Source organism: Onychomys torridus, chromosome X (genome assembly GCF_903995425.1).
Source record: "Onychomys torridus chromosome X, mOncTor1.1, whole genome shotgun sequence".
Classification (NCBI taxonomy): Eukaryota; Metazoa; Chordata; class Mammalia; order Rodentia; family Cricetidae; genus Onychomys; species Onychomys torridus.
Window position 1 is genome coordinate 121,407,844 of NC_050466.1, and position 72,089 is coordinate 121,479,932.

The window sequence follows — 72,089 nt, forward strand, 5'->3', positions numbered from 1 at the left end:
CTAGTGTTGGAATTTAAGGCGTGTGCCACCATGCCTGGCTCTGTTCCTAGTGTGGCCTTGAACTCACATAGATTCAGACAGATGTGTACCTCCCTAGTGATAGAATTAAAGGCATGTGCTTACATTGCCTGACTTTTGTGTTTACTTATAATTGCTGTTTTTTTCCACTGATCTCCAAGCAAGCTTTATTTATTTGAGCAGAAATAAAATATCACCACACTTTTGAGAATTCTGTTAAGAGCTAAAGCCCACCTTTTGACTGAGTTGTTTCCTTGATGCTTTGTTTTTTGACTTTGTTTGTTCTTGATATTAATCCTCTAACAGATGTAGGTCTGGAGAGGATTTCTTTCCCAACCCTGTGGGCTCCCTTTTCACTCAACTGGCTTTATCCTTTGCTGTACAGAGATCATTATATTTCTAAGTTACATTTGTCAATCAGAATTAATTCCTGAGTGAATTCTAAGTTTTTATTGTAGTGTTTTCCATCTCTTTGGTTAGGCTTATTCTTTTGGCATTCTATGACTATTATGAATGGGACTGCTTCACTGATTTCTTGTTTATGGTGTTTGTTATTCGTATATAGACAGGCAACTACTAATTTTTGTTAAGTTGATTTTGTTTATCTGTCATACCTTCTCTTGTCTTAGCAAGAACTTAAAGTACCGTTTTGATCAGAAATGGAGACAGTGGATAGTCCTATCTTGTTCCCAATTTTAATAGACTTTCAAGTTTTTCTTTTATGTTTAAGATGATGTCGGCTATAGATTTGTCATACATAAACTTTATTATGTCTAAATGCATTGTTTCAGGCCTAATTTTCTAGGACATTTATCACAATATGATGGTCATTTTTGTCAAATGTATATATTGAGAAGACCATGTTATTTTGGTCCTTAAGTTCATTCATATGATTTATTATATTTACCAAAATATTTATATTATCATCCCTGCATCACTGGGATAACACGAATTTGATAATTGTGGATGGCCTGTTTTATGTTTGTCTGACAAATTTTTCATCTACGTTACTAAGTGGTAGTGATCTGTTGTTCTCTTTTTGTGCATCTTTACTTGGATTTAGAGTAGCATTGGTTTCATAGAACAGGTTTGGAAGTGTTCCTTATATTTCTATTTTTTTCGATAATGGGGAAATATTTCTTGCAGTTCTTTAATGGTCTAGTAAATTTTTTCTCTGCATCCATCCAGAGCCAGGATGGTTTATTTATTTATTTTTCAGTCAGGGGACTTCTTATTACTGTTTAAATCTCACTTCTTATTGTAGTTTAAATTGTTGATCTCCTCTTGGTTTTGATGGTTAAGATGTATTTAGAAATTAATCCATTTCTTTCTGGTTATCCAGCTTGTTTTTGGTCTGTGTGACCTGCCCATTGGTGAAAGCGGGGTACTGAAGTCACATATGTATTGAGGGAGGTTCATAAATTCTTTAATATCCCACAGTGTTTGTTTTATGAAGTTGGGTGCACACAAGTTTTATGTATATGAGGTAATAATTGTAATCTTCTCTTGGTGGACTATTCTCTTAATCAGAATTAAGTGAGCATCTTTTAATTAGTTTTATATTTAAGTTTAGCCATATAGAGACACTTGCACATTCATGTTCATTGCTACTCTATTCATAATAGCCAGAAATTGGAAATGACCTAGATGTCCAAAAATGGATAAATAGATGCAAAAATGTGGTAATTTACACAGTGATTATTCAGCTGTTTTAAAAATGAAATCATAAAATTCTCAGAAAAAAAACTATCTTGAGTGAGATAACCCAGACCCAGAAAGACAAATATGGTATGTGTTAGGTATGTGTAGATGTTAGACGTTAAGTGTTCAATAAACATGCTACAATCTGTATAAGCACAGAGGTTAGTTATAGAGTAAGCAACTAGGGAAAATAAAAGGGTGTCCTTAGGAAGGGGAAACAGAATAGATAGTTATGGATGGGTGGATGGACATGGGGGAAGACTGGAATCAGGGGACCAAGTTGGGGGAAGAAGCAAGTATGGGATGGAATAAAGGTAGGGACAACTAAAACTAATTGCTATTTCATGGATATTATGTAGACTCAATACAGTAGAAGATATATATATATATATATATATATATATATATATATATATATATGAAATAAATCTAAATGGAATCACAAAATAGGAGAGACAAAGCCCCAACTCTTGCCACCAAATGAGACCTTCAGTGCTGGGGATTGGTTATATCTGAGTTGTAGGCAAAAGGAGACACATGGAAACCAAGGCTATTGCTAAAACTATTGGTTATTCTGCACAAACTGATATAAGGCCCTATTTCTGAAGACACCACCTATAAACTCATTGAACACAGAGAGGTTGAGCTGGTGCCTACCAAGAACCTTCATCCCTATTGATTGTTGTTCACAGTGCTAGAAGGTTCTCTGATTACTGCTAGAGGAGAAAGGTGAACACCATCTCACTTACAAACCATGTGATCTGCAGTGGTGATCTGCCTGAAAGATACGCAGGTGCAATCATGGTGCAAAAGTTGGATAGTAACCAACTACTATCTGATTGGATTTAAGGCCCACTCCATGAGATGAAACCCATGCTAAACATTACTCAGGTGTCCAAATACATAAGACTAGATAGACCACGGACCTGGGGAAAACCAAATACTACTGTTAAAGTTACATAGCCATAAAATAACTTTTAGCAACATTCTGCTATATTCATAAATCAATGTCTTGTTAAGCCAACATAGGAGAATCATCCTCCTGCAGTAGATGGGAACAAATACAGAGACCCAAAACTGGACAATATACAGAGTGAGAGACCTTGGAACACTCATTCCTAAATGGGATGACTCCATCAAATCCCATCCTTGAGGGCTCAGAGAATTCTGAGGAAGAGGAGGCAGAAAGATTGTAAGATCCAGTGGGGAACTTCCTGAGCACTCTGTTTCTCCATATTCCTATGATGTATCTCTTTCCTTGCTCTCCCACTCTGTCCCCTTTTCAGCTTGAACCTCCCATTCCCTTATGTTCTCATCCCCCATCCTTGCCCTCCATAATCCCCCTCACCTCCAGTTTGCTCATGTAGATCTCATCTATTTCTTCTTCACTGGGTGATCCATTCACCCTTCCTAGGGTCCTCCTTACTGGCTAGTCTCCCTAGAGCCGTGGGTAGGAGTCTGGTTATTCTTTCCTTTATATCTAGTATCCACTTATGAGTGAGTACATACCATGTTTGTCCTTCTGAGTCTGGGTTACCTCACTCAGGATGATATTTTCTAGTCCCATCCATTTGCCTGCAAATTTCATGATGGGAATAGGGAGAAACAGAGTGCTAGGGAAGTTTCCAGGAATCCACAAGGATGACCCTACTTTAGAGTACTAGCAATAGTCGAGAGGGTGCCTGAACTATCTTACTCCAGTGATCAGATGGCTGAATACCCTAACTGTCATCATAGAGCCCTCATACAGTTGCTGATGGAAGCAGATGCGGAGATCAGGCCGAGCTCCAGGAGTCCAATTGATGAGAGAAAGGAGGGATTCTATAAGCAAGGGACATTGAGATCATGATGAGAAAATGTACAGAGACAGCCAGCCAAACTACTGGTAATGCATAAACTGTGGACCAATAGCTGAGGAGCCCCCATGGTACTGGACTAGGCCCTCTGGATAGTCAAGACAGTTGTTTAGCTTGAACAGTTTAAGGGGTCCCAAGGCAGTGGGATTGGGACACATCCCTGGTGCATGAGTCAGCTTTTTGTAGCCCAGTGCCTATGGTGGGACACATTACACCTTCATGCAGGGAGGAGGGGCACGGACCTGCCTCAATTGAATGTACCAGGCTCTGCTGACTCCCCATGGAAAACCTTGCCTTGAAGGAGTTTGGAATAGGGAGTGAGTTGAGGGGGAAGGCTGCGAGAAGGGGCGGGAGGAGGGAGGAGAGGGGAATCTGTGGTTGGTAGGAAAATGAATAATTATGTTAATAATAATATTAATAATAAAAGAAAAGAAAAAAGATCCAGTGGAGATGGAAAACACCAAGGAAACAAGGCCTTCTAGACACAAGTAACTGATGCACAGAGGAACTCACTGAGACTTTAATAGCATGCACAGGGCCTTCATAGTTCTAAGCCAGATGAGCTTACAGCACTGAAAGGGGAAGTGAACACAAGTTCCCATCCCTAACCCAGAAGCTAAGTCCAACTGACAACCATTTGCAAATGAAAATTTAGTTTTTGCCAACAGAGTCTTACTAGGTAAACAAATCACACTTAAGGGCAGGCTCCATGCCCAGAAGTAGGTGCCCAACACAGAACAAATTTAATAGTATGGAAGTGGAGTGCATTGTCTCATAATGCTTTGCCTGGGCATATTGTTTTTTGTTTTTTGTTTTGTTGTTGTTGTTGTTGTTGTTGTTTTTACCTTGCAGGTCTTTTGCTTATATAATATGGTTTCTTGTCTAGTGTTTTTATGGGATTTCTATGTGTGCAAATATGGGTTTCTCTGTGTCTATGTGTGTTTTTGTGCTTTGTTGGCTCTTTTTTTTCTGTTTTTTCCTATTCTAGTTTTTTGGTTTTTATTTTATCTTATTTTACTTTTTTTAGATGCATTTTTAAAAAATCAGATGAAGAAAGGGTATGAATTTGATTGGACTGGGAAGTGGGAAGGACCTAGGAGGAGTTGGAGGAGGAGAAACCGTATTTAGAATACATTGTATGAAAAAAATACATTTTCAAAAATGGAACTAAATAAATAAATAAGACATTTATTTTGTCAGATATTAGAATAGTGATACCTGCCTGCTTCCTGGTTTCATTTGCTTGGAGTATGTTTTTTAATTTCTTCACTATAAGATAGTATCTTTCCTTGAACTTGAAGTAAGCATTTTGTAGACAGCAAAAAGATGATTCCTATTTTCTAATCCACTTGGCCATTTTGCATCTTTTGATTGGGGAATTTGGCCATTAATATTCAGAATTATTATAGAAAGGTGCCTATTTATTTATGTCATTTTGTTGATTTTGTGGTGTTTGTTTTCTTATTCCTAACTTAAATAACTGTTTCCCTGGAATTATTTCTTTTCCATCCACAGACTCCTTTATCTTCTGTACTAGTCGTTGGAGCAATGATTTCATCACCATAAACTCCTTTAGTCTGCTTCTATTATGGAAAGTTTTTCTTTACCCTTCTATTTTGATGGGTAATTTTGCCAGTTAACATAGTTTAGGTTGACATCTATGCTCTTTTGGAATTGCTCTAAGTTCTTCTGGCCTTTGGAGTTTCTAGTGAGAAATCAGCTGTTATGATGGGCTTGCCTTTATATGTTACTTGAGCCTCCCTTCAATACCCTCTCCTTGTTCTGTATATTTGTACGTACTCTAACTATAATATCGGGACTATAAAATGAGAGCTGGCTTCTTTAGTCTTGTCTAGTTGATGTCATGTGTGCCTATCATACCTAAATGGGCTTCTCTTTCTCTAGATTTGGGACGTTTTCGGCTATGACTTCGCTGAGGCTTTGCTCTATGCCTATGCCTTGAAATTATATATTTATTACTCATAGATTTGCCCTTTTCATGCTGCATAAAATTTCCTACATATTTGCACATGATTTTTTTAATTTATATTTTTCTTGGATGGATTGATACAATATAGGACTGGAGGAAACATATCTAAACATGTAAAGACTATATACAACAAACCCACAGCTAAGACAATTTTAAATGTAGAAAAAGTTCAAGTTAAAATCGTCTCACTAAAATAAAAACCATAATAGGGATGACTGCTATTTCTACACCTTTTTAAAATTGTGTTTGAAGCTCTAGCTAGAGCAATAAGAAAAATAAATAAAAGATACAAATACAAAAAGAAAAAGCCAAATGATGGAATTGTCTACCTTGGTCCTTAAGCCTTTGTATTCTATTTTCTACATGGTGAGGGTTTTCACTGAATTTTTATTAGACTTATTGAATTCTTCATTTCCGGCTACATCTCAGTTTTGTTTACCTTAAGGATTTCCATCTCTTTATTGAATTCAATATTCATATTCTGAATTGTTCCTATAATTTTATTTAGCTATATTTGTTTGTGGTTTTTTTTGTACTTCAATCACAAGTTTATTCTATCCCTTTAAAGCTCATGCAAATATTTGTGCCCTGTATGAATTCTTTGAACCCTTATACATATTTTATTTACTCTTTGGAATTCTATGCCTTGAGTTTCTTCTTGGGTTGTTCTTTTTAGGGACATTCACTACAGGATTGATTGGTTTTTCATGTTGGTTGTATTTTTGTGATAGGAACTGGGCACCTGGGGTTATGTTGTTGGTTGTATCTTCCAATAAGAAGCTGTAGCCTTCCAGTCCATAGTCCCCATGTATGATGTTCAATTGGGAAGTTTGAGAGAGTTCCAAAGGAATAGAGTTGGGGGAAGCTGGTCTCTTACCAAGGTCTTGAGCACAGAGTGTCCACACATGGGTTGGGGGTAGATTAACTTGCAAAATTTCTAAGAGAGCAAAGCTTAAGGGAGCAGGTCTCTTACTAGGAAGCCTGGGTGTCTTGACAGTGTAGTGAGGCCAGATGTTTGTCTGGGCAGCCTTGAAGAGTCATAGAGGTGGGGCCCAACAGAGTGGTTCTCTTGGTGGAGCTGGTCAAGTACGTTGGGGACTTGTATAGGCTCTCAGTTAGGTGGGGCTGACTTGAGAGTGTAGCTGGGTCAGCTAACTTAAATGAGTTTTGCCTCATGTGTAGACACTGCCTAAAGAGCCTGCAAAATGTTTGGGATGGGGTCTAGGTAAGGGCAGGTGGGTTTTTATGGCCTAGGAAATATGAGAGAAGTGTACCCAACATGCATGTTCAGCTGGAGGTCCCAGGAAGTGCAAGCAGGAAGCTTAAGGAGAAATTGGGCTTAGCAGAGGGTGTGTTGATGTTAGGTCTCTGGGAGAATTGAACTTGTGGCATCTCTTGGGGGCACAAAAACTGAGGGAGCTAATCAGGAAGCTGAGGAGCCTATGAGAATGAGGGAATGGGGCCTATGGTAGTAAGTACTGAGTCCTGTTTTTGTTTTTTTGTTTGCTTTTTCAGTTGCTTCTTTATTTTTGTTGTTGTTATTTGTTAGTTTGTTTTTGAGACTGATTCTCATGGTTCCCAGGCTAGTCTTACGTTCACAGTGTAGCTGAGGATGGCCTTGAATTTCTGACCCTCTGGCCTCCACCTGTTGGCTGAGAAATTTGTTTATTGATTATTTCTAGAGAGAGAGAGAGGTCCTTTGTATTTTGTTATGCAATAATAGAAAATTAATGCACAGGGCTTACCAGAGGAAAGTCTGGTCAGGTTTCTAGGTGTGTAGGTTAAACTATTTATTATTCAACCATTCCTGATATGTACCTATTAGATTTTAGATTTTCTTAGTAAGCTAAATAAGAAAAATAGCCTTGAATTCAAGATTTTAATGTTTATATATATATATATATATATATATGTGTGTGTGTGTGTGTGTGTGTGTGTGTGTGTGTGTGTGTATCTGTGTATGCAGGTGTAAGTCATGGGTATAGTCTTTGAAACTCAAACAGGTCCCAAAAGGAGAGGTAGGGAGATGTGATGAGGAAGGTGTGTGGAGGAAAATAGAACACATGTGACAATAAAATGATAAAGAGACTACTGGGGTAGAAGGGCACTAGTGCTTATGGGGGGATGGAGAGGCTGGGATGAATAAATGCAAATTCTGTTTGAAAACACCATTGTAAACCTAATAGTGTGTGCTAATTTTAAAATTAATAAATCAAAAATACACAAGTGTTCTAAGTTAAAACCTGGTCTTTCAGATTGACAAGAAGTAATATTCATCATAATAAAGGAAAGATATTTTACTTAATACTTGATTTAAACCTTTCAAATGCTTTTTATATATCACATATAGGCTCGCAAATAAACTCTTAACTGTGAGCGCTTCATATGGTACTCAAGTTATAGATTGCTCAGTTTACATATTTGGTTTATTATCCTTACCCCTTCCCCATTTCCTGTCATATTTTGCCACGTAAACACAGAAACACCACAGACCTTTGGTTTGGAAAGGAAACCTTAACCTTGGTCTCATATTCCCTCTTTCTTTAGGGCTTGGACCTACAGACCTAGTGTTGACAAGGCTAAAATCAACCTTCCTACTCCTCCACCCTAACCTAACCACATCCATCCTCTCTAACATGTAGCTGACTTTTTGCCACACATTTTACATAGTTCCTTGGACTCAAGGATTCTCTTCTTTCCCCACATGAAAATAGTTACATGGAGGCTATTTCTCATCAGCTGGATCAGGCACACCTACGTAGAGCCCTTTAGGATTATCACAAACTTTTCAAATGACATTTTGCTTCTCTGATAGCCCTCATCTCTAAACTGTCTATCCTATTTGTTTTCTCTGCTGTTATGCACAGACTGAAATGAGATTAAAAAGCAATCTGTGGTTTTGGAATTTAATTTCTCATAGAACAAAGACTAAGGAAACCAGAAGTTTGTCTAAATGTGCCTGTTGGTATCTAGAGACATTGCTAAGCTCTTCACTGACAAAAAAATGAACAAAAGAGAGAGGCTAGGTATAGTAACACATACCTATAATCCTAGCACTTAGGAGACTGGCAAGATTGTAGGCTCAAAGCCAGCCTGGTCAAGATAGTGAGCAATAATGCTTGCTGCCAAGCCTGATCACTTAAGTTGGATCTCTGGGACCCATATGGTGGAGGAAGAGAACCTATTTCTACAAATTGTCCTCTGACCTGTATCCCATATCACACTAGTGTCCCCATACATGCACATACACACAAAATAAATAAAATGTGATTTAAATATTTTAAAAACAGTATCAACCAAAATTACAGTATTTTCCATGAATAATAAAAAATATTTTTAGAAAATATACAATCAGATCCATCACCTGTAGAAGCTTTCAAAATGCTACACACAGCATGCTAACTTGCTTGTCACTGCTAGCACTATTGGAATGTGTTGCTCTGATTGGTTAATAAATAAAAGGAAGTATAGGTGGGATAAGCAGAGAAGGAGAATTCTGGGAAGTGGAAAGGGAGAGTCAGTAGACACCAGCCCGCCGTCCAGGGAGCAGCATGTAATGGCACACAGGTAAAGCCACAGGACATGTGGCAACATATAGATTAACAGAAATGGTCTGAGTTTAAATGTAAGAGCTAGTCAGTGATAGGCCTGAGCTAATGGCCAAGAAGTTTTAATTAATATAAGCTTCTGAGTGATTATTTTATAAGCGGCTGCAGGGTCCATGGGGCTGGGCAGGACCAGAGAAAACTTCAGCTACAATTATCTTGCTCTAGGATACATTCGAAAATGGAAACTTTTTAGAGTACTCAAAAATTGGTATGATTTGTAATCTCAAATACATATATGATTCTTTCACACTAAAAAATAAGTCCCGATGTCATGGCCTGGTAGTGGGGACCAGAGACAACTTCCATTTCCTCTTAGAAGGCATAATTTCAACACAATTTAGACCTCTGATTACCTAGAAAATGTGTTAAAGACACAAGTCCCTAAATTTCTGTGGGGCTCACTTACTGCTGTAATGTAAACATGCCTTAGGAACATAGATAAGGTGGTTAGTATATCCTGCTTATCAGCTCCAGTACACAGAAACTAGCCACAAGTGATGCTGGCTAGAATAGAAGTCTGACTTATGTGCCATGATTCTTCCTAACACTAGGACTTTTCCAGAGGTTCCATCTTCAGTGACTTGTGTGAAGATGGGGCCATTAGCTTCTGCCCAGTGTTACATTTTCCCGGTCTTAAACTGAGTTCCACAACAAAGTCCTAGTAAATACAGTCCACAATATGCACAGTGGAATAATAACCAGATATATTAAGAAGAAAATGAAACTTTAACTTCTATGGCAACATAAGATTGGAAATCACTATGTTATATTAAATAATCCAGGCACAGAAATATATGTACCACATGATATCATTTACACATGGAATATAAAAACATCAGTTTCATAGAAAATGAGACTATAATGTTGGTAATCAGAGGCCTGGGAGAATAAGGAGTGGGATAACAATGAGTATTATGATATACTTAGAAGGGGATAATAAATTCTGATGTGCTATTGCTCAATAGAAAGACTATAAAGTATTGTGTACTTCAAAAGAGAAAGGATTCGAACATTTTCACCATAAGAAATGAATCTTGATAAGCTAAATATGTTTACCCTGACATAAACATAAACATTGTATGTATTGAAATATCACATGCCCCTCATAAATATGTAGTTTTGTATATTAGCTACAAAGTAAAAATTAAGTAAAAACACAAGGAAAATATGTTAGTCAAATATTGCAGAAAAAAGTTTACAAATGACAAATAAGCATATAAGACAAAGAAGTACACATCAGAACCTGTATATTTAATAGAATAGATTCACACTGTGAATGACTTACTCATGTAGTTCTAATGAGAATTCAATGTGCAATTACTGTGAAAGAGTTTTATAATTTCTTAAAATGTTATATATACAACTACCAGATGATCCATTCATTCTATTCCTAGATATTTAACCAAAAGAAGAAAAAATTATGTCATACATCACAGACCTGCCTATGAATATATGTAACAATTTTATTTTTAACTCCCAAATCTGAACTCAAAACTTAAATGTATAAAAAACTCTGGCACATTAATTTAACATAATATTTAATAGTAATAAAAAAGATGTACTATTGGCACATGTAATAATAGTAATTGATCTCAAAATAATTGTTATTAGTAAAGAATTGTGATGAAAATTGATCACTGTACAAACGCACTTAAATAAAGCTCTGGGGGAGGGGGACATTTGTGTAGCAACAGAAAGCAAATCAATGTTTGGAGATAAGAACTCAAGAGGGAAGTCTTATGAAAGGATGTAGGAACAGTTAATTATCTCGGTTGTGGTGGTCATTTAAATCATTTATATGTCAGAATTTCTGGCATTATAACTTGTAAGTATAGGCAGCATATTTATCATATGTCAATTGTAATTCAATAAAGCTATTTTTAAAAAGCAAGTGATGATCCATTAGGATTGTTTCTTAGTCTTAATCTAAAGCTATAACAGGAGTCCCTTAGGCTGGTAATTTCTAGATAATATAAATTTCTTTTTCACAATTCTGATCAAAACAGCCACAAGTGGTGGAAATATAGCTCAGTTGGTAGAGTACTTGCCTAGCATGTAGGCAGCCCTGGGTTTAATTCTCAACATCTCATAAAAACAGGCGCATAACTATAATCCCAGTACTCAGGAGGTAGAGGCAAGAGTCTACACATAAAGCTACCTGGGCTACATTAAGATGTTATCTCAAAATAAACAAACAAAGTCTTTGCTGAGCTTACTGGCAGATGCCTTTAATCCCAGCACTTGGGAGGAAGAGGTAGGTGGATCTCTGTCATTTTGAGACCATCATGGTCTCTATAGTGAGTTCCAGGACAGCCAAAGCTACATAGTAAGATCCTGCCTCCAAACAAAATAACAAAACACTGACAATGTCTAGTGTCCAGTGAGGTCTTTGCATCTTCTCATTGCATTCTTATGTGGAAAGAGGTGGATGCTGTGTGTTGGTACAACAAAAGAGATTGACAAGTCAATTACCTCTGTGAAACCTGTTTGGTTTTTTTTTTTCCTTTTCTTTTTAATTTTTACTTTGATTTGAATTTGTATTTTATTTTATTTCATTTTTTATTCGTTGCCAGTTTTATACATTTGAATAATGAATATTAGTTTTTCTCACTCTAATTCCATCCCCTCCCTTCCCCTCACACACTGAAATACTTCTTTCCAGTAAGATTTCCTCACATTTTCTTTTTATGTGTGGCCCATTGAGTTTAGTTCGTTTCTTACCAGAGCATGGGTAGGAGATTATTTGCTGGAGCTAAGGCAGCCTAACACCTCCCCCAACATTAAATGTGAATAGTCATTTAGGGGGAGTGGTCTCATGGACCCTCCCCATCCCTGATCAAGTGTTGTTGACTGTCCAAACCTATGCAGGTCTTATGCAAATAACCACAGCTTCAGTGAATTCATGAGTATAATGGCTAAGTCATGTCCAGAAGACATCCTTTTGCCTCCTATCTCACCATTCCCTGGCTCTTATATTCTCTTTGTCCCTCTTCTGTTTAAATTTTATTTTATTTTACTTTATCTTATTTTACTTTATTTTATGTGTGTGTGTGTGTGTGTGTGTGTGTGTGTGTGTGTGTGTGTGTGTGTGTGTGTGTGTGATTTCTGGCATGCATGTCTGTGTACCATGTGCATGCAGTGCCCAAGGAGACCAGAAGAGGGCAGAAGATCTCCTAGAGGTGGAGATACAGTTATGAGCTGCCTTGCAGGTATTGGGAGTTCAACCCAGATTCTCTTAAACTCTAAGCCCTCTTTCCAGCCCTCCAACCCTCTTCTTTGATGTTTTCTGAACCTGGGTATGTGTGATATACTGTCTCATTAAGGGTTGAGAATTCTACCATCATTTTTAACCTCTGCACATTAATCAGTTATGGATTTCCACATTAACTGCTGCCTGATAGAGTAAGAAGCCTTTCTGATGAAGGCTATGTGTAGCACTAATCTCAAATGGTAAACAGGACTTTTGGCCAAATTATCATGGAGCCTCTTTTATAAAAGCATTAACACCATTCATAAGGCAGAGAGCTTCTGACTTATTCAATTCTCAATTGACCTCTCCTCTCCATATTATCACATGGGGTAATTTAAGTTCAAACATACAAATTTAGGAGAAACATATACATCTACACAATTACAAATGGTCTATCCATAAGAGATGGCAATATATTGTTGTTAAAAATGTTTATTTTTATTTATTTATTTATTTATTTATTTATTTATTTATTTATTTATTGGTTTTTCAAGACAGGGTTTCTCTATTTAGTTTTGTACCTTTTCTGGAACTCACTTGGTAGCCCAGGCTGGCCTCGAACTCACAAAGATCCTCCTGGCTCTGCCTCCCAAGTGCTGGGATTAAAGGCGTGTGCCACCACCGCCTGGCTAAAAAATGTTTATTTATTTTGTTATGTAAAAACTTGTCAAGATGGGTGTTTGGTATCAAAACAAAATTCATAGTCCCATCAATCTTATTGTCCTATTTTCAAAGCAAAAATGAATGAATTAAATCAATATGTTAAAAGAATAGAAAATACCAGCAATTAACAGAGAATATTTGGGGAGATAGGCAAGGATTGGGAGTAGTAGAAATATGGTAATGTACTACTATGTCTTGTGAAAGCTAACTTTATGTCAACTTGATAGAAGCTATAGTCATCTGAGAGGAGGTACCTCCAATTGAGAAAATACCTCCAGAAGATCTGGCTGTAAACAAACAAGACTGTAGGGCATTTTCTTAATTAGTGATTGATGTGGAAGGGCCCAGCCCACTGTGTTTGGAGATGCCCCTGGTCTAGCGGTCCTGGGTTCTACAAGAAAGCAGGCTGAGCAAGCCATAGGGAGCAAGCCAGTAAGCAGCATACCTCCATTGCTTGCTGTATCAGTTCCTGCCTTCAGGTTCCTGCCCTGTGTGAGTTCCTGTCCTAAGTTCCTTCAGTGATGAACAGTGATGTGGAAGTGTAATTCAAATAAACCCTTTTCCTCCCTAAGTTGCTTTGGGTCTTGGTATTTTATCACAGCAATAATAACCCAAACTAAGATACCTATATTATGCAATTCATCCATTCTAAATTGCCACTAGAGAAATAAGGAACTCACCTAGGGAGGTATCTCAATGGTTAAGGCATTTGCAGCACACTTGATGGATTTAGAATCAGTGTAGACACAAACTCTCCTTTGGGTATATTTATAAAGGTGTTGCCAGAAATATTAAACCAAAAGGAGGATCTGCCCAGAATTGATGTAGAATCATCCCATGGGCTGAAAAAGTAAGGTGAGCACTCTAAAAGAGAATGTGGATACAATGAGAGCGCAGTTGCATCATTTGTCTTCTGTCATGACTTCTCCACTAAGATGGAGTATTCCCTCAGACTCAAAGTTAATAAACTCTTCACTCCTTAAGTTCATTTTTCTCCAGTATTTTAGCTATGGTAAAAAGAAGAGTAATTAATACAGAAAATTGGTACTAAGAAATAGGACCTTGCTTTGAAAATATGACCAGGTAGTTCTTAGGTCATTAGAATTGCTTCATGGGAGGAATGTAGAACATTCTGAAACTTAGGACTAGAAAATCACTAGAACACAGCAAGCTGAGCTTAATGAAGCATTCTTGTGAGAGTTAGGAAAACCAGAATGTTGAGAGGCATACAGACACTGCAGGCCTACTTCATGATGTTTCAGAGAATAAGGACTCTAAAAGCAATTTAGAAAAAAAAGATACTCAGGTGATGTTCTGGCAAAAATCTGTCTGCATTCTGCCTGTGTCCTGAGATCTTAAATTCAAAAGTAATTAACTAATTTGTTTGGCAGAGGAAACCTTAAGACAGGATAACATTCAGGTGGTGACACAAATATCGTTCACCTCTCTTATCCTGGTATACAGTGAGCAAAAGCAGCAAGAGAAGAAAGGTAAGAAAAAAATGTAGTTTTTTTTTTTCAAGAAAAGGAGCATGGAAAAGATTAAAATTTTAGACAAGGTGAATGGAAATGCAGATGTAATTGTCAAAGGGAATAGTTCGATTAAATAGAAACCTGGTGTTCTATATTGTGACAATAGGAAAGGTACTCTGGGAATATGACCTCACTTATTAAAGGCTCCTACTTATGTAAAGGTGAACTCATTTGAAGGGAGGAATCCTAACCAGATGCTGCTGAAATAATTTCCTGCTGGAAAACAGCTGCCTATTGAAGTGTTTCTCCAAGCTCAGCAAACAGAAGGAAATTGAACAATTTGATCTACTTGGACAGGCTCAATCTCAGGTTGGCAGTGTAACTTGTTAGCATCATCCATGTGATACTTGTTTTATTGAATGAGAGATGCTAAGAATAAAGGAATCAAAGTTCCTAACAGCTACTGAGACAAGGCAATGTGTGGTAGGGCTGGAGTTCCTACAAGGACAACCTGAGATGCCATTGTATGAAGCAATGGAAGTGAAGCTCATGTTACAATGGAGATGCCAAAGATGCCAGGACCATACGACATCCATCAAAGACAACTCCAGGCATGAAGTCAAGTGGGCCCAAGAGAGAGAGAGAGACAACATGAGCTTCAGGTAGCAGATCTCTAAGAATGGAGCTACTACTACACAAGCATGGTAAGAACTCAGATGTTTTCTTTTCATCACATACTGTACATGCTGGATATACAGATTCAAGATTTGGTGTTTGGTCTTCCTTTGGTCCTCTCTTTCCTTACCCATATCTTCCTTTTTTGGAATGGGGATGTTTACTGCATACTGTTGTATATTTGAAATACATAATTATTTTAAATTTTGTAGGAGCTTGCAAATAGGAGACTGCCTTGGGTCTCAGAAGAAGCTGGGACATTGGACTTTTGAACAGTGTTGCAACTGGTAAAAACTGAAAGGGCTTTCGGGGACAGACTAAATATATTTCGCATTGGATTATGACATAAAGATGAAACTTTGAGAGGCAAAAGTGGAATGGTATTATGTAAAAACACGGTTGTTGATTGGAAAGGGTGGTTGATTTGTGATGGTTAATTGTGATTGTTCCCTTGATGAGGTTTTTAATCACTGTGAAACACGCCTATAAGTCTTTGAGAGTGTTTCCAGAAAAGTTTCCTTGAAGAGAGAAAAGCTTTCTACCTTTAATGTAGATGATTCCATGGGCTTGGGTCCCAGATTGAATAAAAAGGAAAACAGTGAGCTGAACATGAGTATTCAGATTTCTCTACTTCCTGTAAACACAATGTGACCAGTTGCTTCCCAATACTGCCATTATGGTTCTACTACCAGAATGAACTTTATCCTCTAGAATTATGAGCTAAAATAAAGCCTTCCATCTTAAAGTTGCTTCCTACCAGGTATCTTGGTCTCAGCAGTGAAAAAATTTACAGAAAACTGTAAAAAGCCAAGGACAAGAGACTATGGTGCCTAATCTCGGGAAGAATTCCACAAAGTGGGGAAGCATTAGAAGCCAGGGAGCTGAGACACTGTAGGCTTAAGAGCTGCAATACTAGTCACTATAAGACAAAGGTTCTTAACTTGTGGGTCATGACCCTTGAGGGGTTTGCATATCAGACATCCTGCATATCAGATATTTACATTACAACTCGTAACTAGCAAAGTTATAGTTGTGAAGTAGCAATGAAAATAATTTATTTTATGGTTGGGAGTCACCACCACAATGAGGAACTGTATTAAAGGGTCACGGCATTAGAAAGTTGAGAACCACTGCTCTAAAGGGTGAAGGTTCTAATATCTCAGACCCATTCAGGAGCTATAATCATAGCAAACACTGTTTGCTGCTTTCTGCTGCTGCTACTGGCTCACTGCTGCTAGAACTTGAGGGTTAAAGTTGTTGCCAAATGCTAGGGTTCCTGTGGTTAAAGCCCAGAGCAATAAACCTCCAACTTTCTTGCCCGGAGCCATAAATCTCTGCCTGCTAAAACCTAGGACAACAGGCCCCTGGATCTCCTTGCTTGGAGCTGTAAGTAATTAGGCCTTGTGTACTCAAAGACCTAGGACTGACAACATTAGAAGAGTTTGTCCTCGCCTACTCATGATTTCTATCAGAGTAGAGCACAAGGACTCCAGACTGATGGCTGCTGCTAGTTCCACTGTTTCTGATGCTTCCCATTTTTTTTTTCTCGTATCCTTCTGTGTGAAAAGTGACAAAGACTATCTTGTCCAGATTCCCTTGCCAGCTCTGTGTAAGATTATTTCAGTGGGAGATTTAATCATTAAGAGATTGGAAGGTGGCCGAAAGAGAAAAGCTATTATTTCTGGTTTACTGCAGTCCTTCTTGACCTGTGTCTGTCTCTCTCTCGCTCTATTCACTTCTTCTGTCAATGATTTTAAGAACTGTAGCAGCAGGGGCCAGGGAGAATTGGCTCTTCAGCAAGTGTGTGATTTCCTCAGCAGAAACATGATCTTTCATGTTCCTACTCAGGGAGAAAGGCTCTTGCTGTGGTGAGAAATCATAAATGCTCTGGCCGACTAGGCATGTGCACACTTCTGACTCTGACTCCCAGGCAAGCAGTGGAAGTTCACGTTTGCCTTCCCACAGCTTTATGATTCTTGTATGCTTTGCTTCCGAGGACGGTAATATCTGTATTTCTTCACACATATGAGTGTTGGTGTATATACATGTGTCTTAGAATAGATTAACAATAAGGAGATTATATTGGTTTTAGGGTGTTATACTGCCTCCTCTGTATAATCCCATTCTTTTCTATTTATTCTCACTAGTAGTGCATTCTCATTGACCATTCCATTCTTTGACATACAGCATGGCTTTGTGGGTTCTTCCTTTGTGCCTTGTCCTTACTCTAATATCTTTAAGTAGTGACCATTTCAAACTTCATGTTTTAAAAGGAAAAGATGAGATAGCAAGTAGTGCATAACACAAAAGGCCTTATGAAAAACGCTGCTTTAATAGAGAATAAGGAAGTAAGGATTTCTCCAGATTATAGAGAACCCATGCTAAATTTCTAGTCTATATACATACACACTAGTAGGTCACAAATAATCTCAAACTACCTTATGATTTTGAGGGGCTTTAAATTCCTTTCCTCCCATCTGTGCTATGCCTTTACTTCCTTCTTGTGCAAACCTACATAAGTTAGTACCATACAGCTTTTTTATCCTTCCTTTAAGCACAATGTCATCTATCATAGCATTAGTTTTCCTTACAGTTTTTTTGCAGAAGTTTCCTGGAAATTCACACATGACTGATTTTTATGGGGACAACAGTATTGATTTAATTGCTTCTATAAAAGAGGATGAAAAACTCTGGAAGAATCACGGAACTTAAGATGATACAACTAGGGGCAGAGTGGGAGGTAAGTTGTGACTATCAGCTCATGTGTCATAAGGAGGACAGCATGTTAGATGTTAGGTTTTCAACAATGTTAGTTGTATTTAAAATTAAATTTGTATTATACAATAATACCTCAGAGCAGTCTAACTCTTAAGAGTATTACCCAATGGCAATGTATGAGTTTTAGTAGCAATGCAGAAGAACAAAACTAGCAAATGTGACAAATTCCAAGTGTATCCCAATAACCATGTGTTGGAGGATTCTCTTGGGGACTTATCTGGAGCACTATTCCCCTCTCCCCCTGATCACACATATTGGACAGAGATTTATTGGTCCCATTTGGCTCTGGAAGTGACACACTGACCAGCTGAATTTTCTTGGTTTCCAGGAACTCAATAGCACATTTTTCCTTGTTCTTGCACTTACGTTGGGCTCAGATTTAGCCAGTGTACATTCTAATGGTCCTATTCAGTGTTTAGAGCCAGTGTTAGATATTGTTTGAGGCCTGGGACTTGTTATACAACCTGAGAAAATTTTGCTTTAGATCAATTTACCTCCAGCAGTGTCCTATTTTATTATTTCAGCAGCATGGCAATGCACACATGCATGCATAAGTTTCAAGGAGTAACCCAGAACAGAAAGAACATTGAAATGTTGAAATAGGATGATTAGAATTTTGGAGACTAGGAATGCTTACAACACAAATACACATACTTCAAAGAGTATTACAGAACAGAAAGGATGTTGAAATAGAGTGACTAGAAACTTGGAGACTAGGAATGCTTACATTAAAAGGTAAATTTTTGTAGTACTTAAGAAATCATCAGCCAGGCGATGGTGGCACACGCCTTTAATCCCAGCATTCCAGAGGCAGAGCCAGGCGGATCTCTGTGAGTTTGAGGCCGGCTTGACATACAGATCGAGATTCAGGACAGGCACCAAGACTACACAGAGAAACCTGTATCGAAAAAAACAAAAGAAAAAAAAAAAGAAATCATCTGTTCACAAAGCCTTAAACACATAATGTTCTTGGCAGATCCAACTAAAGAAGATTGGGCAGTACAGTACATGCTGACTATCAGATAAAAACAGTGCAGTCAAGTAGCAAAGGCTAAGGCTTGAGATACAAAGTTTTCATCCACAAGAATGCTGTGTAATGGGAACATCTAAGAAGAAAGCATGAAGGAAAGTTGAGAGATTAGAGGCACAGCATGGGGTGGGAGGATACAGATACAGAATCCAAAGTCTGCACATTCCTTAGTCGAGCCACATCTTTCTTTGTTCTTTCCTTTTTCTTTCTTTCTTTTTGTTTTTTTGAGACAGGGTCTCTCTAAGGTGCCCAGGCTGCCCTAGAACTCTTTGTAGCCCAGGGTAGTCTCATGATCTCTCTCTCTCTCTCTCTCTCTCTCTCTCTCTCTCTCTCTCTCTCTCTCTCTCTGTGTGTGTGTGTGTGTGTGTGTGTGTGTGTGTGTGTGTGTGTGTGTTGAGGAGTATTTTTCTATATAGCTCAGTATGATCTGGAACTTGCTATGAAGCCCTTGTCCTGGAATTCAACACACTCTTACTTCAGCCTCCTAAATACTGCTATTAGAAATGTGCCACTATCGGGCAGTGGTGGCACATGCCTTTAATTCGAGCACTTGGGAGACAGAGGCAAGCAGATCTCTGTGAGTTCAAGGCCAGCCTGGGCTACAAAGCAAATTCCAGGACAGCCAGGGCTACACAGAGAAATCCTGTCTTGAAAAAAAGAAAGAAAGAAAGGAAGGAAGGAAGGAAGGAAGGAAGGAAGGAAGGAAGGAAGGAAGAAAGAAAGAAAAAGGAAAGAAATGTGCCACTACACCCAGCTAGTAAATCAATCTCACTGATAACAAATTAATTTGTCCATTAATCTAGACATTTAGACTATGCTTTTTTCCTTATGCCCTGGATGAAATATATAATGATACCATTTGTTAAATATATATAAACCTTATTGCAGTATTATTAAACCTTTTTTTGTGATTAAACTACCACACATTGATATCATTGTTTGTATTTTTGTTTTAAATTTTCTTTTTAATTATCATATACAGTAAGATACTTATGGCAATATATATATAATATAGATAGATTAGTTGATCCTCCCTCCATCTCTCCCCATATCCTTATATCTCCTGTCTCCATTTGTACCATTCCACCTCTAATACTTTCTCTTCCACTTTTATATTTCATGTATTCTATTACCTTCCCCACCCCCACTTAAAACCTCTTCTTTTCCCTTTCAGGTGTCTCTTCTAGTTTCCTGGTCTCTATTCATACTCATTCCCACATATATACACAAATATTACAAGCTAGGATGTGCATATATGAGAAAACATGTGTGTTTGACTTTCTGAGCGTTTATTGGCTGTTGGTGGGCATATAAACAGATACAGCATATGGAAATAAATGTGGAGATTTCTCAAAAAAAATGAAAATGGGATTGTCATAGTACCTAACTCTACCACTCCTAAGCATATAATAAAAGACTGTATATCCTGTCACAGATATACTCACACATGCATAGTACCTAATTCTACCACTCCTGAGCATATAATAAAAGACTGTATATCCTGTCACAGATATACAAGCACATGCTTTTTTTTTCTTTATTAAGACATTTCCTACTCACTCTACATACCACCCACAGATCCCATCTCCCCCCTCCTCCCAACCCCCAGCCCTATTTCCCAAGCCACCCCACATCCCCACATCTCCCAAATCAAGGTCTCCCATGGGTAGTCAGCAGAGCCCAGCACACTGAGCCTAGGCAGGTCCAAGCCCTTCCCACTGCACCAAGGCTGCATAAGGCATCACACCACAGGCACCCAATTCCCAAAAGCCTACCCATGCACCAGGGATGGAAAACCATCCCCCTGCCTGGGTGCCCCCCAAACAGTTCGAGCCAAACAACCATCTTCCATATGCAGAGGGCCTAGTCCAGTCCCACGGGGGCTTCACAGCCACTAGTCTGCAGTTCATAAGCTTCCTCTAGTGTGGCTGATCATCTCTGCACATCCTCCCATCATGATCTCCAGGTCCCCCGCCTGCAGAATCCCTTCTCTCTCTCATCGATTGGATTCCTGGAGCTCAGCCTGGTGGCTGGCCATGAATCTCTGCATCTGCCTCCATCAGTCACTGGACAAAGGCTCTATGATGACAGTTACGGTATTCACTAGACCGGTCACCAGAGTAGACCAGTCCAGGCACCCTCTGGTGCCAGCAGTCCAAGGTGGGGTTTGTTTGGCTCAGGACATGGAAACTGGAAGCGTTGCTGAACACTGCTCCATGGCTTCTCAAAGAGGTTTTACCAATTCATAGTTCCATGCATCTGTGAAAGTACCTCCCTTCATGTTCTACATCCTCAACACTTGCTAATGTCAAACTTTAAAGTTGTTGACAAGCCATTGGGTGTGAAATGACATTTCAATGTTTTCATTTGCAATTCCCTGTTTACAAATGAGGGAGATAGGAACATACTTACTTTGTTCATTGGCTATTTGGCTTTCCTCTTTTTTAAGTTGGCCATTTATTTGTCAGTGCTTTTATTGGTTCACATCTAGGAATTCTTTGTATATTATAGGTACTAATCCATTGGGCTGGGACCCATCTGATGTCTTTATTCTACTCAATTGCAGTTTTAAATTGATGTGATTATTTGGTGAAAGTTTTATTTTCCTCTTAGACTATAAGTGCATGAGAAGAGGGACTGTACCTTGCAATAAATGCAGTATTTAGTACATACCAGGAAGTCAATAAATGTTTCTGACTGAAAGAAAGGCTATATATAAAGTAAAATTACTTAGTCTAAATTAACACATCTACTAACCAAAATAAGAACTGTAGTTGACAAGTTTTTTTTAAAGGTCTCCCAAGAAAGTATTATTTTGACCTGTTTACCAAGAAGTCTCGGTTTTTAGGAATCAAAGTATGCCTCTTAAACCAGTGGATTGCTTCCATATGCAACCTCAGTACTCAGGAGGCAGAGACAAGAATTATTACCCTGAGTTTAAGGCCAGCCAAGGCTACCTGCTGTGTAGCAGTCGAGCCTGACCTACAGAATGAGACTGTCCCTTCTTCCCTGTCAAATGTCTCATACTTGGACGATGAGAAGACTATGAAAACTCCCAAAAACTATGGGATTGCTGTACCATAGTAATGGGCATAGAAAACAAATGGGCAGGGCAGTGGTGGCGCACGCCTTTAATCCCGGCACTCGGGAGGCAGAGGCAGGCGGATCTTTGTGAGTTCAAGGCCAGCCTGGTCTACCAAGCAAGATCCAGGGAAGGCACAAAGCTACACAGAGAAACCCTGTCTCGAAAAACCAAAAAAGAGAAAGAAAGAAAGAAAGAAAGAAAGAAAGAAAGAAAGAAAGAAAGAAAGAAAGAAAACAAACAGTCAGCTTTGTGTTTTCTTGACTTGGAGAAGGAGAAGTTAATAGAAACCACACAGAGCATGTCTGAATAATGAGGATCATTTAAAACAGAGATTTGGATGATTTTCACAATCTTTCTATGAGTTATTGGCCTAGGGGCTTTATGGCACACATCTGTATTCCAAGCACCTGGGAGACTAAGGCAGAGGATCAGATGTTCAAGTCCATCCTTGGGTACATGACAAATTTGATGCCAGCCTGGGCTATATGAGACCAACTCTCAAAAATATTATCTCACTTAGTAAGGTATTTCATCATTTCCATCAATGATTCTGAAAAGGTCATTTTTTAAAATTTTTCCATTCTAGCTAAATAAAATTCCATCCTGCCTATTTACCACATTTTCATTATCAGTTGATGAGCCTCTAAGCTGATTCCATTTCTTTGTTGTTAGGAAGACAGCACCATAAAAACACATGTGCTACAAGGATGACCATACCTAAGTATCTACTCTGAAGTCTGCTTTCATACCAGGGAATGGGATTTATTATACTTTAAGATCTCATAGTGTTCCATTTATTTTTCCTTTCATTGAAAAGGGATTCTTAGTTCATATAATATATCCTGATTAAGGTTTATTCTCCCTCTACTCCTCCCAGTTCCTCCCCACCTCTCCTCCCACTTTGATCCGTCCCCTTTCTGTTCCTCAATAGAAAACAAATAGGCATGACTGGTTCAGCCTGAGACCCATGCCATGAGAGGGAGCCCACCCCTGACATTGCTTGGAGTGCCAGGACCCAGAGAGGCTGGATGGCCAGAGACCTGGGATAGAACCAAGCATGATTAGAGGGGAAAAAAAGTCAATATAATGATGCCTAACAACATTCTGCTATACTTATAGACTGATGCCTACATCAATTGTCATCAGAGAGGATTCATCCAGCAAATGATGGAAACAGATGCAGAGATCCATAGCCAAACATTAGTTGGAGCTCAGGGAATCCTGCTGAAGAAAGGGAGGAAGGATTGTAGGAGCCAGAGGGGTCAAGGACACCACACGAAAATCCACAGAATCAACTAACCTGGGCTTATAGGGACTCACAGCGACTGAACTGACAACCAGGGAGCCTGCATGGGACTGACCTAGGCCCTCTGCATATATGTGTCATATTGTGTAGCTTGTTCTATTTGGATGACTCCTAATAGTGGGAGCAGGGGCTGACACTAATGCTTTGGCTGGCTTTTGGGGACCTCCTCCTCATACTGCGTCACCTTGCCCAGCTTTAATACAAGGGGGAGGTGCTCAGTCTTACCTCAACTTGATATACCATGCTTTGTTGATATACATGGGAGGCCTGACCCTTTCTGAACAGAAATGGAAGAGAAGTGGATTGGAGGGTGGGCAGAGAGGAGGTGGAGGGAGGGAATGGGAGGAGAGGAGGCAGGGGAAACTGTGGTCAGGATGTAAAATAAATAAATAAATTTAATTAATACAAAAGAAACAAAACAAACAGGATTTTAAGGAATAATAATAAAATATGTAATATAATAATATAAAGCAAGAACACATCAGAATAGGATAGCTGGGTGGTGGTGGTGCATGCCTTTATCCCCAGTACTTGGGAGGCAGAGGCAGGCGGATCTCTGTGAGTTCGAGGCCAACCTGGTCTGCAAAGCAAGTATCAGGAAAGGCCCAAAGCTACACAGAGAAATCCTGTCTTGAAACAAACAAACAAAAAAAAAAACCTGTAAAATTAAGTGGTAGAGCTGAGAAAAAATTTGTATTGGTTAGAATATCTGTCATACTTAAATAATGGAATAAAATATGTAACCTTCCTCTCATGTGAATCACTGGTAACATAAAAGCAAAGCCAAGCAATGGGCCTAATGGATAGGCTCCTGTGTACCCAGTCATCATTATTAAGTTTTCTATTCTTCTGAAAATTTATATTTAAAATTATTTCTTACATTAAAGTTATTAATGTATTTCTCTCCACCATTGCCAGTAGTCTACAGTGGATGTTCTGACTTAGTCTGGTGATCAGATGGCCAAAAACCCTAACGGTCGTGCTGGAACTCTCATCCAATAACTGATGGAAGTGAATGCAGAGATCCTCAGCCAGGCCCCAGGTGGAGCTCCAGGAGTCCAATTGTCAAGAAAGAGGAGGGACTGCAAGAGCGTGAATTGTTGACACCAGGATTGGAAAAGCACAGGGACAAATAGCCAAACGAATGGAAACACATGAATTATGAACCAAAGGCTGTGGAGCCCCCAGCTGGATCAGGCCCTCTGGATAAGTGAGACAACTGAATAGCTTGAACTGTTTGGGAGGCATCCAGGCAGTGGGACCCGGACCTATTTTTACTGCATGAGCTGGCTGTTTGGAACCTTGGGCTTACACAGTGACACTTTGCTCAGCCTGGAAGGAGGGGACTGGACCTGCCTGTACTGAATCCACCAGGTTTAAATGAATCTCCAGCCAGGGGAGTCTTGGCCCTGGAGGAGATGGGAATGGAGGGGAGGGGCTCTGGGGAAGGTGGGGGTGGGAGCAGGAGGGGGGAGGACAGGGGAACCCATGGCTGATGTGTAAAATTAAAACACAAATATAATAAATTAAAAAAGGAGAAAAAAGTTATAAATGTAAGAAAATTTTGGTTCTAGATTCTGATGGGCTGATGATAGCATAATATCTGAGGGGTTTAAACTGGTATATCTTAATATTTGCTAACATGAGACATACAGTATTTTTTCCATAGATATTTGGGTAATGACTTGAATTTCAGACAACTTAAAGAGTGAGATATTTCTGTTCTCTATGATTATTGAGCGCTAGCATAAAAATAAAAATGGGAGAGGGGACATTTTTAAGATAAATCTTGTACATGAACATCAGAATAAGATATGAAGTACAAAATGTAAAACATCCCAGGATGACTGATGAGAATTACAACTTTATCATTCCTTTCATTCAACTCTCCCTTAGTCTCAAGTAACTAATTCTTATTCTCTTTGTCTTGAATTTAACAACTGACTCCTTTGCAATAGTCTGGGGAAATCTGGACCACAGATACTTTGTTTAATCTGTTTCATTGCGATTCTAAGATTTTTTTATGTCTTTTTTCCCCATGATGCCAGCCTTTGTCTTACAGATCGTGACAGGTTGCCCAAAACAATACAGGTAGATGCAAAGCAGACAGGCACAGAGTCACTTATTAAAGTGATTAAGTATGTGAAAATGGAGAATTGCCTTTCTTGTTAGATATAAGACATAAACATAAGGGCCTAGCCATGACCTTTTATTAAGGAACTAGGCAATAAACATCAGAATGTTTTATAGATTCAGCTAACAAATCGCTAAGAAGTTTTTAAATCTTCCCATAAGGTATAATAATAATTATAATTGACAATCAAAGAATAATGTTCCTTTAAAATGTAACTGAATATATTTGCAAAACATTACTGTACCTTTCTGTGTACATGAATAAGAACATGTTTTTTGTGTTTTTTTTTTATCTTAACAAATACAGGCACTGAATCTTTCGTATACCAATAACCCTTCAGCTATATTAATCTAGGACAAATTGATTTTCTCCTTTTGATTTGATATTTTCCCACAACATATAAAAAAGAGATAGTAGTGTTTATCTGATTACAAATATGGAAGACACAAAGTATACTGAAGTATATTTTTCATCTTTCTTTTTATAAGGTAAGAAAGAGACTTTTGTATTAATTTCCAGCCATCTGGAGACTGAAAAAGATGATTTGGATGTAAGAAACACCTTGACAGTTTTATTATCTAAATTTAGGATCAGATGCGGAGGAAGAAAATAGAAGAGACTATTACGGGAATGGCTGCTCAAATAAAATTGGAACATAGACACCATAGAGAACGTGCCTGACCCTGGAAGCTAAGCAGTGTTGGCCCTGGTTAATAATTAGATGGAAGAAAGAACAATTTCAGCCATGAACTATAGTGACAATATGATATTTTAGTTAAACTGGGCAAAATGAAGTGCAAAAACAAAATTTATCTTTTTTGTGAAATGAAGAATCCATTTACATGAGTCAGCATTAAAGGATATAAATTAACTTGGTACATTGAAAAATTTTTTCTTTTATTTTTGTGGGGTTTTTTTTGAGATAAGCTTTCTCTGTGTAACAGCCCTGCCTGTCCTGGAACTTGCTTTGTAGACTAGGATGGCCTCAAACTCACAAAGATCAGCCAACTTCTGCCTCCCAAGTACTGGGACTAAAGGTGTTCACTACCAGCCCTGCAAGGCACACTGAAAATTTAAATACCAGTAAGATGTCTAATATTTCACTATTATGATGGAAAAATAAACAATAAATTTATTTTCATTATGAGAATAAAGTGTACATTCTAAGATTATTTTTCACTTTAATTTTATCCCCTCTATTCTATTGTTTTTGAAACATATCGTACATTAATACATTATATGCATGTATTAAAACATATAGATACATATAAGAAAAGTTTAAGTATAATTTTTTAATTAACTTATTTTTATGTGTATGGGTGTTTTGCCTGCATGTATGTATGTACATTACATATACATCTGGTGCCTGTAGAAGCCAGTAGAAAGTATCGGATCTCCTGTGATTGGAGCTACAGATGGTTGTGCTCTACCATGTGGGTGTTGGGAACTGAACCCAGGTCCTCTGGAGGAACAAGTGTTCTCAACTGCCAAACCATATCTCTAGCCCCTAAATATAAAATTTAAGCTATTATCAATCACTTAATATATTAGAAGATGATTCATATACAATATTGATTTTACCATTTTAACTTGAGCTTCCAAAAAGAAATGCTGTTAATAAGAATGTAGATATGATTGCTTTTATGAAACTTGATATGCTTGATGTTATGTTTTTATTGGTTTTACACTCTTTAGAATTTTCTAGATAAAAAATTATCACTTCACATTCAAAGCCTTAAATTTATTTGAAGAAGTCAGAAATTAAATTTAGTCTGGCATTAAAGAAAAACAGAATCAGCAATAAAACCTAGACTTTATATTACAGTACGAATAGAATAACTTTATAGCTATATACCTTCATGTATTGTTTGAAATTTTTAAGAAACAAATCTTTGTCAAGACTTAGAAGACTTAGTATATTGTGGTTCAATTTATCCTTACCTTGAACACTTAATGGGGTATGTCAGTCTTTCTGAGCAGTGGGCTCAGTATATAGGAAATTTAGATTATTCTTTTTGTGATAATAATTCTTGAAAATCTAGGAGAAGACAATTTCACAAGACTATGTGGACTGTAAGGCCTCTGTTTCCACAGAAATACTTGGCTCCATTCTAAAGAATTTTGACACCCATCCTCAAATAATTTGACTTCTATCAAATATATACATTTATAAAAATAGTAGCAATGTTTTCTTATATACATTTAAACATTTATAAATTGAAGTTTATAAAACAAATAAAAATTAAAGAAAATAAACTCAAAATGTTAACTTCCTATGCTCTATGGAATGGTTTTATGTTCTCTCTACAACCACAAGAGTTTTAACGGAGGCCACTTCTTCACTATCATGTACAAATGTCCTTTTTCTTCTGAAAGCTTTAACCTGTTTTTAGTTTACCTCTCTGATGTTTTGTTTTTGGCAATGATGTCCAAACATTTTCAGAAATGTTGGTCACAACTTCGGTGATTTCTGTGTGAACCTGACCATTTTTTCCTTACCAATATTTGTATTTACATTATTACATGTTTTGTCATATTTATATTTACTTACTCTAAAACACTTTTAATTTTTAAAAAAAGCAATTTCAACAAAAGCTTTAAAACAAGGCAACTCTTTAGAAAATAACCTTTTTGTTCTAAATAGCAGTACTCTTCAAGGTCTTGTGATTTTCAAAAACAAAGGTTATCTTCATTCTTAGTCAACAATGTTTCTTAGCATTATGTCCTTTATACGCATTAGGAAAAGTGCTTTGACAATTTTCCAGATTCCCACGCACAGAAACGATTTCTTTAATTTTGTTTATTATGCTTTCATTTATTGATTTGAGGATCGGGGAAGGATGCCACTTTCTGCACATGGAGGTCAGAGGATAACTCACAAGACTCAGTGCTCTCCTCCTACCCTGTGGATCTTGGGGCTAGAACTCAGGTGGACAGGCCTTTAGTCACTGAGCCACCTCACCAGCCTGGATGGCAGCTACCTTATTGAACTGAAGCTTACATTATATGAGTGTTCTTTAGAGAAATTTCCATTAGAAACCATATGAATGCACAAGAAGAACTCAATTTAAAAAGTGCAATGGATATAGATAGACATTTCCCACCAAGGAATGTATGCAAATGACCAATGGATAGACCAACAGGCAATTAACAGCACTAATAATCAATAAGAAAATGTAAGGTTAAAAACATTGATCCATCACTCTTTACCTGTTAAGATGTTAATTACCTAAAATTCAAAATTTAACAAATATTGATGACTCAGTAAAGGGGGGCAATTGCTATAAATGATTGCTAGAAATGTAAATTAGTATACTCAATTTAGCAAAAAAATTTCCTAAAAAAATTAAATAATAATACCATATGGTCTAGCAAACTCACTTCTAGGTATATATTCAAAGGAAACAATACCGTTTCAAGGAAATTTATGTATGCATAACTATTCAACAATATACAGGATATGGAAGTAATATGTGCTCATGGATGGATAAATATATATGTATATACAATATTAAGTCTTTTAAAACAGATATCACACTATCTCTAAAACCAAGGAAAATATTTAAGAAAATATAAAAGAATATGTTAACAGAAATAAGCCAGACATAGACATGATTTCACATACAGAATCTTAAAAGGTCAAATTTGGGGGCTAGAGAGTTGGTTCACTGGTTAACCCTACTTGCTGTACCAAGTGGGTTTGATTCCCAGCACCCACAAAGACATCTCACAATTTTTTTGTAACTCCAGTTCTGGGGGATCTGTTGCCCTCTTTTGATTTCTGCAGGCACACATGTGGTGCAAATACATACATGCAGGAGAAACACTCATACTCATAAAATAATTTTAAAAATCTAAAAAATAAAATGTCAAAATCATAAAAGAAAGGGCTAGAAGGATGGTTACCAGGGATGGGGCTTACTCCATGAAGAAACTGGAAGATGTTAGTCAACAGTGCACATTTTCACTTATAAGATGAAAACACTCTAGTGACTTAATATACAGTATACTTACTGTAGTGTAATGTATATTTGAAACTTACCATGCTAGTGGATCTTAAGTGTGTCACCATACACAAAATGTTAGTTTGTGGTTGGCAAGAAATCTGATAAAGGTGCTTGCTTAAAAATTAAATCTGAGAATTGAAATGGATTTACTCGTGATAAAGGGCATCTATGGAAAATCCATAGCTAACATTATACACACTGGTAGAAGACTGAAATCTTTCCAAACTCACAAATCAAACAAGAGCCAACAGTGGTCCAGTGGGTAAAAGTGCTTCCTGCTGAAGCCTATGGACCTGAGTTCAGTCTCTAGATCCCACAGCTGGGGGGTGGGGAGACTCCCTAAAGTTGTCTGCATGTGAGCTAGAAAAAGGACATACACCACACACACACACACACACACACACACACACACACACACACACACACACACAAATAAATGTTAAAAATAATTGAAAATATTTATTATTTGTGTGTGTGTCACTAGTGCCACAGCCTATATATGGGATCAGATGACAGCTTTGTGAAGTCAATTCTCTTCTGCCTTGACATGACTTCTTATGGTCTTACTACATGTGTTTGCTTTTTTTCAAAGTGTTTCCCAACTCCTCCCAGATCCTCCCCATCTCCCCACCCACCCAACTTCATTCTCTCTCTCTCTCTCTCTCTCTCTCTCTCTCTCTCTCTCTCTCTCTCTCTCTCTCTCTCTCTCTCTCTCTTTCTGAGACAGGGTTTCTCTGTGTAGCTTTGCACCTTCCCTGGAACTCACTTGGTAGCCCCAGGCTGGCCTCGAACTCACAGAGATCCGCCTGCCTCTGCCTCCCCAGTGCTGGGATTAAAGGCATGCGCCACCACCGCCTGGTACACTCTCTCTTATTGTTGATATACATATTTCTTTCTAATTTCAGTATGATCAGATATGGAGTGATTTTGTTTTGTTTTGTTTTGTTTTAAGAAATTTATCATTAGCTGATGCAATCGAGTCACCTATAACCACACTGACAAGACTGAGGCAGGGAGATAATCGGTTTAAGATCGATGTGCGCAGCATTAAGAGTTGCAAGCTCTTACAAGAGAAAAATAGGAAGGAAAGAGGGAGACAGGAAGAGGGAGAAAGTGAAGAAAAGCAAGTACAAGAAATGGCCACCAAAAAAAAAAAAAAAAATCCCAAACCAAACAAACAAGCAAAAACACCCTGAGGAATATTTTAACGACCCTCTGTATTATCCGAAAAATAACAGCTGCCTCTTAATCTTTTCTTTTCCTTCAGGAGTCACTCATGTGTTTGACTAGAAATTAAAGGTATGTTCCTGGCTCACACACTTCAAAGTTCTTTTCCAGAAGATTTTCTTCTCTTGAGCTGTGCATTGGTTTCTTCCAGCGCTCGGAGAGACCTCGCGGGGTTTTTTTTTTTTTCTCTCTCCCAACCCCTCCATCACGGTAGGGGGCGGAGCATCCTTGGGCGGAGGGGAAGGCGGGTAACCCTCGGGGCTGGGGGCGGAGCCGCTCTTAGACGGCCTTCCGAGGCTTGGGCCCACCACTCGCTGGCCGCCTGCAGGGGAGAGACTGCGGAGCGGTTGAGCGGCTGAGCGGCGGCGGCGGCGGCGGCGGCGGCGAAGGCGAAGGCGAAGGCGAAGGCGGTGGCGGCGGCTGAGCATTCAGGCCCGGGCCTCAGCTGTCCGGGAAGTAGACGTTTTCCAAGATCTGTGGAAGATTTGAGTGGAAAAGGTGAGAAAAGTCGGGGCTGGCGGTTCAAAGTATTAGAAAGGGAATGTCGCTTTGTGCTAGTCATTCAGATTTTTGAAAAGTCCAACGGGAGAGAGGTGGCGATCCTCGTACACCTGTGAAGAATAATTCTTCGTGAGGTTGCAAACAGTAACTTCTGAGTGGATCATTTGGTATTTCAGGCAAAAAGCCGTGGTGGCTGTGGTAAATGGTTAGAAAAGTCCTGGCAAATTAATCTTCGATTTTGAAAAAAAGTTTTGATGTCATGAACGAGAATTTAAAGTGTTCAGGATGCTGGCTTTCATTTTATTTTCTATGTGTTGATTGTATTTCCCACAGATACTCATATTTTGGTGAATTTTGTATAATAGTATACAGCAAAATATAATTTACAGATTCAAGTGCCTCAGTGAGCTGGAAATTTGGTCATTTGTCAACTCTGTTTTTTTTTTTTTTAACTCAGTTTTTAAATAATTTCAAATAATTACAAATATGATCTTTTTCTACATCTCTACTTACATATGAAGAGATGAGTCTTGAATGATATTAAAATATAAACAGTAAGCATGAGAGGCTGGCATGAGGGTGGTAAAAGCCTGGAATCTCAGTGCTTGGGAGGAGGGGAGTTAAAAGCCAGCTTCCAACAGTTAGTCTAGGCTACACTAGGCCTTGTCTCAAAATCAAAACCTGAGAGATCATAAAAACAATAAACATATATCATTATACTAAACAGAATAAACAATTCCGCTAATAACAAAGGATGTCTCATATTAAAGAACATAGGAGGGATTATTCAATGTATTTCCATGTTTCACTGAACATGTAGTACGTACATTAGCATAAATTGAGATGTGAACTATATATGAGGACTGAATAAATGACATTTCAAGGAGTGCATTCAAGTGTACATGTGATGGACTGATAAAATCAAAAAAGTAGTACAGAGCTCAGGCGGCGCGCACTGGGGATGTGTGGTTCATGGACTTTTACACTCAGAAATAAAAATGGAGCTGAAAAAGGAATAATTTGTTTTATTACAGGTGCTTGAGCAGATGCCCACACACATTCCATTGTCTTAAGCTGCAGCTGGATTTTCCTGTGGATCTGAGAAGGCTGGTTATCCAATTACTTATGTTTGCCTAAAATTCAGATAGTTAGGCTATAGTCCAGCCTCTGGTTCAAACAGACGATATTTAAATACTCTTGAGAAAGAATGTAGAAAATGTTCAAACACGTATTGTGGAGCAGTATGTAGGAGATAATGTGCAGGCTAGCAAAACCGTATCATTGAACACTATTTGTTGTAAAAAGAATGCAGTGGCTACGGGCTGGCCTGGTGGCTCAGAAATGCGCCTGCTATGCAGGGCTGGAGATCTTGAGTTCCATCTCCAGAAACCATGCAAAGGTGAAAGGAGAGAACTGACTACAGAATTCCTCTGACCTCCATATGCATGCCTCGGCATGCATATCCACACCCCCCCCACACACACACTCACACACACTCAATTAATAAAAGAAATTAATGAATGAAATAACTCTAAAGGTGTATTCTAAAATCAAGCAACTTCCAGAAACTTCTACATAATCTAATATCAAATCTTTTACAGAAATGAGTGTTGTACATTAATAGAATGAGTGTAAGAGCAAAATGAACACATTAATGGTAATTTGAAAATGGGAATGGAAGTCAAGTTGGAGAGAAATATTTCAACTTATGTATTGCATCTCTTCAGTTTAAAAATAGCATAGTTGAGTTGTTTTCATTAGAAGAAAATTTAAAATTTAGAGATATGGAAAAAATCTTTAAAGTGATTCACAAAATAATAATATGGAAATTGTTTATAGGAAAATACCAAATATATTGAGGAGATAAACCATCTAATTTCATATCATTCAAATTATAAGCACACAAATGTAAGGCAATATATGAAGAAAACTCATATTTTGCTTTTTTTTTTTTTTTTGGTTTTTTGAGACAGGGTTTCTCTGTGTAGCTTTGCGCCTTTCCTGGGTCTTGCTCTGTAGACCAGGCTGACCTCGAACCTTGAACTCACAAAGATCCGCCTGCCTCTGCCTCCCGAGTGCTGGGGTTAAAGGTGTGCGACACCACCACCTGGCTTTTTTGATTTTTTTTTTTGGTTGAAAACTCATATTTTGATGACTATTGTATTTGGAATCCAAACTGAATAGAAAATAAACATTAGATATTTTATAGTCCAAACCCTAAAATGAGTTTACTATCCTGGTTTTTTTTCCATAACAGAGAGAGAGAGAGAGACAGACAGACAGACAGACAGACAGAGAGGAGAAACTGTTAAGCTGAGAATGAACAACTCTGGAAACTTGAGAAAAGTACTCTTTACATGGTTATTTCTCCCACTTTCCTCCCCCTGCAACTGATTGTCTGCAGTTCTGGTTTTGGTCAAAAGATGGCACTTACCAGGTTTACTAAATGTTTTCCAGGCAATTATTTTTATAAAGTAAAGAAACAAATATTATATTATATTATATTATATTATATTTTGTTTTAGCAGACTGTGAGCATTCACATGGGGTGTAATTGAAAATATCTGTTGTATATAACTGGAAAACTCCACACCAAGAGAATGAGTGATATGAGAATTTATAAATAAAGTACCAAAAAAAAAAAAAACCAAACAAACAACAAACCAAGGTAGTTTGCCAGAATTGGGCTGATAGAGCATACAAGGCAATTATCAGTTCCCTTCTTTTATGGCTCTGCCTCTTAATTTTCTGAATGGAGATTATTTCAGCATGAAACAAATACAGAGTTGTCCTAAAAAGCATTTCAACATATATGAATAAGAAGGAAAATCAGCATATCATGAGATTATCAGGGATGTGATTTCCCCTCATTTCTGTGCCTCACAACAGCTAGAGTTTGGGTAGGTAGGCAGTTTCTCCACATTTTTTTTCATCTTATTGATTTGATTTTCTGTCTTCCTCAGCCTCAGTTGTTATCAGACTTGCAAGTGACGTGGGCAAGTCAGCTTGTGACACCACTTGTGAACGTTCTGCTGGGCAAACAGCTGGAGTGTGAATCCAAACAGCTGGATCATAGTGTCAGGCTATCACAGTCTGTGTGACAGAGGGTAAGGCTCTTCGGATTTCATCAAACTTCTCACATTTAAAAACATTTTGAGATGGCAAAGGTTACTTTATTTTGCATCTGTGGCATTTTAAATTTAAAACTACCTTTTGTAGTAAAGCTTCTTTCATTTGAAAATTGGGGTGGGGGTATATGGATTATTTAGCTCCCTGTTAGTACAATTAAATGTCAGAGTTTTGAGAAAGACTGCCTTGTTCTAAACAGAAGTTATGCTAGTGGCTATCCAGAGCTGGCCTGTGAACCGGACTGTCAAGTCCCTGAGAATTGCTCTGGGTTGTCATCACATAGCACTGTCACTAAGGTTTCTCAAGATCTGCTTAAAGGCCCCCAAGGCTTTCCTTAGAAGGCAATCTGCATGCTTTCTGGAATAGTATTCACAGTGGTTTAACCCATTCACTTCTTCTCTGGCAACCATCACAAATCTCTGACTCCAAAGTTGGTGCTGTGTTGTTGAAGTTGAGCCCTCTGTCTTTTGTCCATGAGATTTTCTTCACTTTTATTGGATAAACAGGGCAGTAGTAGCAGCTCAGAAAACATTAAAACCAAACACTCCCCAGTATAACCAGAGAAGCCCAAAAGTCTCCAGTCATTCGGGAACACAAATAATGTCCCTGATACTGCCAAAGACCCTCCTACCTAAATACGTTTCTTTCTTCTTTTACAACAGGAAAAAAAAAGATAAGGTATCCAGTTTGTGTTATCTTAGTTATCTGGTTTTGTCCACCCGGCCTTCTGTCTGATTCTGTTTGTTTTTCTGACCTGAACCTTGTCTCCACTCTTATTGTCCCTCTACCTTTCCACTTGGCAAAGTAAACTCTTTATCTAGTCCCTTTTCTTTGAGGCTGTTTTAATCTAACCCCGTTATCGCTTATTGAAAATGGTTTGTTTTTTTTTTAAAAGCTACCCTGTGAATTTTCAGGGGAATGAAAAGAGGCTAATGGGAAATAAGAACCATGTAGTGTCTCTTTCACCTAGCATAAGGCTTCTTGGGAAACACTGCAGGGGTCTGCAGTTTTTTATTATCACACCATGAAATGTAGTTACTATTTGATATTGACAACCTCAGTCAACATTAGAGGTTGGTTCGTGTGACTCAGTCATCTTTAGTAAATAGGCTGTCCGGGATGTGGACACGACAACCTAAATTTGTGTGAAGAATTGGAAATTTTGTTTCTGTAAAGGTAGTAAAGGTTTCAAACCCATACCAGTCCGACTTTCTATTTGAAAAATAGAAGCATAATGCCTCTACTGCTGCACTGTAAATTCTGACATTGGATCCCACCAATAGAGACCCACATCTTACCAATAAAGCCTGGAAGCTCCTTCCAGAATGCGTACAGGACCATTTTGACCTTGTCTGACCCTTCTGCTTAGGATCTCTGGAAGAACTCTTCTTACTGCAGAGCTCCCAATGCAAGCAGGTTTTCCCCCCACTGCTTCCTATTTGTTTATTACAGGAAGAGCTTTGTTAACAGTCCAGTTCTGTTTCTCTATTCTTGGTTGTTAAAATGAGCAAGAGATTCATGTTACTCGTTCACTGTGTTAACTGAGGGGTTGTTTAATGTTTTAGAATATTTTTTTTTTTTGTTTTAAACATTATCTCATGAGATGTAAACCTCAGAATTGTTATCCACAGGTGGTGTGTAAGATATAGCTCCCCTTAGGAAGCAACAAGTCAGGCTTAAAAGAAAAGAAAATTCTAAATTTTAGTCTTAATTTCTCGGGTGCTTTTGAATTAACAAAAAAGTGTAACGAAGGATGACAGCAATCCAGCTTTCCCATATGGGTCTGGCTGTTAAAAAACAAAGCACAGGAACAAAGGATGGCTAATCATTAATAAACTGGAGTGAAATGAGCGCTTCACTGCAGAAGATCACGACATTCAGTGCCATTACCGAAGCAGGCAGATCTGAAAGGGAACCGACCACTAGGCTTCAGCAGCAGGGAAAGATGTGCCATAATGACTCTAAGGCCAAGGGGATGTAACCATGCTGATGATGGTCAGCCCAAAGGCATAGTGCACCAAAACCTGTACGAGGGAGAGAGTGTGTGGAGAAGTGTGGGGATTACTGAGCATGACAGCAGCTTACCATGTGTTCACCAGCAGGAATGTGAATGTTGAACTGCACTCAGGTTTGTATTACAGCCACTGGTTTCCCCCTAGTCAGAGAGGAAATGACATCACCCTGCATTCTAGCAAACAGGCAGGATTCTAAGCCCCAGAGGCAATGCATGCACTGGGGAGAGGCTCTAAAGGAGTCACACTGACTGACTTGGGCTTTTTTTCTTCTCGTCCCTTACCTGGCTTTGTAGCAGGCACGAGTTTCTGCTTCCTTGTAACCCTGCCTAATCTCTTTGCTGTGTTTGAGTCAAACTGGGCTTTAAATAATGGGAAACCTTAGTGTTAGTTACATTCGTGTTATTTTGATTATTAAAGTGGGTGGACATATTTCATGTGTTGCTCAGGTTTCATTTTGAATATCTGGGTTTTAAGGAGCTCCAATAAAAGTGATCTGCCTTTCTCCACTGAATACATTGATATAAAATGGGGTTTTACAGGTAGGCGAAAGTGTAAGCTTTAGTACAATGGTAAGTTGCAGAACACTGATAATTGTAAAAGTCAAGTGGGCCTTAATTAAGACGGAGCACCAAATTTAAGTAAACACTGCCAAACAGGTTTGAGGCTAGTGGCAGTACAGAAACAGAGATATTTAGATTTGCTCTGCATGGGGCTGCTTACAAGGAAGCAGTGTGTTCCTTAGAATTTCATGAACTATTCATGTCCTCTTGTCCTTTGTCCATTTATTTTTATTTTGCTGTTTATTTCTAGTTAACATGTAAGAGCTACTTTAGGCTGCCCTCAACATTTTATTGGGTATTTTTGGTGTGTGTGGGGGGAGTATTAGTTTAGTTTTTGAGATAGGTTCTCACTCTTTAGCCCAAGCTCCCTTCAACACCCCCAGCTTCCTGCCTCAGTTTCCCCAGTGCTTGGATTACAGGTGTAAGGCCCCACATCCACTTAAGAGCTGCTTTAGAACACAGATGTTTTTGCACTGAAAACAAGTTGTGCCAAGTTTGTTGAGTTTTCCACTTTAGCTTATGGTATTTTTTTTTTTTTACTACGAGGCTTCCCTCGCTAATTTCAGTATTTGATACACATTTCCTTAAAGAATTTTAATTCACGTTACAATTTTAGAAATGACTAAAATGTGTGAAAGTTTCTGAAGGATGACTAAGAAGAGCTGATTAAAACACACACACACACACACACACAAACACGGAGAGGAGGAGGGGGAGGAGGAGAGGGAGAGAGAGAAGGCAAGTAGAGGTAAACACATATCTCAAGACCAGGAAAATTAATCTTGCAAAGACTTAATTCTCCCCCAAATAAGGTATTATTAATTCACCTCAATTACAAACAAGGACCTGGCAGATTTTTTTTAAAATATTTTGAGCAGCTGGACCTTAATATAGTTTGCAGAAATAATATGGCAGGATGGGGGGGGAGGAAAAGAGGGGGGGTGGGAGAGAGAGAGAAAACAAAACAAGTATGTACGTTGCAAAGATATTCTTGTCTAGGTCTTTAATATATGGTAAAGGCATTTCTGCATTTTTTGGGGGGGTAGAACATCCACCCTGGTGCTTTGATGCAAAGTAAAGGACACATGTTGCCGTTCGTTCTGCTTTTGAGTTTTCGGGTTTTTTAAAACGGCTTTTTTTTTTCCAGACTGAGACAAGTCTGGGTTGGAGTTGGAGGCTTCCGTCCCTCCCAGAGGGGCACTCCCCCTGCAGCCCCCAGCACGAGAAGGGGCGGAGCTTCTGCCAGCTCGTGGGAAGCGCGCAGAGGCGCCTGGCCTGGGGGAGGGGCCGCACTTCTCCCAGCGGCGGCAGCAGACTAGGAGGCTGGAGGTAATGGCTGTCTCCAAGCCCGTTATTTTCTGGTAATTTCTTCGCGCTTTTGGGGGAAAGGTGGAAAAAGAAAAGAGAAATTAGTGCCTGGGAGAGGTGGGGACGGAATAATGTTTCGTTAGATTTGTCGTTTCTCTGGTGGAATCAATCCTCCAGCATTTGGGGTTTTCGGATAATTTCAAAGTCCGTAGTGTGAGGAGAGGTGATCAGATTGCAGCTTCTAAATTAAGACTTCAGTGAAGCATGCCGTTCGTGTTCATTTTCTTACGTGGCATTCCATGTTTTTGTCTCTGGTACAGTTTTGGGTTTTTGTTTTTTTTTTAAAGAGATTTTTGTTTTAAATGTTTGTATTCTGCCAAAAAAAAAAAAAAGAAAGAAAAAGAAAAAAAACTGGCAGAAAATGAATGACACAGAAAGGTGCCTGGGCTTGGAACGAGATTTAGATACGCTGTTGAGTGATATCACTTGTAAAAAAAAAAAAAAAAAAAATCTGCGCGTTTTCCTGACTGGGGGCGGGGGCGGGGGGCGGGAAACTAGACTCCTGTGTCTCTGAGTGTTTGGGTATGTACACTTGGTGGTGAGGTGAGGCGTGATCTTTTTTTTTTTTTTTTAACTGCTTTCAGCATTTTCAGATTTGCTTTTTTCCCAGATAATTTTTGTAATTAGAAAAAGCAAAATGATGCTGAGACTGCATACCTATTTTGTTTCAAACACACACACACACACACGCACGCACGCGAACACACACGAGTACACACAGAGATAAGTGTTCTCATAACCTATTTCTTTTGCTGAGAGAGGTTTTTTTTTTTTCTTTCTAGACCCAGTCAAGCAAGGAGCCAAGTTGTGTACGCTAGAGCCCTGCGTGTATCCTGCTTGTGTGTGCTCCTGTCAGGCCACAGGTACAGCAGTGATCAACAAGAACCATTTTTTTTTTCAGTGTTGTTTCAGTTTAAACGTGAGATAGGGGACTGGGTTTCTTTCTCTAAGCAGTTTTAAAAGTATTATGTGGAATGATACTTCAATCCTATGGAGTATTATATACAGCTGGCAAATAAAAGTATGAAGCGCAAGTGATTTGAAAAGCTGTCAGCAAAGTAGAAGTCGGTGGGAAAAAAAGTGTTTAGAATGGCAAGCAGCATTTTAAGTTATTTAAGGAGAAAAAATACAAATTATGTGCCATCAAATAAGAAAAAGGGGATCAGCCTACTAATGGAATTTTTATGTGGTCTTACTATCTCTGTTTTAAAATAGCCTCTTTGCTGCTGCTGCTGTTGTTTGAGACAGACTTTATAGACCAGGCTCACGTGGAACTCTGTAGTCCCAGGCTGACTTTGCAGTAGTCCTCATGCCTCAGCCCATTGAATGAATGATGGGGATATAGGCATAAGCAAAAAAAAAAAAAAAAAAAAAAATCTATATTTAGTCATTTTCTAATGACCAGAAAATAAACCTTAAAATAAAATGCTGTGAGTTCGAGGCAGTCTGGGCTACCAAGTGAGTTCCAGGAAAGGCGCAAAGCTACACAGAGAAACCCTGTTTCGAAAAACCAAAATAATAATAAAAATAAAAAAATAAAATGCTTCCAAGTTCGGGGAAAATAGAATTTGAAACAATGCATTAGTGAACTGAACTGGCTATGAGGCATGGTGTTTTATGTCTGTAATCTGAGCATCCAAGAGTCTAAGGCAGGAGAATGGCCTTGAGTTTCCAAGTTAGCTTGAGACTGCATAGTGATTTCCATGTCAGCCTGGGTTGCAGAGCACTCCCTTGATTCAAAGAACCAAAACCAAATTAAAGCAAACAAAAAAGATATAGTTTGTAGTAGTATGAATTCATGTTTATATGTAAAAATATGTTATATAGGTAATTATTAGTAGAATTTTCTTTCCAAAATTATCACTTTTGTAGCTTCCTCATATTTTATATTTTCAGTAGACATGAAATTTATTTTACAGTCAAGAACTTTGGAGATGAGGACATTTGGATTTCACCTTTTGTGCAGTGCTTAACAAAGCTCTGATTTTCAGTCTGGCGTATTCTAGAAGCCTGAGAAAGCTACTGGCTGGCAAGATATAGTTCCCACCTTTCTCCAAGGACGTGGTAGTGACAGTTCTGCTTCTGGACACAAGATGGCGCTTGCCAGATAGTCTAAATTTTCTCCAGACAAGTGTTTTTATAAAGTGAGCAAACAAAACAGTGAAACATATTTTGTATTAGGAAAGTGTAAGACAGCATGTAGTATATAATTGAAATTCATTTGAAAAACTGTTGTGTAAGAAGGACAAAGAAGCCCCATTCAAGACTGATGTGAGGACTCTAAACATTTAAAACCTACAGTCTGGCCCACAGTAGACAGAAAGCTACTGTTACTTCCATTCTCTTCCATCTCTGTTAGTAGAATGGCATGTCTACGAGAGTTTTGTTAGGGAAATTTATTTACACTTTTAAAAAACCCATTTTATTGCCTTGATTCTCTGTTCCTTTTTTGCACAGCTTCAGTTAATATCACATTTGTAAGTGACATGGGCAGTGTAACTGGGATCCATCTGCATCCTAGAAAGGCAATGCAACTGTAGAAGTGTCCAGCAGAGTAAAGGCTTTGCTGGGAACATAGCTGGAGTGAGAGTCAAGACAGCTTTTAGTTGGTCATGTGGTAACAACAGGAAACAAATAAAACCATGTGGCTGCTGAGTTTCAAGCTCAGATCCTCCAAAAGACAAGCCAGTGCTCTTAACACTAAGCTATCCCTTCAGCCCCCTGTGGTTTGTTTTTTTTGAGATAAGGTTTCACTCTCCAGTATAGGCTGGCCTGATACTTGGCTATGTAGACCAGAATGGCCTAGAATTTGCTGCTATCTTCTTGTCTCTGCCTCCATAGTGCTGGAATTATAGGTATTAACTAGCATAGCCATCTCTACCAGTGATTCTGGAGTGTGTGTGTGTGTGTGTGTGTGTGTGTGTGTGTGTGTGTCTGTCTGTCTGTCTGTGTATCTCAGTGTGTCCACAGAACACCACAAACGCAGTTAAACTAATATTTTCAAGCTATGATGAGTTTGAGTATGACTCTATTGTAATTTGAGGAAAACATGTATGTTAAAGCTCTATAATGAAATTAGGCAAATGTTCACAATGATAGCTACTTTTGGAAGACTGCCACGTCCAAGCCAACTATATGACTTGCAAAAGACCCTTGGAAAGAATCCTGACAATAAGTAGCCATGTGAGGCATTCCAAACCTCTGACTGACATCATCTTAATGATAGGTTATTACATTATCTGGGCCAGCATAGGAGACACAGATTCTGAATTCTGTCTGGCTGATATAGGTAGGTAAAACAGCACTGACACCTTAGGTAAGTTAAGAGTCCTTAGAATAAACTTTGAAAGATCTCACAGGACACAGATGAAAATGGTACCCCTGATGTTCTCCCTGCTCTCCTTGCTCATTTCTCATTTGTCACCAGCACACATACTAATTCCTTTTCTATAGTGGCTACAATAAGGATTGTGTACTGGAACATTATAAAAGAACCAATTTAAAGTCATTTAAATAATTTCCCTAACCACCAGTCTTATGTCTTGACCTGGTGCCAAGTAATTTTGTCTTTATTTTTTTTTTAGTTTTATCTCTCTCTCTCTCTCTCTCTCTCTCTCTCTCTCTCTTTCTCTGTGTGTGTGTGTGTGTGTGTGTGTGTGTGTGTGTGCATGCGCGCATGCGCGGGCGCGCCTCTGTGTGGGTACCTGTGGAGGCCCAAAAAAAAGTGTTGGATCTCCTGGAGCTGGAATCACAGGCAGTTTGGAGCCACCTGATATGGGTGCTAGGAACTGAACTCAAGTCTTCTGAAAGAGCAGCAAACACTATAAACTACTGGACCATTCCACCAGCCCTCATCCATCTTTTTTTTAAATGAATATTGTCTAGTGTCATGCATTCAAATTATTTATTCAATCTTTTTTTCTCTTATTGAATTATGTATATGTTCATGGTGGGGGTGGCACATGCTTGTGTGTGCATTTATGTATGTGGAGGCCAGAGGTCTTCACTGGGTGTCTTCCTCAATCACTCTTCACATATTTTTGAGACAAAATAGCTACTGAACCTGCAGTTCCCTTGACTTGGCTAGACTGACTGGCCAGACAGGGATGGTAGGCACAAGCCATTGTATCTGGCTTTCACATAGGTACTTGGGATAAACTCGGGTCTTCACAAGTGTGGCAAGCACATTACTGAGATAGTGCCCCAGCACTTTATTCAACCTCATTTATAAATTTTCAGAAACACTTGAATTGAGTAAGCTGCAAGAAAAATAACTATTAAGTAGCCCTAAATAGAGGCCTCTAAAATGACTGTTTTTCTAGTTAAGCCAGATAGTCAAACATAAAGCACTGTAACCTAAGGACTTTTCTGGATGACTAAAAGCTCACTGATTGATTGATTTGTTTGTTTGTTTGTTTTGTTTTTCGAGACAGGGTTTCTCTGTGTAACTTTGTGCCTTTCTTGGAACTCACTCCGTAGACCAGGCTGGCCTCGAACTCATAAAGATCCACCTGGCTCTGCCTCCTGAGTGCTGGGATTAGAGTTGTGCACCACCACCACCTGGCTCTGATTGATTTCTTGCCTAAATCTAGTTGTACTAATAAATCTTTTCCATATTTAGACTGTCTGCAGATGATACTGAGCTTCTACCTTATCATCTTCCCTGTCATTGTCTACCTGGTGTCACTCACTTAGTCTGCTACTGATGCCCAAAAGACATTTACCTCTTGAAATACGTTTTGATAGCGGGTGGTACAAGTTGCCCATTCAGTATTCCAATACAGTTAGAACTGGGTTCCAAAACCCATGTCTTTATACATTATATCAGAGGACCTTGCCTTAATGCCTGCCTGAGAAAATTGATATTTAAGTATTTGATCTTTGACAGTGTCTCTTATGGCCTCACTAATAAAATACTAGATAAGTACAATGAACTTGGGTGATAAGAATAAGTTTGGTCATGCCTAGATCTTTTCCTATGGATATCCCAGAGAATGGCAGACATTGTGAGGAATGTTTCTTTTTCTCTAAATTTTCAGAAGTAGATCCTAGACAGGTCTTTCTGTCCTTTACTTCAGTTGAAAAACAGTACAGCTTAATTGTCTGGGCATAAAATAGAGCTTTGTGTATGTGTTGTGATAATGTGTTGTGAGGCTCTAGTTTCCTTTTCTTTGATTTTGTTCTTTAGAAAATGTTTCCCATTACAAAATCTACAGCCTTAACTCTCAGTAACCTTATCTATTGACATTCTATAGATTTTAATATTAATGGAAAAATACAGAACTGTTGTTTTCTTGTTGCTGTTCTCTTTTGTAAAGCTTTTGTGTCATGAAACATACTTACATTTGGCCAAAGATTATGGAATTTTTTCTCCTTGCCAATGATATACTGCAGCTTGCCTTTTACTCCATTTGAAGTGTTTTTGTTTACTGTCAAGTTCCTTTGCTATTTATGTGTACCTCTGTCTTAAGGATAACTGAATAGTTTGAATGTCTAAAACATGTCTAAGATTATTGTTTTCTATTTATTTATTACTTTTCTCCCAACCCAGTCACAGTTTCTCCTCCCTCCCTCCTCTCCTTTCAGTCCTTCCCCTCCAACCTCCCCTCTTCCTTTCCCTATCTGTCCTAACAGTGGGAGCAGGGGCTGTCTCTGACTGTTACCTGCTTTGGGGACCCTTTCCTCCTACTGGGTTAGCTTGTCTAGCCTTAAGAAGAGGGGAATGCCTAGTCTTACTGCAACTTGATATGCCATGGCTAGCTGATATACATAGGAGGCCTGTCCTTTTCTAAAATTAATTCTTTAATCATGTCCATGAACACCCCCAATGATCTTTGGGAACATTTTTACTACATAACTCTGATTCTCTTTTAACCTAATGCACAAACATATGCTGTTTATTCTGTAGCCAATCTATATCTTCTGTTTTATTAAGGTTCTGCTTTTCAGTGGAAGCACACTAGTAACCAGCTCTCCCATCTTGGGATTTAGAAACTATTTTTTTTTCAAAAGCTGTATGTCTTAGAAGCCTCCCAAATGCTTTAAAAGAAATTAACAAGTTAATAAAAATATTGCAGAGGATTAAAATAATTTAGTTTCTAATAGATTTTTGTTATTTAAAATTATATTTTATACATACTTCTGGTACACACAACCTTCTTTGGTAGTCAGTTAATCCAAAGAAAAACTCAAACTCTGTGTATTCCCATTATTCTCAGGGTAAAATACAAATGTCTTTTATGGGTTATATTCTGGGAGATCAACGCTCTCTTTTTTTGAAGGTTCACATTTATTGAGAAATAATTTGCAAAGAGTTAAATTCACTCTTTTTTAAACTTTAATTCTTCTCTCATACATTACATCCAGATCATAGTTTCCCCTCCCTCCACTCCTCCCAAACTTTTCCCCCACCTCCCCTCTCCCCCAGATCAACTCCTCCTCTGTTTTCCATTAAGTAAAAAAGAGCAGACCCCTCAAGGATATTTACCAAATATGGTCTAACAGGATGCATTAAGACAGAGCACATCCCCTCACATTAAGGTGGGACAAGAAACCCAGTAGGAGAAAAGGGGTCCCAAGAGAAGGCAAAAGAGTCAGACACCCCCTCACTCCACTTTTGGGAGTCCCACAAGAACATCAAGCTACACAACCATAACGTATATGCAGAGGACCTAGTTCAGACCTATACAGTGTCCAGGATTGCTGCTTCAGTCTCTGTGAGGCCCGATGAGCCTTGCTTAGTTCAAGTTTGTGAGCTGTACTCCCCTGATGTCCTCATCCCCTCTGGTTCCTACAATCCTTTCCCTTCTTCTACAGGGTTCCCTGGCTCTGCCTAGTGTTTGGATGAATTCACTTTTTTTCAACTGCACATCATGATGAGTTTTGACAAACTTAGTCACAAAACAACACAGTTGGACTATGGAATGTTTTCTTATCTCCAAAACATGGCATTCAGACCTCTCTGTATTCAGTACACTGTCTCAATCTCATTTCCTGACGAACAGCAAGCTTATTTCTGTCCCTATGGATTTTCTTTACCCAGGATGCCACTTACTTGGAATCAAAAAGTAGTCCTTTAAATCCAGCAGTTTCACTAAATTGATCATTAGACAGGTATTCACAAATATTGTTGCATGTATAACTAGTTTATTCCTTAACATAGCTGAGGAGTATTATATGATATGACAGTTCTTTGATTTGTGTAACCACTCCTCAGTAGATTTATAGGTTTTGATGATTGTGGTTAAAGTAGCTAAATGTGTGTGTGTGTGTGTGTGTGTGTGTGTGTGTATTTTACATATATATATATATATATATATATATATATAAAAAGTTTTTACTTCTCTTGAGTAAATATCTCAGAGTAGAATTTCTGGCTGTGAATGATTAAGAATGCTTAACTACATTAACAACCACTAGGCTGTTTTTAAAGTGTGTTTGATATTTCTCTCTCTCTCTCTCTCTCTCTCTCTCTCTCTTTTTGGCCAGAGCTGAGGACCAAACCCAGGGCCTTGCGCTTGCTAGGCAAGCGCTCTTCCACTGAGCTAAATCCCCAACCCCTGATATTTTTGCAATATATGATAGTTATTCTGCATCATTTTCTGAAGTTTATCTTGTCACTGTTTTTTTCTTTAATACCAGCCATATTATAAAGGTGTTAATGATGCCTCATTATGCTTTTACTTGCATACACTTAATTATTAATGGTGTTGAACATATTTTTATGCTTTCAACTGTAATTTGTGTGTCTATTTTAATTAAGATGTTGATATTACTAAATTCTAAGAGTTACTTATATATTCTGGATACAAACTCAATAAGAGGTATGTATATATTTTGTACATATTTTCTCTAAATGATTTTTTTATTTTAGTTTTGAGAAAATTTTCAGGCCTAATTTTACTATTTTTTATGGTTCATGGCTTGTTTTTCTGGATTTGTATTTTAAAAAACATTTGACTCACCCAAGGTCTCAAAGACATTCTACTAATATTTTATAGATTTTTCACTTTACATATAAGCTTATGGCCCATTTTTAATGATTTTTCTTCATAGTCTTAGCTAAGGTGTCACAACGAATAATCATTCTTAAAATGTTCCAATATGATTTATCAGAAAGAACTTTTCAGAAATCAGTAGGCATTATTTGCTAGTTTATTTGTGATATATTGGCCTATGTCAGTCTTGTGTCAGTATACATAATATGAGTCTTCTACCTTTTATATTTCCTTTTCACTATCATTCTGGCTCCTCTATTTCATGTGCTTTTCCAACATATTTTAGAGTTCTTACTTCAACTTCCACAAAAATCCTGCTGGGATTTTATTGAAGTTACAGTGCATATAGATATCTATGGAGAGTTGTTTTACCCTAAAATCAGTGTTTCTGTCAATTCACATAGTATATATCCCTATTTATTTAGATCTTTATTTATTTGCATCTGCATATTAAAGTTTCCAAAATATTAATCTTGCATTTAGTTTAGTTTTGTTTTTGTTTTGTTTTGCTTGAAATGGAGTCTCTCCTTGATCCAAAACTTGCCAAGTAGGTAAGCTTGGCTAGCCAGCAAACCCTGGGGAATCCTTCTGTCTCTACCATCCAAGTGCTGGATTACAAGTACAAACCACAACACCTGGCTTTATAAATATAGGTCATAGGGATCCAATTCAGATCTTTGTACTTGTAATGCAAACATGTCACCAATTGAGCTGTCTCCCGGCCATGTTTCTTGTATTTTTAAAAAATAAAATTATACATGGAGCTTAAAAACTTTTACCTTAAATCTTTGTTGTATAGAAACACAGTCAGTCAACTGTAGACTGGTTGATTCATTAGGCTTCTCTTTATAGATAATTCATGTTATCTACAAATGCAGTTTTACTTTTCCTTTCCAGGGCATACATGCATACATAATTAATCTATTTTTCAGTACTCATTTTATTCACTGGGGCTCTAACCCAGTGTTGACTAGAAATGTTCAAAGCAGATATTCTTACTATGTTCCTGCTTTTAGCAGAAAGGCATTCCATGTATTACCACTAGGTATAAACTGTAGGGTTTTTATAGATACTGGTGATCTGATTGAGGAAGGTTCATTTGTTTTATACTGTGCTCAGTGTTGTTATCCTAAATGTTAGTGGAATGTTGTTAGAATCTTTGTCTGCCTCAGTTACTATGATTTTTTCATCATTTTTGGTCTTCTAGTATGGTAAGTTGAATTGATGGATTTGGGGATGTTGAACAATTCTTATATTACCAAGTATGAATTTCATTTGGTCATGATATGACTTTTATCTATGTCATTGCTTTGAGCAATAGCATTTGGTGATGATTTCTGCTTTTATGTATAAGAGATATTAGTCTGTAGTTTTCTGTACTTTTTATTGTGTTGTTGGTATCTGGCAAATGTTGGTGTCATAAAACTATGTTTTATGTTGTTTCTAATGTTTTATCACCTTATCCTTACTGGCTTGCATTATCAGCTTTTCAAGTAGAGACTGGTGCACTATAAGATTTTGGTCCTCTATTCCTTACCCTAAATACTCGTCAGTCCCTATATACCTGTACTACCAGGTGATCTGCCTTATCTTCATGCCCTTCCATTTTGCCCTGTTAGTATTAAGTACTAGGCTCCCAACGAGGCAGGAAGTATTGCCCAGGTAGCCTCAATGTTTAGGGGTGCCTTTGGGCTTGGACCTTGAAAGTTAAAGCTTTCTCAGTAGTGGCGGGGAGCCTCTGATTAGAATCACTCTGAGTGATCTTTGGAAGGAAGCTATAGCTTACTGTATCTCTCTCTCTCTCTCTCTCTCTCTCTCTCTCTCACTCTCACACACACACACACACACACACACAGAGAGAGAGAGAGGGGGGGGCAGGGACAGGGACAGCGAGCACTTCAAATCCCATCTCCAGGGAAACAGGTCCTCCAACAAAGCCATACCTCCTAATCCTTCCCAAGCAGTTCTACTCTCTGGTGACTAAGCATTCATATATATGAGCCTATGGGTGCCATTCTCATTCATACTACCACAGAGCTCATCAACCTTTAATACTTAATTTAACATAGTTCTATGATAGACTGAGGGAAAGCTAGGACCTTTTAAGATATCTAGAGATTTGTTATTGTTAAGTTAAATTGTTAATGACATTCTCATGTCTTTATACATTTATATATATATATATATATATATATATATATATACATATACATATACACGTGTCTGTGTGTGTGTGTGTGTCTGTGTGTGTGTGTGTCTGTGTTTTGGTTTTTCGAGACAGGGTTTCTCTGTGTAGCTTTGCGCCCTTCCTGGAACTCACTTGGTAGACCAGGCTGGCCTCGAACTCACAGAGATCCTCCTGCCTAGGAGGAGTGCTGGGATTATAGGCATGCGCCACCACCTTTTTATTTTTAAGAAAAAGAACTTTTAGTGCCTTTTAGTAATGTATGCATGTGTTAAACTTTCATTCTTTGTATTATTATAGATTAAAATTGTGTTTAACGCATAATACATTATACTTGAACTGTATGTATTTCTCCATGGTTTAACATATATTCAGGTTCTCATAACCACCACTACAGTTGGAAGTCGATATTGCATCATCCTCATGATTTCCTTGTGCTGTCCCTTTAACGCTACACCCTTTCTCATCTGGAACACCAGCAGTGCTGATCTTTTCACTATTATTACCCTTCTATTATTTTGAAAATGTCATATAAAATCAGAGAGTGTTGTGGTGGACAGGTTCTAAGTGACCCACTCCATTACAAAGTATCCCCATTGTGTGCTGGCTACACCTTGTATGCATTTAGCATAATTTGGCAAAGATGATGGGATGTCACTCACTGCAATGATTATGTGAGACTGCCATAGCCAAATGGAGGGAACATAGGAGAGGATAGGAGAGGAGCAAGGAGGGAGGCAAGCTAAATGCAGAATCAGGTACAGTATTCTCTTTTATGTTTCAGTGACTCAGCACATAATGCTTTAAGATTAATTATTTTCCTCAGCTGTTCATCCCACGCACAGGTATAGAACATTTTTTATTTGTAACGGGATTTTCAATGTGTCTAGTGATTACAAATATTAACTCTGGAGTCATAGTACCTAGGTCCAAGTGTCCTGTGCCAAAAACACCGTGGACATTCTTGTAAACATTCCTTAATCTCTCTAATGCCTCATTTACAAAATGAGAATGCTGAAAATGCTCACTGCTTTAGTCCATCTGTGCTGTTATAACAGAGTACTTGAGACCAAGAAATTTCTTCACAATGGGCAAATATTGGGCTCACAGTTGTGCAGGCTGAAATATCCAAGAACTGAGAGGCCATATTTGCCAGGGGCCTTATTATGTATTGTAAGGTCACAAAAAGTAGCATATAGTGAAAGATCAAACAAGAGAAAAAGGGAGAGGGGCCTCAGTCCATCTTTTGAACTGGAACCCACTCCTACAAGGAATAAACTACGGCTGCAATGTGGCAGTAATTGGTTCACTGAAGTTTTAATCAACACATAAAGGTCTCTCACCTCTCAACACTTGGCACTGAGGATTTAAATTTCCTTTACATGAACTTTGAGGGATATGTTCAAACTCAAGAACCTTTCTAACAATATTTTATAATGTTTGTAGATAATTTAACAGACTGCCTGGCATGTGGTAATAAATCACTGGCATCTATCCTCAATACTTAATACTAATAATGTTTATATGGAATGAAATAAGTTATTATCTGGCTTTTAGTGAGTTACCAGTCAAATACTAATACTATTGCCTGGCATGTAAAAATTATAGCAAATATATTCCATTTTTATATAATCCATTTTATAATAAGTATATTATATATTACTTCATAATATCACTAGTATAATTTCCAAAATGTATATCTATTGTGGTCAATTTCTAGTGAACATGAAAAGTAGTGAAAGTGAAGCAGAAAGCCCAGACTAGCAGTTCATCTACTTGTGGTGGTATTGTCTTTGGAATCTTCACAGCTACGCAGTTAGACAAATAAAAAACTCTCCATTTTCCTCCTGAATTAAGAAGGAAACTACATTCCTTAGGCTCTAAGGCAGTCCGACCTCTCTACCTGAGTTCTGGTTAGAGGACAGAGGCCAGCAGTGGTATTTGCCACAATCCTTAAAATTGTCCACAAGACTTTCCATCTTCACTTTCTTAGATCTCTAGTCCAACACAAATTATGTACCAAAGGATTTCAAGGCCCAAGAAAATGGTAAAGCCATAGGATGGAAGAAGTTTGTGTCCTTTGGACTGTTTAAAACAGAGCACCCTCCCCTTTCTGGCAACTTGATGACCTACATTAAAATTTGACATCAGCAAATCAAACATTTGAGGAGTGAATGTGAGAGATTTGTGGATATTTATGCCACAAACATTGCATAATATATCTATTAGAGCCAACAACATACAAGCCTAGAGATGGACTTTATTGGTTTATTAGTATTTATTATTCTGATACTAAAGTTTATATAAATGTGATTTTTAAAAAACTACATTTAAAAATTATACCATCTAAATAATGTCATATGTGCTGTAGTGATGCAAATAAAACACTGCATTTTTCATGTTATCAGTTATAATTTAAGTATAATCATACTTAAACTTGCCTTTTAGTTTTAAATTACCATAGGGATATTCTGATTAACAAAAGGCATATAATTTAAAAACAAATTCTCCCTGCACTGAATTTCCCAAGTGTGAAACACAAGAGCAAAATACTAGAAAACACAGCCTCCTATTGTAGAGTAGGATACACAGAAATGGATTTCTTCCCAAACATGATGTTCACTTTCTACTCAAAAATAAACATGTATAGGCAGCAGTCTCTGAGGCTTTCCTGAAGAATTGTAAGAGAAGAACTGAGTCAAAGGAGAGACATACCATGTTTTGGACACAGAAGTCAGTTTTATCTAAAACAATGTAAAGTTATTATGCAATCCTAATCAACATCTTTCTCATTCAACTTTAGAAGATGTTGATCAGAATGGTTTTCAGGTCATCTTTAAATATATTTGGTTTACAAGTATTTTATTGAGAAATTCTGCATCCATATTCATCTGGGAATTTGGCATATAGTTTTCTTTTGTTGTGTTTTTATTCCAAGCGGGGTGAGGGGGTGTGGGTGTATTATGTATGCATGGGGGGGGGCGCCAGAGGGAAGAGGAAAGGGTCCATTCAGAGTGGGAAATGGGAACAAGAAAAGGCAGAGGAATAAATAAGAACAAAGCACATGATAATGATATATGAAAAAGTTTTAATACAAGCCCATAATTTTGCAATGAAGACATAATAAAAAAAGAAATTAATCACCTCTATAGACATAGGATGCCAGAGAAGGCTAGTTAAAATATGTAAGAAATAGTTAAACTGTGGTTTTCTTATTATGAGATATAAAGTGTTTTGCGACCTCCTCAAGAAATCATCCACAATCAGGGTTTGAATGGAAATTAGACAGACCCTTGTCGCTGTTACACTGTGAAGTTCTGTAAAGGGGAATGTTTCCACGTCTCAGCATTTAAGCGGTTTTTCTTGGCAATTGTCTCCTGTAATTCAGGGAGTGGCCTTGTGCTCTGCATCACTGCGGGGGCGGAGCCTTCTCTGAGCAGTGCCTGTGAGTTCTGCCCTGCCAGTCTTGGGGGAGGAGCTGCATTTTACCAGGCTGCAGCTGACAAGAAGCTTCAAGGTAATGTCTGACTTAAATTTACTTTCTAGTGACTTCTAGGAGCTCTGGGATAAAAAATGAGAAAATAGGAAGGATGATCTTAGAGTGGAAGGAATGTTGTGTGATTTTTAAAGAATTGCTGGCATTTTGAGAGCATTAATCCTCTGGAACTTTTGTATCTCCCAAGGTTTTTTAAGTCCACAGAAGGGAAAGGGGTGATCAGATTACAGCCTCTAAATTAAGGCTTCAGTGCAGCATGGCCGTTCATGCTAATTTCCTAACTTGGCAGACCTTGTTGATATTACAAGGCGTTCTGTTATTCTATGAAGTTTTAAACATTTTTTCATTTACACAGAAATAAAACTGACAGAAATATTCAACAGCACTGTATTCATACATCTGCTAATTGGGATACACAGAAAAGTACACACACACACACACACACACACACATATATATATAAATATAAAATGCATGTGAGTATAGAAAGGGGATCAAATGTGCAGTTGAGTGAAGACATGCGCACATAATATATACATGTATATGTGTGTGGTTGGAAAAAAGTGACAGAAACTCCTATGTTAGCATTCAGCATTTCTGGGTAGTCAAAGTGCTATTTTTAATATGTTTAACCCATTTTAATACCATTAAAGTGTAGATTGCCTCATGATTATTTGTTTAACTGTGAAAGAAAATGAAGCTCAAACAGCATACTCATTTTGTTTCACACACATTCATAAACATACGTATATGCTTCCACAATCATACTTATTGTTTTTCCAATAGTGGAAAATTTCCTACATCTGATCAGATGAATAGCTTAGCTGCTGTTCTGATTATAAGTCTGTGTGTGTCCTCCTTGCAGTTCATTATTTCAGGTCACATGTAAGTGTATGGATAAAATAAAATATTTGGTTTATTCCTGTGAGCCATTTAAGGAATATTATATAGTATAGGGCATGCATACTCTGTAGTATTACATATCTGATAAATAGAAAACATGAGCCTCACACGAAGTAAATTGAAAGTTTCTGAGAAATAGCACCTAATAAAGAGAGAAAATTATGAAACACTAATTACATATGTTTCCTCAATATGCATATTACTATAATGTATGCAATTAAATCTGAAAATACATCTCTAACAAAATATACATTATCTGTATAGTTAACGCATTTACCATTCTATATTTTTTAAATAGTAATTCATGTTTATTTGGGCTTTTCTTTACATCTTTAGGGAAATATTGAAATAAAATATTAAAGACTTGGGACAAGCCTCATTTAATAAGTTATGTAAAATCATGTGTAAAACACTTACTTATATAGAATTGTGTTCAAACCATACTCGTAAGAGGCAGGCATTCCTGAACCTGGTTTGAAATGGGCATTCATTCTTCTGTGTAAAAATTTTCTAAAATGAGAATATTCAGGGCAGATATTTGTGTCAAGTTGTACTTACCTTTTATGTGTATATGTATTTTGTATCATTTCAATTTTTATGAGCTTCTGGATCATCAGAACTACTGTGGTGAAACATTACCCTATTTCTATCCTGTACTACAAACCCTTAAATATACTTTATTTAATGTTTTTAAATGTGGTACTGGGAACTGAACCCAGGATCTTATGTATGCCAGGCAAATACTCAAACAGTGAACCACATCCCCAGCTCTTAAACCCTTATACTTAGCATAAAGAATTCTAAAAACACAAGAAGGCCCTTCACTGGCTAGTACAGTTTCTAACCTTCTCCCATAAGACGGATCTTGTATTAAGGCCTTGCCTATATCATCAACAGGCTGCATTTCTGGTTCTAGTCATAAGATGGCATATGTGCCAGAAAGCCTGAATTTTTTTCAGGCAGTCATTGTTATGAAGCAGGGAAAGAAAACAGTGAAACTATTTTTTTTAAATTAGACTAGGAGACAGTGTGTGCCATATAACTGTGACTCCATTGAAAACCACTGCAACTTTAAGAAATCCACATGATAACTGATGTGACTATTCAATCAGAAAATATAAACTGTGATTCATAGTAGACACAAGATAATTTGTTACCTCTCTTTCCTCATGTCTCACCTCATGTTTTCCTAGAGCAAGACCATTTCAGCATGAATGGTAAGGAACATTTCATCTTGTAAGAACACAAGGGAAAACAAATATGACATCTACATTAATGATGAGATTCTATCTCATACCTGTGTTTCACAGTGGCATGCCAGGAAGTTTGGGTAGGCAGGTTGTTGTTTTTTTAACACTTCCCTTTTATTGATTTGATTCCTTGTCTTCCTTTTGTTCAGCCTTGGTTAATATCAGAGGTGCATGCGATGTGGAAACTCTGCATGTGATTTGACTTGAGCCCAGAAAGGCAGTGTAACTACATACATGCCCCGTAGGGTGAAAGACTTGCCTGGAAATCAACTGGCTTGAGAATCAAGATAGTTGGATCACATTGCAAGACTGTCACTGTCCACGTGACAGAGGGTAAGATTCATCCCATTTCAGGAGAAAATTCACATTTGACAGTATGCTGATGTCTTAAAGGATACTTAATTTTGCTTCCTGCTTTCTGTATGTAGGATTTTCAATTTAAAAGCAACTTTTGTATTAGCATAATTCAGTTGAAAGATTGAGGCAAAGCCATGTACTCAGCTAGTACACTGCCTTTTACTGTTAATGAAGGATTGGAATCATTTGAGAACTTACTAGAATTTCAGTTTTTTTAGCTCATTCTAGAACTTCTGAATAAGACTTTGAGAATGGAACCTAACATTCTGTGAGGTTCTCAATATGATCCTCCTGATTGCTAAATTGGAAAATTCACTACCACGGATGTGATACTAGGAATACAAAAGAATCAAAGTATTAGATGACAAGAATAGGTTCCATAGCATACAATTACAAGTACTTAGAGCAATACTGATGCATATTCTTTAGCAAAAAAGTAGGGGTTCTTGAATTGGGGTTATCATTTCCAATTTATTTCCAGTTGTTACCTCCCTGTCCATTAGGCTGCTTTTTAGTCTATCTGTTCTATCATTGAACACAGTTTTTAGTTTTATCTCTTTTGTTTGCATTTGCTCGTCTTCTGCTTTGGCAAGATCATTTTATTTATTAATAGTATGTTCCCTATTTCAGTATCTTCCAGAGTTCTCATTCAAACAACATCTTCAAGTATCCTGGGGACATCTGAGGAAGAACACAGTGCACATAAACCATAAACTTTTTTGTAGTTCTAAATCAAAAGGAACTTTACTAAGACTGTTGTTTGGGTAGGACTTGTATTTGCAGCCACAAGGCCAACCAATTTTTGTCTGTAATCCTAACTAATTGTCACACTAATCTAAATCATAATGGATGGCGAATATGTCCTGTGTAATTGGAAAGAACAGTTATGGCCAGCAATAGTCTTATATAGGTCTGAAACTTCATCCAACAGTAAAAGGAAAAAGACCTTTTCCCTGGAAGTGCAAATACTTTCACTGGATGAGAAAATTACTGTGGACAGCAAAGACACAAAAGTCCTCAGTAAATCCGAGGTTGAAGCCATTATGTCCTCACTAGCAGGACAGTCAGAGGTGAGAGTTCCACCAAGGGAAGAGACAGCCTATGAAAGATCACTGAAAATGGCACTGGAAATTGTGAGAGAGAGAACAAATCAGAGCCAGGAAAGCATACCAGATGAAGAAGACACCACTACAACATCTGAAAGTGTGCCGCAACAGCTGTCTGATTCACCTCCTCCTAAAAAGTATCGGAAACTTGAAAGCAACCTCCAAGAAGACTCAGCTTCTATGTTACTATGCTCAGAGAGTGATGATTCCCTATCTGATGATAAGTTGCAGGTGCACACAACCACTGATAGTATTCCAAGTGAAGTGGAAACAAAGTCATCACAGAACTTCAGCTGGTGCCAAACTTATCCATCATTTCCAGATGATGATGATGATGATAAAAAAGAAGAAAAGAAAAAGATTGACATCTCAGCAATCATGTCCGTGAATTTATCACTCAAAGAGGAAAGTGAAGATATTAAAGAAGAAAAGTTTGTCCCTTCATCAGATGATCTTGCTGTACCCAAAGAGGAGTCTCAAGACATCTACTCAGAGGTCCCAGCAGTTTCCTCTGAATGTTCCACCTTCCCAGAGAATAATATGGAAGATCCTGGAGAGGGCCCATCGAATCAGAATCCACGCTTCTATGGTAGCCAAAATCAGTCTTCTGTGGAATCAGAAGTAGGTGCTGAGACCTCCCCTGCAGAGTGCTCAGGGGATTATCAGGTTTCACTTCCTGCCTGTAATCCAGTCAATAGTGATCTACTGCTTCAGAGACTGGATTTAGAAGATCTTGAGGAAGAAGCCCGAGCTTCTGGCAAGCTATTGTCTCTGAATCCCGCTAGTGCAGCTGCATTAGATAATGACGACGACGACGATGATGAAGACCTTCCTCGCTTCATTCTCTGCTATGAGACACGTGCATTTGAAACCGGAATGATAGTGTGGTTTAAATATCAAAAATACCCGTTTTGGCCAGCAGTGATAAAAAGCATAAGGCGAAAAGAGAGGAAAGCGAGTGTGCTTTTAGTTGAGGCAAACATGAATCCTCAAAAGAAAGGTGTTAGAGTGTCTTTCAGAAGATTAAAAAAATATGACTGTAAAGAGAAGCAGGCACTAGTGGAGAAAGCTAGGGAGGAGTATCGTGAAAGTATCGATTGGTGCGTGTCACTCATTTGTGACTACAGAGTTAGACTAGGTTGTGGTTCTTTTACAGGCTCGTTCTTTGAGTACTATGCTGCTGACATCAGTTACCCAGTCAGGAAAATAATCAAACAAGACACCTTCAGAAATATATTTCCAAAGCTACACAATGAAGACACAGGGGAACAAATGGCTGTGACATCCCACGCCAAGAGAATATCTTTCCAGAAAATTCTCCCTGACCGGATGAAGCCTGCTCGGGATCGAGCTAACAAGAACCTGGTAGATTTCATTGTCAATGCAAAAGGAACAGAGGATCATCTCCTGGGCATTTTAAAGGGCACAAAAAGATCCAAATGGCTGAAATCATTTTTGAATGCAAAGAGTTTCACACCCTGTATTGAAACATACTTTGAAGATGAAGATCAACTGGATGAGGTAGTGAAATACCTACAAGAAATCTATAAACAAATAGATCAGAAGATGCTAACTCTGATAAAAGATGACAAAATCAAGTTTATCTTGGAAGTTCTCCTACCAGAAGCAATTATTTGCTCAATTTCTGTTGTTGATGGCTTAGATTATGAGGCAGCTGAGGCAAAGTATCTAAAGGGACCATCCCTTGGCTATAGGGAGAGAGAATTATATGATTCCAAAATCATATTTGAAAAGAGACGGAGGTCGTTAGCAAATGAAGCTCATTAAATTGTGCCAAGAGTTGAAACCATAAAGGAAGCTAGATAAAACTTTGGAAAAGTAATCATTCAAAATTCCCAACATGTAAATACTTGCTGAAATGTTTGCAGGGGAGGGTTTTTGAATAAGTTCTTTTATTTTTTTGAAAATCTGTGTGATCTGCAGATACCACTACATCCATCTTTATTTTCTTGTGCTTTTTCAGAGCCAGCTTTGCCAATATATTTTTAGCAGTTTAATTTTCTAATACATGTTAGAAAGCATAATTCTTAAGGTATTTTAAGGGAAACTACTATTTTGTTCTATGATATTTTTGTGTCTTTGCTGTATAGGTAAATACAGTATGCACATTCAGTTTAATAAAATTGCACTGGTGTTAGATTTTAAGCAAGAGAATTAGAAAAGATGTCTAAAACAAATATCAGCTATATATTTTTTGCTCAATTTTTTTTATAAAATACTGAGTTTTCTCTTAAGATAGCTGAATTATTTTTCCTGCCATGCCTATTTATTTTTGGGAAAAATATCTCTAAATCATAGAACCAAAGATAGACTAAATGTTGCTATATATTATAACTAACCACAATTGCTTTGCAAGAAAACAATCTAAAATTAAAAAGCAAATGGGTTATCTGCATGTAATCTCTGTGTGTGTGCGCGTGTATAACATCTCAGCATGCAGAAAATGATTTTTGGCATCCATGAACAGAATTGTTCATTCTGTACCTCTCTGAAATTCCAGTTTGAGGAGTGTCTGCCTTTCGATGCTGTATCACTTTTTAGAACAGATTAGCCTCTGGCTAGCTTCATAATCGTGAGTAGGTTTTATTTCTATAGCTGTCTGTGCACATGTAGAAGACAGTTTTTACAATCAGCATATCAACAGTCCTGCCACTCCACAGTCCAAGGTTGCTGCTTCAAAGTCTCTCTAGTTCAATATAAACTAGAAAAAGTAAGCACAGTGTTCAGAATCCTGTCTCCAAATATAAATTCATTTGTCTTAAGCCAAGCAAGCTTTAGCATTTGGCTTATTTATAGAATGGTTCCAATTGGTTCCAATAACATAAACGCCAACTGGTAAATCATTCCAACCTACAAGATGGACCAGAATCCGCAAATTGGGGAAAATGTTACAGCAAAAGATCATTCTGTGCTACATGTGGCAGTTATTCTGTATATGGTTATGTATACAAGATTAGTTGTTCTTGTAACTTGAAACAAGATTTTTTTTTATAAGACAAAATCTTAGAAAAGCTAGTATATTTAAAAAACTTGATGTGAAAAGATGTACTAAGGGCTTAACACAATCCTATCTACATTTTTACCTCATAGAGTGAGACAACTTTCACTCTTGGGCTCTTTTGTGTTAATTTCACATGGCTATATGTTTATGTACAATTTGCAAAACTTTGGTATTTGATTTATAATAAAACGATTATATCCTTCACTTTAGTTGTATAGCAACATTGTGGTGTTTGTGTAAATTAATATATGTACACGTGTGTGTGTGTGTATATATATATATATATATATATATATATATATATATATACGCACACACAATTTGTTTAAAACTTTTGCTCATTGTTATCATTTAACTCTTGTTATACATTCTCATTCTAAATAAATGCCCACTTTCATGATTGATTTTGTATTGTTTTAAAAGAAAACTTTCCCAATTGTTTATGCTTTGTATCTAACAAAACCACTTTTGGATCCTGCCTAAAATTTACCAACATTCCTTTTATATGCATAATGTGTCAATGCACACAATTTCCACATAGTTTTGAGAAGTTTGTTCGGACACAACACATCATACAGTATGTATATCTATATTCTAGGAAAATGCATTGTATTTACACTATAATACTGTGTCCATCTGGTTCCAACATATTGCCCCCTTTAGTATCTCCAGGAAGCTATCTCTGTATCCTGGTTCTAAAACATATTTAATATTCTACTTAGTGTGAATTAGCAGATCAACTATATGGGGTTTAAATCTCTGTTCTAAGGATAGATTGTGGGTGCCATAGAAATGAGATCAAGGTGACAATTTTTTAACATGACTATGTTGTGTTACATCACACTGAGAAATATTAAACTTAAGGATTACCTGTGTCTGAAAGTGAGAGCCTCAGATTTCCTCATATTAGGGAATGCCTGGGTATTCTCTGAGGTAAAGAATGGGGCACCTGATCCTTTTAGAAATGTCATCTATTTGAGATCTCCTGGGTAATCTGGGGGCAGGGGGTGGAGGGGGAGGGGATGGGGGACAGGAACATGAAGGATTGGGATGGTTCAGTTGGGGGAGGGGCAGAGGGAGAGCAATGAAAGAGATATCTTGATAGAGTGTGCCATTATGGGGTTAGGGAGAAACCTGGTGGTAGGGAAACTCCCAGGAATTCACAAGGAGGACCACAGCTAAGATTCCTAGCAATAGTGGAGAGGGTGCCTGAACTGGCCGCCTCATGTAATCAGATTGGTGACTACCCAAATTGTCATCATAGAACCTTTATCCAGCAACTGATGGAAGCAGATGCAGAGATCCACAGCCAAGCACGGGGCCAAGCTCTGGGAGTCCAGTTGAAGAGAGGGAGGGATGGACTATATAAGCAAGGGCATCGAGATCATGTTGGAGAAACCCAGAGAGACAGCTGACCTGAGCTCAGGGGGAGCTCATGGCCTCTAGACCAACAGCTAGGGAGCATGCATGGAACTGACCTAGGCCTTCTGCATGTGAGTGACAGTTGTGTATTTTGGTCTGTTTGTGGGGACCCTAGCAGTGGGACCAGGACCTGTCCCTAGAGTGTGAACTGGCTTTCTGGAACCTATTCTCTGTGGTGGGATGCCTTGTTCAGCTTTGATACAGCAGGGAGGAGCTTGGTCCTGCCTCAACTTGGTATGCCATGCTTTGTTGACTCATGGGAGGCCTTACCCTTTCTGAGGAGTGGATGGGGGGCATGTAGAAAGGAGGGGGGGAAGGAATGGGAGAGAAGGAAGAAGGAGAAACTGTGGTGGATATGTAAAATAAATAAAAAATTTAATAAAAAAGAAATGTCACCTATCTTTTGGCATATGCTGAACTAAGATGTCTGTTCCTTTTGAATAGGTCATCAAATGGTATTTGGGCTGCAGAAAAGAATAAGCTTAGTTAGCTTCCTCACATTGCTTTCAGACTATGTGGATGTTGAGGCAGGCTATAAGTTTGTCCCAAGCTTGATCCTTAGCATACATTTTTAGTCTGAGGGAAATGCCTGTTTTGCCATTTGCCCTAGCCACTGGGTAAAGGGATCCTCATCTCTAGTTAAAGAAGACTGTTCAGTTTCAAAACCAGATTTTACTTAGGTGTCTGCCAAACTGCATTGAGACCATGTACAGTATTCGAAGGGTTAACCATCTATGTATCTGTATCCAAACAAGGAAATAATGGAAGTCTGAGACAGAATAAAGAGGGAAATGGTAAACTTTTTGAGACAGGATTTCACATAGCCCACACTGGCCTGGAACTCAAAATGTATTTAAGGCTCACTATGAACTTCTGATCCTCATGTCCCTCCTGTCCAGCAAAAATGAGAATCTTGAATCCCTAAAATCATCTGAACCTTTAGCCTGACAATAGCAGTTAATTCGAAATTGTTGAAAGCACATGTGTAAGCATCTGGGAGTTTAGGAATGAATCAGAGAAAGATTCTTTAGGCTAAATAAGAGTATGTATGGTTAAATATATACAATGCAAAGTTAAAATCCAAAGTCAGTGAATTGATAATCCTAAACTGCTCTCATAAAAATTAATGTTAGCAAAGCTAATGTTCATATAAAAGCAAATGCTTACACCTAACCACATTTTTACAGCTTCGTGTGGTTTATCTGAACCTCATTTGTGATGCCATACATAGTCAGGGTAACAACTGTATCAACTCAATGTATATTTTTATTGAGAGAAGGGAATAATTTCCCTTTCCCCCCTTCATATTATAGAAGCTCCCTTTAATAAAAATTAAGTTGTATTTCTTATTGAATGGGTGACTCCCCATTTTCCTTTTATTTAATACACTTTTGTTTAAAGAGGGAGACAGAGTCAGCCAGCATACATGGACATTACAATACAATACATTATCACATTTATGATGTTGATTTTCAGGAATAATGCAGATAAAATGTACTTGTTTGAGCAGGCCCTCTGAAGTTTGAGTTAGGAACCCCAATGACAAGGCAGTTCATGAAGCAGCAAAGATGGCATCAAAAACTTTGTCCGTGGTAATACTTTCAGAATACTCAGTTTAATGAAAAAAATACAGTAGTAACCATGATGTTGAAAACTGGATGAGTGGATTTTAAAAATGTGATACATGAATCATTTAACTATGATCAGAAGCTTTCATTATTGTGAAAACAACAGCATGGGCTTCCAACCTAGATACCAAGGCTGCATGATGTATCTATCTTATTGCTCATGGGCCATAAATTTCTAAAAGCATGCTACTTTACTGAATATAGTAGCAAACTGTAATATAGTGGTAGGTACTCACTCCTAAACATAGAAAAGATAGAGCAAAACCAAAACATGGGTGATTAAAAAGTGGCATGTCTATAAATCACACCAAGAATGAAGGTTTTGGGACTAGAAGTTCTCCTGGATGAGGGAATGAGACAGTGGAGAGGGAATGGAAGGTCTCAAATATTATAGCGCAGTTCTGTAAGATTTATACATGCTATACACTAAGGCTACACTTATGTTCACATGCCTGTAAGCAGACACACAAACCTACATAATAAAAGTAAAATTGAAATAATTTTTAAAGAAACCCATAAACATCTTTATCACACTACTCTCCCCAAGGCTCATAGATCATCTTGGAAGAAAAGGTGGAAAGATAGTAAGAGATGAGAGGTGAGGGATGACTCTAAGGAAACAGTGTCTAAAGACACATAAGAGATGTTGCACATATATAAAACGCATATTGTTGTGGGATCACACATAAGACTTTCACAAGCTCAGACCAGACAAAACCCCATCATGGAATGGGAGTGGATAGGCATGAATTCCCACCTCTACTTAAAGAGCTCTTGGCAACTAATAGCTGCCAGGAAAGGAAAAATCAGTTCTACTGTAGGTCAAACACACTCCAGAGCCAGCCCCATACCCAAGAGTACTTGAGCTGCTCCAGGAATTAACAAAACAAAACAGAAAAACTAAAACCAAAACCCAAACAGGAGGGTGGGTGAGTAGGGAGGTGATGGGGAGATCTGAGAGGAGTTACAGGATAGATGTGATTATGACCAAAATATATTGCATGAAATTCTGAAAGAAACCATAAAAATATTTAAAACCAGAAATAAAACTTTCACAATTTTAAAGATACCAACACTTTCAATCTCATAATTATTCATATAACCATAATAAATTCAATTAAAAGACAGTAATGAATCACATTTTAATACAAAAGATCTGCAAGTTTCAGGATACCGAAGAGTTATTAGTGTAGAATACCCAAGGAATTCTGCTATGCCTGGGTAAAAATGTAAAAACATCAAAACTATAGAAGACTCACTAAAATTTAATATAATACCACAACCAATTCTACCACTAATAACCCTAATTTTATATTAATTAATCCTAAAAAAGCTAATAAATCTGTTCAAGAAAATTCTACAAAACATGAATAAAATAATGATGATGAAGATTATCTAATACAAAACATGTTATAATTCTTACATGGAATTAAACCATGAATAATGAAATGAAAAAAACAATGTCTTTCAAGAATAAATGCATTGATGAGCACATCAAAAAATCTGTTTTATAATTTAAAATAAACTATTTATTAATTCCATAGCCCTATCAAATAACTCTGTATGATGAATTTGTGGCTATTAGACAAACCACAACTAGATTATCCCTATATAGACATTATACTTCAAACATGACAACTGTGTCACCTATCACATATTTAGCAAGATATAAATCATGGTTGAACTGTTCTATATAGTCACACAAATGAACTTCCATATTCATCTATTTTCTGTACATGGACTCTTATTTTTTAATAATACTTTATTCTTGAGAATTTTTTACAGCTATGCAATGAAATATGATCATATCTAATCATTTTCCCAATGCAACTTCTTCCATATGTCCCCACCACCTCTTTAAGAACTTTTATTGTTTTTTATTTAAATACTTCTACATTTATTTATTTTATGTATATGTGTATTTTGCTCCCATATACATTTATGTATCATGTGTGGTTATCATAGGCCCATATGTTGGAATACTTGGTCCCCAGGTGGTGGAACTATTGCTGAAGGTGTGTCACTGAGGAAAGGCTTTGGGGTTTCAAAAGATTCAAACCATTCCCTGTGTGCATCTCTGCCTCCTACTATGAATCAAGATGTGATTCTCATTTATTCTTACCATACCTTTATCCTACCATCATGGACTCTAACCTTCTGAAACCATAAGCCAAATAAATATATTCTTTCATACATTGTCTTAGTCATAGTGTTTTATCACAGCAATTAACCAAGACAGAAGTTGGTATGACAATTGGGCTATTGCTGTGGCACACCTAACCATGTTATTTGAAGGAATGTGAAAGATTTTGGGACTTTGGAGTAGAAAATTAATGATAGTCTTAGCTTCCTAACCCTAATTCTACACCTCTTATATTGCTCTTATCTAGGAGATTCCAATAACTATGTACCCACATATTCTTATAGTCCACCTCCCCCTGTTAAATCAAAATGATATCTCTTACTTTCTTAGAATATTTTATAATCTCTCCCTATTGAATAAGGAGTATATTAGTCACACTTATATTTTCAACCCTTACCCTGGCAGGCATTCCTACATAATAGCTATCTAGCCTACACACAATGAAGTATAATATTTCTCTCCAGTAAGCCAACACTTACTCTGAATTCTTGTAGCTGATCTGACACTTAAATGAATCAGAGGCCAACCAGGACACCCTTCATTTGTAATGGACCAATGGCTTTATCCTTTATGTCCCTATTGTTATCATTCTTACACCACTCACGTGCCTATTTGAAAACAATCTTATCATATGAAGAGTACTTGTAACTAATACTTTGATCTTAGAAATGAAAAGATTGGAGAAATGATCTACATAGGAGTCAAAGACACTTAAAACTTCAGCAGCACCATCTAAAAGCTGAAAGTATGCTTAAATTATTACCTTATTCTTCTATCTGAAGCACACAAATGTTCTTAAGTACTAAGTATTAAGAAATCATAATTTAAGCCTATGTATATTGTGAATTACATCCTTATAATAATGACCTAGTAATCCAGGTATGGTGTTGCAAGCATTTAATCCTAACATTTCAGAGACTGAGGGAAAGATGACCATGAATTCAAGTCTTGGCTGCACTACATAGTAAGTTCTAAGCTAACCTATACTGCTGCATAGTAAAACATTAGTATTATAATGCTTAACCATATTTCACACATTTTTAACTAGGCATTAAAATTTTGTGCCTGGAGCTGCAGAGATGGCTCAGTGGTTAAGAACACTTGCTTCTTTCCCTGGGGACCCAAGTTCAATTCTCAACACCATTTTGAGGCAGCTCACAGCCACCTATAACTCCAGATGCAAAGTATCTAATGCACTCTTCTGGCCTCCACAGGTACCCAAACATGCATGACATACACACATACACATGACTTAAAAATAAAATAAGAATATACTTCTCATCCATCAAAGCATATACATAAACCTATGTAAAGGACAAAATTCACTAAATTTTTCAATCTCATAGGATTTTCTACATGAAAATTAATCATTTAGGTTAATTAATAAGGCATAATTATTATTGATTATACATGGTACATTACACCAAAACAATTCTTGTAAATAAGCTTATCATCTCAAATGGAAATTTTCACAATTTACTAACCAGTATGAAATCAGAAACTCCCTTTAGGGTTTCTATACTGAAATTATAAATGGACATTTTCAGGACCATTTTATTAAAACTCATAAAATGTTCCCCTTCAACATAAACAACCAATCATGCATTTGCTGTTCGTATCCTTTTCTTTTTTTGATTGAGAGGATTATGAGACCCAGCAAAGCCATAAAATCTATAGCTGAACTTCAAACAAATATTCCATATAAATCATTAGGTGCTAACTATATTTAACAAAAAATATAGCTTTACAGTCCACACTTACACAAGAGCACTTCAAATGCATACATACACAACACATACTGGTTAGTTTTTGTGACATTGACACCCAGGAAGAAGGAATCCCAACTGAAGAAATTGTCTCTATCAGACTGACCTGTAGGCATATCTGTTGGGCATCTTTTATAACTAATTGATTTGGAAAGGCTCATCCCATTATGGGTGGTGCCACCTCTGGGCAGTTAGTTCTAGAGTATATAGGAAAGCAGGCTGGGCAAGCCATGGGGACCAAAACCTGTAAGCAGCATTTCTCCATGGTTCCTGCCACTGTTCCAACTTGGGTTGCTGCCCTGTCTTCCCTCAATGATGAAATGTGGCATGGTAATATAAACCAAGTCGCTTTTGGTCATGATGTTTAATCACAAAAATAAAAAGCAAAATAGGATGTCGCGCCCGCCTCGACCAGCAAGGATGACGCAACAATGGGACTCTTCTTAATACAGTTTATTCAGACCCTTTGTTAGTTGCGATGTCTCTCCCTGGGGCAAGCCTCTCCCAGCCCCTAAGTAGGTCTGGGCTACCAACCCCAATCAGCCACGTGGGCACTGTCCACAGGTCCACGCATATGCCAACGGCACACGAATCCAGCCATAGCCAAATAAGGAGCTGTTTACCACAAAGAGTGTTTGCCATCGGGAAGGCAGAGGGTGGAAGCCAGCGCCATCTTTAGGGTGCGGCTACACGCAGCTCTCTACAGTTCCCCCTTTTTGTTTTACAGAGCAACAGGCAAGAGTAGAGGTCTGATCTCTGCTAAAATGGAACATGTACTAATGTTTGTCCAGGCGTCGTCCACCCAGAGAACACTAGACCTGTCCGATACCCTTTTCACAGAGGTGGGAGTTAGGGTACCAACCCACATGCAATCAGACTTGCTCTTCTTGAGGTCAGCGTATCATAACCTCAAGTGCAGTGCACAGGCCTCGCATCCTGTGCCTAAATATCTTTTAAAGTAGCCAACCAGGCTTGGGGGGACTGTCCTGCATCAATGGCCATAAAGGCTTGGATAATCATGGCTGCATGACGACGCTGTGAGATCCTAATGCGACAAATGCACCACAAGCATACTAGGGAGGTGAGCACCAGTAAGCCTACTAGGGCTCCTATTCCCGCCCACTCCTTCATGTGATCCATGGCTGTAGCAATCTAGGAAGATAAACCCTCCGCCAGTCCAGTATCCACTTGGGTCAAATTCACCGTGACAATAGCCACCCTCAGCTGGTCCATCAGGTTATCAAACTCTCCGGTCCAATTGCCTAAAAGATAACTAGACAACCTTTTAGATAAATCTGCAGCAGAACAATTGGAAGCATACAAATTCAAAAAATTCAGAGTAAATAATGCAAGAGAGAGCCTGTCCTTAGGGGTACGGCCATAGCCTATTCCCCCTTTTTGTTTTTGAAGCAACTCCTTCAAGGAGCGATGAGCACGCTCCACAATGCCTTGACCTTGTGGATTATATGGTAGGCCATGTACAAGTTGCACATTCATCTGTTGACAGAAGGAAGCGAACTTCTGTCCGGTATATGCAGGACCATTGTCTGTTTTTAACTGTTGAGGCTTGCCCCATGCTGCCCAAGCTTCTAAGCAATGAGCAATAACATGAGAGACTTTCTCTCCTGCCATTGGGGTGGCATGAATGATTCCAGAACAGGTATCAACAGATACATGTACATATTTGACACGTCCAAATTCAGAGATGTGTGTAACATCCATTTGCCATATTTTTAGGGGGAGCAGACCACAAGGGTTAACTCCTAATCTAGAAGGATGATGAAAAATGACACATTGGGGACAATCTAGTACCACCTTTCGTGCATCCGCACGTGAGATAGAAAACTTTTGTTGTAATGTCCTTGCATTAACATGAAATTCTTTGTGGAAAGCATGTGCTCATTGTATGGCAGAAGCCACAAACATCCATTCCTGTCTGGTACACTGGTCCACTATATCATTGTCTTTAGTCAATGGACCTGGCAGACTGGTATGTGCACGGATGTGTTGTACAAAAAAGGGATTCTTACGTTGCCAGATCAGTTTCTGTAATTGGCCAAACAATGAGCTAACAGGGCTAGAAGATTTGATGGGCCCTGCACATTCAAGGCTTTTCAAGGCATTAACAACATAACTAGAATCTGACATTAAATTAAATGCAAATGGACAAGCCTTGAAAACTTCAAGAACTATTGAAAGCTCCACCTGTTGGGGTGCACCTGGCAAGAATTGATGCTTTACAGGTTCAGTAGAATCCACCATATAAGCACCACAGCCTGTCTTAGACCCATCTGTAAATATAACACTTGCTCCTGGAATGGGCTGGGAAGCAGTTACCTTAGGGAAAACTACAGGATGTTCTTTAAAGAAAGTTAATAGTGGATGTTTAGGATAATGGCAATCTATGTGTCCTGGATAGGTACAATGCAGTATTGCCCAATCATCTATGGCAGCACATAATACCTTGACTTGAGCAGAATCACAAGGAACAACTAGCGTTTGTGGTGATGTTCCAAAATATTGTAAACATTGCTGAATACCCTGTTGCGCAAGTAATGCTACAGCAGTAGGATAACACTCAATTGATTTTGCAGGTGAGATTTTAGTATAAATCCATAACAAGGGTCCTTTTTGCCATAAAATTCCCGTAGGTTGTAACTGGGTAGGCAGAATGCACAGGGTAATATCATCATTATTTTGCACTCTTTGAAGAAAAGCTCTTTGTAGTCTATCCTCTAATTTTGTTAAGGCTTCTCGGGCTGCATTGGTTAGTTGCCTTGGTGAATCCAAGGCTGCATCTCCAATTAGAATATCATATAATGGTTTTAATTCATAATTGGCCTTTCCTAAACTTCCTCTTATCCAATTTATATCTCCTAATAATTTCTGAAAATCATTCAATGTGCAAAGATGATCCTTCCTTAACTCTACCTTTTGTGGCATGATATGATGATTAGTTATTTTAGAGCCAAGATAATTGACAACTTTGCTCTGTTGCACCTTCTCAGGGGCAATAGAGTCCCTTTTGCTTTAGCAGTTTTACAAGTGAGCTATATGCTTCTTGAAGAATGCTCTCCTTCTTAGCTGCTAACAGTATATCATCCATATAATGGAGGCATCTCAAGCCAGGAAAACGTGCTCTCAAGGGTTCTAAAGCAGTAGCTACAAATAGTTGACACATAGTAGGACTATTGGCCATGCCTTGTGGCAATACAACCCACTGATATCTTTTATCAGGTTCCTCATGATTAGTGGACGGTAAAGTGAAAGCGAATCTCTCACTGTCTTTGCTATTCAGTGGAATGAAAAAGAAGCAGTCCTTAATATCTACCACAATAATAGGCCAATTTTCAGGCAAGGCTGACAGCAATGGAAGACCACGCTATACAGGTCCCATAATTCTCATTTGCTCATTTATAGCTCTAAGATCATGTAACAATCTCCATTTTCCTGATTTCTTCTTGATGACAAATATGGGTGTATTCCAGGGAGAAAGGGAGGGTTTAATGTGCCCTTCCTCCAATTGCTCTTTCACTAATTGATATGTAGCATTTAATTTCTCAGAGGAGAGTGGCCACTGAGGAACCCACACTGGCTCCTCCGTTATCCAGGATATGGGAATGCCCTCCTCAGCGGCCCCTAGGAAAAACCCAACCCTTGTTTGGGTTTCCTAGGTACTGCTTGTATTGGTTCCTTTCGGCCTTGTAAAAATTTTCCCAAGCCAAAATCAGGATGACACCCCATGTTTTTCATAATATTTTTAGATTCTTTGGAATATTCATTACTCAACTGAAAGCCCATGGATTTCATAAGATCCCTCCCCGAGAGGGACACTGGAAGCTCAAGGACATAGGGTTGCATAACGCCAGAGTGACCTTCTGAATCTTGCCAATTTAACAAATTTGCACTAATATTAGGAACACTGGCATAACCCAATCCCTGCAATGTTTGTGAGGAAGCCTGTATAGGCCAACCTCGAGGCCAATCTTTGCTAGCTATGATACTGCGATCTGCTCCAGTATCCAAATTCTAGGTCTCTTCCCAATTTCTCCCAGGAAGACACTGTGAGGCTTCCTGAAATTGCAAACCAAGGAGCAACTACATCACACTCTTGCAGAAACCACGCTAGAGTGCTTTTTTTAAAATTTCAATTTCTTAGAGAGAAGCAGCTCATTAAGAGCCAGAAAAACTGGGTGCGAGGAGGAAGCGCCCATGTTAGTATATCCTTTCTTCCTCAATTTGAGAAGTTTCTCGGAGCCTTTATGGAACAGCCCCAGCCCTCCGGTTTCACCTGCTTGTTTTGTTATTTAAATTACACGCCCGCTATAGTAGCAGAACAGGTTTCACTTATTGACTTTGTTATTCTAATTACCCGTCCGCTTTGGTCGCGGCTCTACTGAATTACCCGTCCGCTTTGGTCATGGCTCTACTGACCCGCTTCCCCTTTGTCTACAGGTGAGCGTAAAAACCCACTTTTGTGCGGGTCCTGTTTTTTTCTGAGGACTTACCGGTATACTGCCTGACTGTAAAAAGTTCTGAGCCCCACGGAGAGACGTGGTAAATTTCCCCGTACGTTCGTTTCTTTGTTTCCCCGTACGGGCCACCACTTGTCGCGCCCGCCTCGACCAGCAAGGATGACGCAACAATGGGACTCTTCTTAATACAGTTTATTCAGACCCTTTGTTAGTTGCGATGTCTCTCCCTGGGGCAAGCCTCTCCCAGCCCCTAAGTAGGTCTGGGCTACCAACCCCAATCAGCCACGTGGGCACTGTCCACAGGTCCATGCATATGCCAACGGCACACGAATCCAGCCATAGCCAAATAAGGAGCTGTTTACCACAAAGAGTGTTTGCCATCGGGAAGGCAGAGGGTGGAAGCCAGCGCCATCTTTAGGGTGCGGCTACACGCAGCTCTCTACAATAGGACAGGAATACATAAACTCACAGGTCACATATACACACACCACATACATATAGAATTAATTTTGTAACCCTTCAGACCCATTACCTCAAATCTCTAGATTAACTAATGCATTCCTTTTTCTCCTTTTTTATTAATTATATTTGTGTTTTAATTTTACACATCAGCCATGGGTTCCCCTGTCCTCCCCCCTCCCACCCCCACCTTCCCCCCCCCATCCCCTCCCCTCCATTCCCATCTCCTCCAGGGCCAAGACTCCCCTGGGGATTCATTTAAACCTGGTGGATTCAGTACAGGCAGGTCCAGCCCCTTCCTTCCAGGCTGAGCAAAGTGTCCCTGTGTAAGCCCAAGGTTCCAAACAGCCAGCTCATGCACTAAGGACAGGTCCGGGTCCCACAGCCTGGATGCTTCCCAAACAGTTCAAGCTATTCAATTGTCTCACTTATCCAGAGGGCCTGCTCAAGCTGGGAGCTCCACAGCTTTTGGTTCATAATTCATGTGTTTCCATTAGTTTGGCTATTTTTCCCTGTGCTTTTCCAATCTTGGTCTCAACAATTCACACTCTTACAGTCCCTCCTCTTTCTCAACAATTGGACTCCTGGAGCTCCACCTGGGGCCTGGCCGAGGATCTCTGCATCCACTTCCATCAGTTATTGGATGAGAGTTCCAGCACAACAGTTAGGGTGTTTGGCCATCTCATCACCAGACTAGGTCAGATCAGGCTTTCTCTCCACCATTGCCAGCAGTCGACACAGGATGTATCATTGTGAATTTCTGGGGACCTCTCCAGCACTCTGCCTATTCCTGTTCTCATGTGGTCTTCATTTATCATGGTCTGTTATTCCTTGTTCTCCCTTTCTGTTCTTGATCCAGCTGGGATCTCCTGCTCCCCTAAGCTTTCTTTCCCTCAAACCTTGCCCTTCATTACACCCACTGTCGTCCAGGTTGTTCATGTAGATCTAATCCATTTCTCTGTCATTGGGCGATCCCTGTGTCTTTCCTAGGATCCCGTTTTCTAGGTAGCTTCTAGGTAGCCTCCCTGGAGTTGTGTAGCAGTCTAGTCATCTTTGTTTTACATCTAATATCCTACTATGAGTGAGTACAAACTATGTTTGTCTTTCTGAGTGTGGGTTACCTCACTCAGGATGACTTTTTTCTAGATCCATCCATTTGACTACAAAACTCACGATGTCATTGTTTTTCTCTGCTGAATAGTACTCCATTGTGTACATGTACCACATTTTCTTTATCCATTCTTCAGTTGAAGGACATCTAGGTTATTTCCAGGTTCTGGCTATTACAAACAAAGCTGATATGAACATAGCTGAGCAAATGCCCTTGTGGTATGATTGAGCATTCCTTGGGTATATGCCCAAGAGTGTTACAGCTGGGTCTTGGGGGAGATGGATTCCCAATTTTCTAAGGAAGCACCATATTGATTTCCAAAGTGGCTGTAGAAGCTTGCATTCCCACCAGCTTATATTACATTATATAAACTTTTATATTGATCAACCATTAAAG

The 72,089-nt window shown here is 38.4% G+C and overlaps 1 protein-coding gene across 4 annotated transcripts; it reads left to right on the top strand.

Moving 5' to 3' along the window:
* Positions 1-31,068: 31,068 nt before the first annotated feature.
* On the top strand, positions 31,069-58,953 carry Pwwp3b (PWWP domain containing 3B). 4 transcript variants are annotated; one of them, XM_036175399.1, is made up of 7 exons: positions 31,069-31,298; positions 34,265-34,408; positions 38,153-38,366; positions 39,156-39,236; positions 51,944-52,072; positions 54,354-54,537; positions 55,192-58,953. In XM_036175399.1, exon 7 carries the CDS (start codon positions 55,407-55,409, stop codon positions 57,453-57,455), a length of 2,049 nt encoding a protein of 682 aa, XP_036031292.1. In that variant the 5' UTR covers positions 31,069-31,298; positions 34,265-34,408; positions 38,153-38,366; positions 39,156-39,236; positions 51,944-52,072; positions 54,354-54,537; positions 55,192-55,406; the 3' UTR covers positions 57,456-58,953. The 4 variants fall into 4 exon arrangements, with proteins under 4 accessions (XP_036031292.1, XP_036031291.1, XP_036031293.1 ...); XM_036175398.1 differs by having other exon boundaries at positions 38,153-38,334; XM_036175400.1 differs by lacking the exon at positions 38,153-38,366.
* Positions 58,954-72,089: the final 13,136 nt, after the last annotated feature.

What these genes read in the sequence shown, in the direction of transcription:
- Pwwp3b (XM_036175399.1), top strand. Translation starts at nt 55,407, where the DNA reads ATGGATGGCGAATATGTCCTGTGTAATTGGAAAGAACAGTTATGGCCA.